General features: G+C 40.5%; 6 protein-coding genes and 1 long non-coding RNA gene across 24 annotated transcripts in view; 4 read left to right on the plus strand and 3 right to left on the minus strand.

Annotated features, from left to right (window-relative positions):
- Positions 1-859: 859 nt before the first annotated feature.
- On the minus strand, positions 860-15,178 carry sh3bgr (SH3 domain binding glutamate-rich protein). 15 transcript variants are annotated; one of them, XM_084351794.1, is made up of 13 exons: positions 15,007-15,178; positions 13,021-13,206; positions 12,781-12,861; positions 10,918-11,007; positions 9,293-9,526; positions 8,683-8,709; positions 8,565-8,588; positions 6,917-6,940; positions 6,517-6,543; positions 4,930-4,956; positions 3,155-3,184; positions 2,541-2,602; positions 860-1,606 (listed from the first exon to the last, which is right to left on the minus strand). In XM_084351794.1, exons 1-12 carry the CDS (start codon positions 15,049-15,051, stop codon positions 2,585-2,587), a joined length of 813 nt encoding a protein of 270 aa, XP_084207920.1. In that variant the 5' UTR covers positions 15,052-15,178; the 3' UTR covers positions 860-1,606; positions 2,541-2,584. The 15 variants fall into 15 exon arrangements, with proteins under 15 accessions (XP_084207920.1, XP_084207921.1, XP_084207922.1 ...); XM_084351795.1 differs by lacking the exon at positions 6,917-6,940; XM_084351796.1 differs by lacking the exon at positions 6,517-6,543.
- A 4,997-nt stretch (positions 15,179-20,175) lies between these two features.
- Positions 20,176-23,739, plus strand: LOC311256605 (uncharacterized protein). The gene is made up of 8 exons (XM_084351786.1): positions 20,176-20,430; positions 20,515-20,783; positions 20,997-21,239; positions 21,401-21,538; positions 22,354-22,411; positions 22,508-22,632; positions 22,855-22,966; positions 23,184-23,739. Exons 1-8 carry the CDS (start codon positions 20,205-20,207, stop codon positions 23,522-23,524), a joined length of 1,512 nt encoding a protein of 503 aa, XP_084207912.1. The 5' UTR covers positions 20,176-20,204; the 3' UTR covers positions 23,525-23,739.
- Positions 23,740-23,776: 37 nt separating this feature from the next.
- get1 (guided entry of tail-anchored proteins factor 1) lies at positions 23,777-26,992 on the minus strand. The gene is made up of 5 exons (XM_084351802.1): positions 26,590-26,992; positions 25,917-26,082; positions 24,710-24,777; positions 24,353-24,467; positions 23,777-24,129 (listed from the first exon to the last, which is right to left on the minus strand). The coding sequence occupies exons 1-5, from the start codon at positions 26,677-26,679 to the stop codon at positions 24,056-24,058; spliced, it is 513 nt and encodes a 170-aa protein (XP_084207928.1). The 5' UTR covers positions 26,680-26,992; the 3' UTR covers positions 23,777-24,055.
- A 309-nt stretch (positions 26,993-27,301) lies between these two features.
- Positions 27,302-31,004, plus strand: hmgn1a (high mobility group nucleosome binding domain 1a). Its single transcript, XM_084351803.1, has 6 exons — positions 27,302-27,479; positions 28,599-28,625; positions 29,555-29,584; positions 29,716-29,757; positions 29,884-30,006; positions 30,124-31,004. The coding sequence occupies exons 1-6, from the start codon at positions 27,465-27,467 to the stop codon at positions 30,202-30,204; spliced, it is 318 nt and encodes a 105-aa protein (XP_084207929.1). The 5' UTR covers positions 27,302-27,464; the 3' UTR covers positions 30,205-31,004.
- Positions 31,005-35,446: 4,442 nt separating this feature from the next.
- brwd1 (bromodomain and WD repeat domain containing 1) lies at positions 35,447-60,060 on the plus strand. 4 transcript variants are annotated; one of them, XM_084350884.1, is made up of 44 exons: positions 35,447-35,651; positions 35,767-35,825; positions 35,946-35,975; positions 36,193-36,252; positions 37,184-37,334; positions 37,566-37,664; positions 38,888-39,048; positions 39,221-39,442; positions 40,474-40,574; positions 41,489-41,559; positions 41,721-41,821; positions 41,942-41,982; positions 42,093-42,194; positions 43,629-43,782; positions 43,900-44,034; positions 45,146-45,274; positions 45,531-45,679; positions 45,972-46,048; positions 46,298-46,519; positions 46,635-46,818; positions 47,066-47,156; positions 47,402-47,524; positions 47,656-47,726; positions 48,015-48,240; positions 48,328-48,444; positions 49,051-49,158; positions 49,366-49,490; positions 49,795-49,898; positions 50,523-50,634; positions 51,085-51,146; positions 51,274-51,429; positions 51,573-51,693; positions 51,873-51,998; positions 52,142-52,208; positions 53,075-53,125; positions 53,333-53,458; positions 53,575-53,727; positions 53,870-54,030; positions 54,278-54,444; positions 55,582-55,707; positions 55,879-56,061; positions 56,138-56,470; positions 56,689-56,841; positions 57,466-60,060. In XM_084350884.1, the coding sequence occupies exons 1-44, from the start codon at positions 35,615-35,617 to the stop codon at positions 58,914-58,916; spliced, it is 6,798 nt and encodes a 2,265-aa protein (XP_084207010.1). In that variant the 5' UTR covers positions 35,447-35,614; the 3' UTR covers positions 58,917-60,060. The 4 variants fall into 4 exon arrangements, with proteins under 4 accessions (XP_084207010.1, XP_084207011.1, XP_084207012.1 ...); XM_084350885.1 differs by having other exon boundaries at positions 55,885-56,061; XM_084350886.1 differs by having other exon boundaries at positions 49,816-49,898.
- A 517-nt stretch (positions 60,061-60,577) lies between these two features.
- Positions 60,578-63,085, minus strand: LOC311256668. The gene is made up of 3 exons (XR_014622513.1): positions 63,038-63,085; positions 61,713-61,804; positions 60,578-61,617 (listed from the first exon to the last, which is right to left on the minus strand). It is a non-coding gene; the product is annotated as an uncharacterized lncRNA (long non-coding RNA).
- Positions 63,086-63,120: 35 nt separating this feature from the next.
- The window catches only part of LOC311256669 (mitochondrial intermediate peptidase-like), a 28,112-nt gene continuing 21,629 nt past the window's right edge, over positions 63,121-69,603 (plus strand). Inside the window, exons 1-10 of the mRNA XM_084351916.1 lie at positions 63,121-63,720; positions 63,872-64,045; positions 64,883-64,971; positions 65,129-65,215; positions 65,364-65,427; positions 65,669-65,851; positions 66,494-66,650; positions 66,906-66,954; positions 67,372-67,432; positions 67,614-67,666. Of these exons, the coding sequence (XP_084208042.1) occupies positions 63,574-63,720; positions 63,872-64,045; positions 64,883-64,971; positions 65,129-65,215; positions 65,364-65,427; positions 65,669-65,851; positions 66,494-66,650; positions 66,906-66,954; positions 67,372-67,432; positions 67,614-67,666 (1,064 nt within the window). The 5' untranslated portion in view covers positions 63,121-63,573. The remainder of the gene's footprint in view (positions 63,721-63,871; positions 64,046-64,882; positions 64,972-65,128; positions 65,216-65,363; positions 65,428-65,668; positions 65,852-66,493; positions 66,651-66,905; positions 66,955-67,371; positions 67,433-67,613; positions 67,667-69,603) is intronic.

Consider the following 69,603-nt stretch of genomic DNA (forward strand, 5'->3'; position numbering starts at 1 on the left):
AAATTATCAGGATCATCATCATCATCTTTTTTATCCGATTGCCAATAAATGTATTTAAAAATGCGCTGCTTTGGCTCTGATGCAGCATGTAATCAGCAAAGTAACTAGACTTAGACTTCAAGTTGTCAAACAAATGCAGTTAAGTGAAAGAACAATATTTGCCTCCAAAATGTAGTGAAATGGAAGTATTGATTAGCAGAAAATGCAGACACTTCAGTAAAGTACCTCAAAATGTACTTAATACTTAATTGTAAATGTAATCTGAAACCTCAGCTGTAGCCTACTTTATGTTTAGTGCTAATTAGCATATGTTAGCATACTAACAATCACAAAGGAGCTGGTGAACGTGGTAGACAGCATACCTGCTACACATCAACATGTTAGCATTGCCATTGTGAGGAGGCTAATGTTGGCAATGCTTACAGGGCTGCAGACCCCTCGTATTGTTTGAAGAATGTTTGGTTCTTGAATAATGTGTTTTTGTGGAAAGAGGAACATAGATTTTGTTGAGGCCAGTAAGCAGCATGGCACATTTTTCACTTTTTGCTCAGTGAGTTGACTCTCAAATGTAACCAGGAGTAGGTCTAAATTGCTTGTTTCTTATTCTCAGTAACTGTACATCAGTGGTCCTGTGTACATGACAGCTTATTATATATGTAGCATGTTAACAACACTTACATGGCTCTGTAAAGTACTTACAGTAAATACCATGTCTAATGATTATAGTATGTCCCCCTCCGCCTCTTACCAGGATCTCCTGGGACGAGGCTTTTGCTTTATTTTCCTGTTTGCCCAGACTGCACAATGGTGCATTGATCTATAAATACGGCAACAAAAGATTTAAAAATAAAACATAATAGAAACTGAAGGGTTTGTTTTTATTACCAGTCTACTTTATTGCATTTTCCATTGCATCCAAGTCTTAGTCACATGTTTCACTCTTCATTCAACAAAGTGCATTGTTTAGACAGCAGTATCGGCAGGAGTAATTGTAGTGGTGGCGGAGTCGCTTGCAGTCTTGCAGAGTGTGCGTATTTTCTTCCTCATGTGGCTGTTAGAAGTCTTAGGTTGCATTTGTACATTCAGTTGATAGAACAGAAAGAGTCATCGAGGCACAACATTAGTGAAACTACTGCGATAAAAGGACAGAACGCTCACTAAAGCGTGAGTTATGAACCTTTGAATGTGAAGCCACAAGCGAAGGTATGCCAAGGTAATATTTTTCGAAAAGGTCACTGCCTCTTTGTGTTAGGAAACGAGAATCTCTAGGAGTAAAACATGACAAATAAGTCTGAGTTTAACAAAATAACTGTTTTGCATTTTACAAAAGCTACTCATTAAAAACAAACCGACACCACTAGGCTACTCTGCGCAATTTTCAGTACAGTATGTCTCTACTAGCAAAATATAAAAATTAAGTCAACATTGCAGTCAAAAGGGAAAGGGGTGGGGGGGGGGGGGCTTTTCAGTTCGGATGGTGCCTTCAAGCACATGAAGGACAGTTTCCAGTTGGGTCCAGTGCAGCCTTGGGAAGGGGCTGTCTGACGTGGCTGAGGGGGTCAAGCGTCAGGGGTCAGGAAGGGACAGAACAGGAGGCTCCTTCAGGCTGAAACACAATGCAAGCAGATGAAAAGAAAGGGAAAAAAAACAAAAAAAAAACGAGGTCACACATTCTCCAGTCGTCCGTGGTGGCTGAGGCAGCCACCACCACCGCTACGCCTGTGCCACCCAGCGTGCCCGCTCCTCCGGAGGCACATCTGAAGCTCACTTAGCAGCTTCCTCTAACAAGGCGTGACAGGGGCTCGCAGGGGTTGGGAGACAGCTCAGAGAGGAGGGAGACGAGCACCGCCGTTCCTTCAAAGAGCCTGCTCTGCTCTGTGGCTCTGCATGCACTGGGTCATAGATACAGACGCCCGATGTACAGAGGAGGACTAAGAGTTTTGAAGATTAGGATTATCATTATCATCATCACCATCATCATCACTGCCACAGCCTCCGAGGGGCAGAAAAAAAGAGGAATTGTGGGATGTTTTTGTTATGGCTCCAGATGATCCCCAGGCAGTGTGTGTGCTTACTGAAGCTGTTTGCAGATGGAGACAGCAGTGGCAGTCCCTTGTAAATAGGCTGCCGCATTATTTTATTTTCCTCTGACTGAACACCTTATAGTGCATATAAATAAAAAACAAAACTCCAGACAAACAGCCATACCTCTCATACTTAACGGCAAGAACATTGCATTGCAGTGACTACTATAATGCTGCCCCACAGGTGCAGTATTCACTGGGAGAGGTTGAGTAATCGTGTTATTATCTTTTGATTTGATAGCAGGGTCAAAGAGAGCCACAAAAGTAAAACTCTGCTCCTAATACAGGTTTTTCTTTTTTAAATAATCCTGTTACATAAAAGCAAAATATAAAAGCAGCACCAGCGGGACCTATTCATGTTGTGGTAAGGTTTGCTACCAGTTCACTTAATGTGTTGCTGCCCTCCAGTGGTAAAACTTAAGCAGTAAAAAAAGAAGCGGTGGAGACGAGTTTTACCTGGATATCAGTAAGTCAACATCGCTGACGTCGCCTGGCTTTAACTACTCAGCCTCTTCCTCCTGTTGAAAGAAATAATCATGTCTTAACATCAAATACTCACATTAAAACATTTACAGTCGACAGAGGTAGAAAATCCTCAACAATGTATTCAAATCTATGTGTTTCTGTAGAATTGTTAATGTGATTATGTTGTCTTTCAGATGTTAAGTGTTTGTAGAAAGATTCAGTGAAAATGGGTGCAGTCTATGTTGTTTATGTCAGCCACCCGGGTCAGATCCATTGGGCGGGGGAGCTTAAAGCTGAGTGTATTTAGGAAAAAAGATTACAGTTGGATCTGCTTAGTTTGTTGCGTAAATAAAAGCAATGAGGATTCCTCTGACAGATGGCGTAAAAAAAAAAAAAAAGAGAGCTTTCCTCTCTCTTACTGCTCTCCACCGAGCCTCTTCACTCCAATACAATCAGTGATCACAAGCTCTGAATGATCAAGTTGTTCTGATGGTGTGTCCATCTTTTTAAATAGAGTGTAAGACACATATTTTCTGCAGGCATGTCAAACACAGGCAGCAGGTCAGATGAGACATAGTGGATTTCACTCTTTGCAGTAATACTACCTGTGTTTCTTCCACGTCTTCCTCCTCTTCCTTTGACGCGTTAGGGGAAAAAAAGAGAAAGAGAGAAAGAAGGGGGCTGTGTGAGGCTGTGGTCCATATGGCAGGGAGGTGAGAGGACTTCACATGTTAGTGGTTGCAGTGACGGCGGGATGAAAATGGAGAAGAAGCAACACGAGAGAAGTGCGGATGGTTGCACTGACAGCAGGGATGAGAGCGACTAAGGAAACTAATGACCTAAAGATTTCTGTGTATCCTGAGACGACCTAAATCAGACAAGAGTGGTGCTTAAGACGGTGCACCGTGCAAGATGTGTTCTGTTTAAGTGTAATCGCTCAAGCTGCAGTGGCTGAGGACAGTTTAATGACTGCCCTCCTGGAGTAAACAACACACTCACCGAGGGACAAAGGGAGTTTACATCATTATCTATAATTAGATGCCACAATCACTTGATTCCATCCTGTCATACAACTTAAGATAGTGAGCACCAAACACTAGCACACAAACCTCTGGAGGACTGACACAGTCAGAATGAAGAATAATATTATTAAGTAAATGTATTAATATGCCATCAAATGCAACAAAAACAAAATATTACCAAAAATATTATTGTTTAAATGTTTTAATTGGCTTTGAAATGCAAAAACATAAACTACATACAATCGATGAGACCACTGCCGACATCCATGAGATGTAAAGAAAATAAAAACAATAATAAAATAGAGGTCGCACATCATACTGAGATAATATTTAAAATAAATATAGGCATTTATTCATTTAGAAAATGTAACATAAACTGATTTTTAATTTGCTTCTGTATTTATTTATCTTTGTATTAATTATCGTATTTATTTACTTTCCCATTTAATTTCATTCCTCGAGAAAGAAAGAAAGAAAGAAAGAAAGAAAGAAAGAAAGAGGAGAGCAATGTACTAGAGCAATGTAATACAGAAAAAATAAAAAAGGAGTAAATAAGTAAGTGAATTAATACAAATGTAAATAACCACAGAAGCAAATCAAAACAGAAATATCTATTTATGTCAAATACCCACATTTTTCTCAAATATTATTTTTAATCCATTTCATGGCATGTTAATTTATTTATTTATTTACATACTTATTTTTGATTTGGGCTGTTTTAGCCATCCATACAAATCTGACGTAACGCATCTATTTTCTATGTGTTTTTTCACCTAGTGTTGCACAATATCAAGAAGTGCTCCATCTCATCTATCTTCTTTGGAACTTGTCACATCCTCTTTGCTTCAGAGTGCTCTTGGTAAGAACAAACAAAAGCCATGACTTCTTTAAAAAAAAAAAAGAAAGACAAAGACATGTCCCCCTGTCAAGTCAGCTTGTCCCCTCTCCGTGCAATAACATCACCAAACTGAAAACACGCCCAAGTTGCGCTCATGTGCACACGGCAAGAGTTGAAGAACACATCAAAACTTTCCACCTGTTCTAAAGGCATCAAAACAGAAAGGTCAGAATGACCTGGCAGACTCAGAGAAAATGCCTGAATGAATACTGTTTATGCTCACTGCAACGCGGAAATATCGTGTGGTGCCGTCTTTTTAGTGACGCTCATCAGTAAAAATCAGAGCTCAGTCATACCCCCACATTATGCGCAGCACACAACTGCCAACTGGGAGAGACAGTAGAAACGTTTGCATCAACCTGTGCGTAAATTCTTTTATATGCAGTCAGATCATGCATAAAAATCCCAATATGACTCACACCATGCACAACATGGACAGAGAGCTAAAATCCAAATATACCTCTTGTACTTCAGCCTCTTCTTCTTCCTATGGAAGATGAAATCATGTCGTGTTAAGTATGTGAATGTCACAAAAAAGTATACATTGTCCGTATGCGGAATCGCAGTTTTGTTACCACACTAAATCCACCTGAGGTTTAAGCAAAATACTGTCGTATTTTTCATGCTGCACACCGTCGGGCATCTCTATTGAAAAGAAGTCCATGCAGCACACAGAGAGAGAGAGAGGAAAGAGGAAGGACAGTGAACACCTCTACAGTCTATTAAGCCTGAAAAACACAAAGCACCACAGGCCACAGAAGCTACCTCGCTGCCGTGTTCGTCTTGCTCCTGCAACAGAGGGACAACGACAAAAAAGATGGGAAGGTAGAGAGGAAGGTAGGCAAAGCGAAGCAAAGCAGCGAAAGGATAGAAGATCAGGCAGAGGCTGGAATGTCTCGGAGAAGCAGAGCGCTTTTCACACAGCACTCAGAGCAGGGACATTTTGTTTTACTCCGACTAACTTAAGGCTTCACAGTGTTTCACTCTAAAGCAATCCTGATAGGAGATCTGGTTAAGTGTGAACTCTGTATGGGAAGTTAACCCTGACTTGAGTGATGCTGTGTCAAAAGTCACTGAATTGATCATGTTGATAATGTGCAGTGTGACAGGCTGTGTGTGAGCAAATGCAAAATCGTGGCACAATAAAGTCCAGGGTCTTCAGGTATGTGCCCAGAGCAAGAAAATCAATTTCCCTCATTTGGATTGTGACAGCTGGAGAGTGTGAGGACGCTGTTTCGAGAGATTTTAGTGAGTAAATCAAAGTGAAACTGTAAAAGTTAGTGGGTCATGTGGACGTTACATCGTGTGTGTGTGTGTGTGTGTGTGTGTGTGTGTGTGTGTGTGTGTGTGTGTGTGTTTGTGCCTGTTTGAAAGCAAACAGGGATGCAGTGGAGGGTAAACCTTTGAGAAGTTATTGTAAATTCATTGCACACACAAGCTACAAAGCAACTTATACACATACATTTGGATAGTTTTCATGAAGATATGCTGTATTTCTTGTCATTTTCATTCAACTCTTTAATGCTGGGTATTGTTAATATTACTATTTTTGTTTATTGTCCAAATATTTGGAAAATTCGTACTTATCGCCTCGCCACTGATGTGAAAATGAATGGAATGCATTATCAAATGAATGTGACTTCCATAAGTAAAATGACTTCTCTAAAAACAGCTCTTCTATTGGCAATATCCTTATGACACGCACTGGAGGTCATACTTTAATCATCACTGCATATGTGAGTGGATAGAGACAAGCAAAGCCTCTTTTTTTATATCCAGCCGTGTTGTCTTTAAACTTGCACTTTGCTCTGACGCTTCTCATTCAGCAATATGACCGGTCCCTTCAAGCTAACAGCATGGCAAACTAGAAAAAAATACGGAATAGCCTTGGCTGGACAAAGTCAAAGAGAAAAGTAAAGGAATGCTTGATACACCAGGAGGTGGTGAAGGAAGCAAGAAAATGACTGAAAGAGATATCTGGGGGGGAAAAAGGCAAACTGAGGAAGGGTAGAGGCAGGAAAATCACAAATATATCACATGGATCTACCTCAAGCTGTTGTAGCTCTTCTTCCTCCTAGAGGGAATAAAAGATAGCAGGTCAGCAGGCTGTGTGGGGAGCAAAAGAGCACCACAGACATGCGCTATAGAAAAGACTTCTCATTGAAAATGGAAACTACGGGGATAGTTGAAGGTTGTCAGGAGGCAGCTACAGAACTGGGAAGAAATGAGGAACAGGATGTTAGCAGACAGAGAGGAAAAACAAAACAAATGGAGTAGAGTGATGATGAGAGAGCGGATAGAGAGGGAGAGAAAGGTGAAGTGAGCACATTAAGTACACAGATGAGAGGGAACAGCAGAGCCCATCCCCAGCCCAACCACAGCAGCCTTCCCTCATCTCTGCACCATCAAACCCACACTGCTGATGACGATCACCGACGCACAGTTACCTCTGACTGCAAATCCTCTTCCTCCTGGAGGGAGCAAACCAAGAGATGGACAAAAGAAGGGCAAAGAAGGGGTCAAACATACGGCATACGGTGTGTGCATGAGGAACAAGACTGGTGTGAGCAGCAGGACCTCTGAAACTGATCAACCTAAGTGATGTGAACTGAGTCAGGAATATGAACTGAAGACATATTACTAAACGCAGCTATTTACTGTGTGACCTATCTAAATTAAAATTGCTGTATCGCAAACTCTGTTAAAAGTACAATGTCGCAATTCTAAAAACACACGATCCTGTATGATGCATAGTAGCGAACTGTTGAGTTAAATCAGCAGTCCTTTGATTTCATATTTTTTCTCAGTGGTGTGAGGCTCGTTTAATGGTCACGACATGTATTTCCACCAAAACAAGAGGCTGAATGGAAGATTGGGGGAATAAAAGAGGTTTCAAACATTCAAATGCTTGCGAACAGTCAAAGGGATGCAAAGATAAAAACACCCACTGCCCTTAAAGGTGCACTATGTAAGAAGAAAACTGCTAATGGCTGCTAACTGCTGTAGCTGTCTCTGCCCAGACTTGGAGCTCAGAGTACTGGCAGAGTGTTGGTGTTTTTTACTAAAAAAGTGTCTATCTATCTGATTACCATACTAACTTCAGTATATATCTTTGCAACTCAATACATAGAAGTCTTTGACATGACATCATAACTGTTATTTTTTCACTCTTGAACATTTTTGTGCATTTTATAAAGCTGCTGTTAAAAGTTGTTTTGGCTAACTTAGAAGCCAACAGGAGGATCCTGCTCTCTGCGGGTTCAGGAGCAGACAGGACCGCCTCTGTATGGAGTCCTGATTGGATGAAGTGGGCAGGGATACCAGAAAATTTATTATATTTTTCAGTGCATTAGCAGTATAATATATGGCTGATCATCTTCTGTCTAACATACTGGACATTAGAGGTTATTAGCATTGAATCTACAACTTGTACTGTGGCTGACTCACTTCATTAGGCTATCAGGGAAGAGAATATATATTCTAACAAATTTTACATGGATATTGACAAAACAAAGACACTGCATGCATACATGTTTGCCTAAATAAGTCATACTAATACTGCTCATTTTAAAAGGGATGCAGAACTTCTTGTGTCTTCTTTACAGAGAAACCCTCACCAAAATAAATTATTTTCGAAAGCACAACAACATCACCCTGAGAAGATCCTTCGTTAACATTATTATAAATCCAACAAACCATAAATTAATGTGACAGTTAATAGAAACACTTAAAGTTGAGCTCATGTTAGTAATTATTATTTTAGACCAATCACCGCTAAGCAGACGTAGCTGGGCTCTGCAGACGATTGGTCAGATCACTGATTCTTAAACAGAAATGACTGACAGGAAAGGACAGTGTTCATGCACATCCACTTCACATGCACTCCATGATATACAATTTATACTGCATCTTAAATTAACTGCAGTTACTAAAAAAGAAACATGTATTAGGTCTCTTGAGTGCAGGCTTGTCTAACTACTTGTAAAGTTGGTACAATGCACAGCTGGTATTAACTGCTGTCGTTGCTGCGGTTTGCTTTTATTAATAACAACCTTCAGATTTAGCACCAACAACAGCCAGTGTGTCTCTTCTTACCCTGTCCTCATCAGCTTCTTCTTCCTGTTAAAGAAAAGAGAGAGAAATCACTGAAACGCACAGTCCCTTTAAGTGTTAACTGTTGTTCAGTGTGTTCATACATGTTGAAGAAACCTACCTGCTCTTCTTCCATTGCACGGCCCTCCTAAAAGAGCAGATATGACAGTATTAGAGACACGTAGTACATATTCATACTGAAACACAGCAGCATCCACAGATCAGGCTTATCGGACCAGACAAAGTGGGGCGTTTGTGGGACACACCTCGAAAAGGACAGTTAATAGAGAATGGATATGCAATGGAACGCAAGGTAGATCAAGACAAGTCGTCAGGAAAATACAAAGATGGAGGTAAAAAAAAAAAAACACACACACAAAACCCCATAAAAGTTGCAGAAAAACAACAGTTAAGACACCGATAGTGCTGAACAGGAACAGGGAAGAGCAACAGTGAACAGGAAAGACATTTGTGGTTAATAAATAACTGGGAGAGACTTGACGAGGAGATGCAGTACGAGGACGACGGGAACTTGAAAAGGAGGCAAACCCTTATTGTGGAAGGAAAGGACGACATTAAAGGGAAAGTGGAGACGCTGAGGGGAGGAAAAACAGAGCATTCCAGGAATGATGGGAAGATGGAGGAAAGAACATTCAATTCAAAACATTCAAGGGATGGAGAGAGAGGTGAAACTACAGGGAGACGGAGGAGTCGAGTTAAGTGGCAATTACTGTGTCTTCTGTGACCTCGTCTGTTTCTTCCACCGCCTCCTCCTCCTCCTCCTCCTCCTCTGCGGGGGCCTCGTCTCCTGCTGTTTCTCCTTCCGTGGCTTCATCATCTGCCGCCTCTCCCTCCGCTACCTCCTCCTCCTCCTCCTCCACTTCACCACCCTCACCTTCCTCCTCCTCACCAGCTGCCTCCTCCTCTTCGTGTGCATGCCCGTTGCGCTCCTCCACTGGAACATCCTTATATGTGAGGTGAAAACAACAACTGGTGGTCAAGGAAAACAAAAGACGTGATAAAAAAGAAAACGTAATTTGAATATTAATGGAATTCAGGCACGGCTTCAAACAGTCAGCTCATCAGTTGGAGAGGATGGAAAATTTAGAAGGTAGGTGTTAGTCAATCCTGGGAGCAAAGTGGAGGAGAGAAGAAGTAGTAGCAGTTAAAAGGTGGAGACTGGAGGGTCAGGTCTTTGGATAAAAATGAAGTTTGGAATGATGCAAGACGTGAAGACAGCCGAGACTTGGATGAGAAGATCGATATATATCGTTATCTCGGGAAAACAAAGTTTCGTTATCTCGAGATCTCAAGAAAATTATCCCGTTATCTCTGGAAACTGGCAGTTGTTATTTCGAGATAATAACTCGAGATCTCGAGAAAACAAATGAAATTAACTCGTTATCACGGGAAAACGGAGGAAATAAAATGTATGAATGCATGGCCCTTTAGGGCTTCCGTAATGTACAGTATGTATTAAAAGTATTTAAAAATGAACAGGAAAAACACAGGGGCAACTGAACTCCTGCTGGAAACAAAATGAAGCTAAAATGAATCCAGTTTGCATTTTCTCCTTGGAGCACTGTTTTATACCCTGGGGGATAACAAGACAGGCTCAGCTAAGCAGCTGTGTTTTAGCTAACTTCTTGCAAAGAAAACGATAAAATCCATTAAGTCTTCTTCAGCTACTTTACATTTCACAGTAGGAAATCAAATGAGTTCTTTAATACTTTCCAGCTTTGTCAATATCAGTGCAATGAGTAAAGCATATAAGGAGCACAATCTTCCTCATGAGTAGTGTTTTCTCATATCCTGGACTGGAAGTGTCAAATAAATGTTTCCATTTTAAAGATGACTGAATGCAGAAATGATGTTTGCTTTTGCAACTTAGGACCAACTGGGATTTTCTTTGGGGAGGAAAATTGTTGGAAAGTCACTGGAAACAAAAGACACATACGTATGCATTGACAAAACCATAATACGGGGAAACAACACATAACATTTGACAATCGCAACAAACACACTCTACTTTATAAAGTACTAATTATAGAAAGGACTGTTGGAACATGATGCCTCGCAACTGTGTGGCAGTCTGAACACAGCGATGCAATGTCACAGTGGTACAATGACAACTCAGTATATTGTGTTAAATGTCTCACTCATGCAAAACACAAAAAGATTAGTCGATGTCATGACTGGAACGGAGCAAACGGTATGAAATTAAGAGTTTGGATCAAGTGGACAGGTGAGGACAGAAGGGAAACTGTTCAGTTGCACTGGATGAAAATGAAAAGGTGAGGCACAATGAAAAGAAATAAAGCATGACGGGGGGAAATGAAAGTAACGACGGCATTACTATTGAGTCATCAAGGTTCCCATCCTCATTAGTTTCCACAGCATGGGTCCCGTTCTCCACAATGTGCTCCTTGTCTGCCTGTCCTGCTTCCTGTTTCAATGAAATGATCAGGTTTAACATGAGTGTATTAACCACAATCAAGGCTTGAAATTAACCGTTAGGAGCACCAGCCGATATGACCTCTACATTTTGAAGTTACAACTGCAAATCAGAATGTTTTTTATAAAATAAAAGTCCACTCTGTTCATTTCAACATATCTAATAGCATTTTAAGCCATTAAAGTCTGTAGATATAATATATCTAGAATTTGATTCAGCAGCCGGTTTAACTTGGAGGTGAAGTAAGTCTCATTTTCTTCTGTATTTTACATACATCTTCTGGTGTGAAGATAACCAAACACTGGAATGATTGTTTCGTTTTGATGTATGTTAAAAGGCATAATATGCAGGATTTTCCTTGAAAACAATATATACATAAAAGTAATCTCTCTCAATCATCACTTATTATGATGAGAAGTGTGTGGCGGTGTCTGCACCTGCACACAACCTGCCCTCTATTTTCTTAGTATTTTGCTGTGTTTGGGACGTGTATGGCCGTCGACCTTTGGGCAGTGGTGTGTACACCCCAGCCGACATAAGCATGAGGATTGGACACTATGAAAACATCGCCATCTCCATCACTCTGCTCTTCTCTCGGCCTATCAAGGATCTATAAAGAGCTGCAGCTCTGTGTGTCTCTTTGACTGAGGGCAGGGCTGAGCTACACACACATAGAGCAGGAATTTTATCCACCTGTATCATCTGATAATGGATTTTGTCCTCTCATGTCATTTAACTGTATTATATATGTTGTTTATCACAATATAATATGTTTTAAACTATTGTACATGTTGTATTATTTTTCATTTATTCTATGATGCCCATTAACATCATGTGGAAGGACTGCTGATGAAAACTAGCCATTCAGCTAACTCTGTGCATTTACATTTGTTTGATTGTCGAATGAGGGTCCTGCAGATATGTGTGTGTGTGTTTATTTCTGCATTCAAGTTTAAAAGCCATGAAACAATCAGAAAATAATGTTTATTACTCTGATTCACTGCTTTGTTTTGGTCCAAGTCTGCGTAGTAAACCTTTAAAGTAGCTAACTTTGTCTAAAAAGTGTGGAAAAAGGGGCAAGATGAAGATCTTTAGTGTAATTCCTCTTGTAGATTACAATCATATGTCTTCTCAGTTATGAGTGAATTTTGCGTTAGGCATTAAGGTCTGACAACATAAATAAGTTATGAAATCTGGTATTCCTCTGGTATTTTAGACCCGCATTGCTCGAAAAATGCTCATTCAGCATTCTGGATTTGGTTTAAATTAGCTTTGCTGTCTTGTAAGCCCATGTGGGCTAAGTGCATGACACACTAATAAAAATGTCATCACATATAGAGGTAATGCAGGTGTTCATTTCAATCCCTGTGCAGGGAGTGGGATGCTGTAATTTCATACCCTGATGATCACTTGACACAATAAATTCAGTTGATTGCACGGCTTTCATGATTCTGCTAAGATTATTGCCAAAATGTCTAAGACAGGTAGGTGTTGAATTAGTTGTATTGTTCTAGAAATTAAAAATTAAATAATATTTTGGCTGACAACATCTTCTGCTAACAATGTACTGTAAAAGCACATAATATTCACATTAAACAGCAATCCTAAATATCCTGAAAGACAATATATTAGCTCTTTTGTTGAACAAGCAGCACTGTTGATGCTGTCCCAATACAGCAGATACACAGCCTGGTAAAAGGGTAAAATAAATGAGATTATTTAGTTTGAGTTTGTCCACAGTAGAAAACAGAAAACAGCTCCAACCTTTGACCCAGGAGGAGGGGGCAGCCCCAGGAAGGTATACACCAAGTTGTCCTCCTTGGCATCGAAGAACGTGTCGTAGTCCTGCATAAAAAAGAAACACTCTTTAACAATTCATTACATCTTATCATATACACGCAGTAGAGTGGGTCTTTACATTTTAGTATGGCATATTCAGTAAGTAAAAGGAAATATTGTGTACTATATTGTAGAGGTTCTCGGCCTTTGGAAAATGTTTCTTACCCCACAGTAGCTTTCTTCGTTGAAGATCTGAGGGGGCAGAGGGATGCCGTTGGTGGGCTTCTTCTCACTGGGGACGTTCTCCCTCATCCACATGCGGTTCTCCTCATTGCAGGCGATGTCCAGGGGAGTGTAGTCCACCTTGAGAGCCTCCAAGAAACCGACCACATCTTGCTGCTTCTTCTTGATCTGGGAAGCAGAAAAATAAATCAATTCAACAGATTGCGCAGGACAGGGGGAGACGGGTGTGATAAAATATGATAATTCATAGTAATATAACTTCAAAGGTAAAAGAAAATACGCGTGCACAGTTTAAATTTCAAATGTGGTACATGACACTCAGTACACAAGTATTACAGGTGTCATTTACACCACTTTTGAAATGACCTATTTTGTCCCCATCACTTTTAAAAAGCTTAAAGGTGCACTATGTAATTTTGAGGAAGACATTTTGATCAGAAGAGAAAGATGCCTAAACAAACCTGATAAACAAACTATTTTTATTTCCATGACTGAATAAACTGAAAAAACAAACACAAAAAAACAAACAAAAGGACAACACAGCTGTCTTACTTTGTTTATATTTGGCGGACCCTGCCACCTTTCTAGCTCCAAACAGTGTTCTGGGGACCTTATTTTCCTCTGAGAACAGCTTGTTTATTCAGTTATTGGAAAAACAATAAATATTTCCAAGTTTGTATTATTACCTCATTAAAAATCTGAGTTTGAATTTCTTCTCCAAAACTACATAGTGCCCCTTTAAGTTTAAAAATGTGCTCAATTGTCAACTAACAAACATGAAAAAAAAAAAAATGGATGCGCCATTATGCAATTTAATTAAAAAATGTTTTCCCTCCATGTCCCCTCCACTTTCAGCACGAAGTGACACCCTCGTAAACTATGGCTCAAACTTTTAATTGCCAGTTATTTTGGTAACCGATAAGTTGTTGAAGTTATTTCAAGCACGAATGTCAAACATTTGTTTGTTTTAGCTTTGTTTTAGCTTCTCAAAGAAAATGCAGCTTTCCTCTGAGTTAAATCATTGCAGATTGGATATCAATGTGTTTTGAACTTTTAGTTGGACAGAAAATGTTATATGAAGATGTCATTTTGGGCTCTTGGAAACTGAGATGGTCTATTTCTCACCATTTTCTGACAAATTATAGTCAGAACACTTCATCTATTAATTGAAAACACAAATCATCAGGTTAATCGATTATTATACTAACTCTTAATTGCCACCATACAAACACCCTAAAACAAAGCAGAAAAAGCGACATGAAGTGTCTAAACAGTGATGAGATCAGAATTTTGTAAGATTATAAGTAGATCAGTCATTTCTAAAAACAGATTGGGGACCTTGCACTGATCCCAGGATACACTGGTCTGAAGACAGACAAACTTTGGACAAGCAAACATGCACACAAGTCCCCTCAGGTCAGACCTTCCTTGCTGTGAGACAACACTGCTGACCAACTTGGCCACCATGCCACCCCATGGACTAGTTCAAACTGCTTATGTGGCTTTGCCAAAAGTAGACTTAGAGGATGAATCCACCCCCTCCCTGCCCTGGTTATCACCCCCATGTGCAGAGACACTTATAGACATCCTATCTCATCTCAAATAGTATGAAAATGATTGAAAAGTCTCTCCCAACACCGGCTGTGTGGTCTAAAAGCGTCTTTATATCGGGGTCTGTGACAATGAAAAGCTTTGGGAGCCCCCTGTTCTAGAAAGCTCTGCATGTGAATCACATCGACTTGGGCTAATTAAACAGTCCTGAAGCACAGCTCAAGCTTAAATCTATGCACGAATCAAGTCACAAGCACATCAACAGACTTTACGCACACAAAAATGAAAGGCGGGTGACATTAATTACGAGGTTAGCGCTGTTGAGAGCGTGTGAGAGAGTCCCGCTCGGTTTTTAGGAGCACAAACAGGAAAAAGTTCACTCTAATGAGAAACTAGTCGCACGGGCTGAATGCTTACCGCAGTGGATCCCGATGAGGTGGCGAGAAATACTTTGATAACCATTTTGTTACAATATATTTTGTGGAGTATTCAACAAGTGGGCTCTTAAAGGAGCAGGCAGCCTCCTCTATTATTAGAGCGCACCGAGGACGGAGACATAGCACTGAGATCACACACACACACACACACACACACACACACACACACACACACACTGCTGAGGCTATTTCTGTCTGCAGCCTCCATTAGCGCAGGATTGGCGGGTTGGCCCCTAGGGGCGCAGCACCACACGGGCTGATTGGCAACTTCAGCTGTCCGTCGGCGCAGGGGACAGTGAAGTTAGTCTCCAGCGCCCTGCTGAGTGCATATATGGACAGAAATAGCATTGACCAGCACTGTAGACTGTAAGTAAGGCTTTAGTTTCCAAACCCGGGACCTCGGGCCTGTTTGGGGTCCCCCCAACAACATGGGAAACTGGCCCACTTTCTCTCTATATAGCCTAGTCCCTGTGAAGAAAGCACAACAGCCAACTGTTAAGATATATAAAAGGAAAACGCCTTTACTCATTGTGTTATGAACAGTACTTTTATTTTGAAGGACGTTTGTTATCCTATGCCGGATGTGATGTGTTTTAGCTTGTTCCGGTAAAGAGTTGACGCTTGTATGCAACAGTGGTCGGTCATGGAAAAATAAAGCATGGTGGAACTGAAGTGGAGTCTGAATGAAAATCCTTAACAGGTTATGGGCCCAGACAGCTTCGGACACCGCTAGCGACTACCGACGTCGAAATGGCAAAGAATGAGAGCCAACTTGAAGATAAGTGCCGGACAAAGTTATGAGGAGTGTCGCGACGCATTACGCGACCACCGGAGCTAAAAGCTAAGGGCTAACAGGCTAGCAGAAGAAAATACTGCAGCAACACGTGCAGAGATGGCGAGCAGAGGAGCGGCAGGGATGCTATCGCCGCAACTCTTCTTTGACGGAACAGAAGATAAGTATGACCTTTGGGAGACGAGACTCCTTGGTCACCTACACAGTTTAAACCTAAAAGAGACTATTTTGCACGAGCCCACGAATGCTAATGAAGAGCAGTTAGCTCAAGACAGACGGAAAAATGCTGACTGCTATGTTGAACTGATAAGACTGATAGATGATAAAAGCCTATCGTTAATCAGGCATGATGCTGCCGATAATGGCAGGGAGGCACTGAAGATTTTGAAAGAACATTATTCTGGTAAAAGCAAGCCAAGAATAATAAGTTTATACACATCGTTGACCAAGCTACGGATGGCAGACAACGAAAGTGTAACAGACTATATTATAAGAGCGGAAAATATTATCACTGCTTTGAGAAATGCAGGCGAAACCATGAGTGATGGGCTAATCGTAGCCATGGTTCTTGGCGGGCTACCGGACATGTTCAAGCCCCTAGCTGTCCATGTAACACAAAATGAAGACCAGGTTACATTCACAGACTTTAAAAGGAGGCTGAGAATCTATGAAGAAGCTGAAAAGATGAAAACAGCTGAATCAACGGACAATGTGATGAAAACACACATAAAGCACAACAAGCAAAATATGAATAAACACTTTGATAACAAAAGACATGAAGATGTAAGTGTGACTTGCTACAGGTGTGGAATAAAAGGGCACAAAGCAAGACAATGTACACGTAAAGTGTGGTGCAGTTACTGTAGAAGCAACACACATAAAGAATCCCTGTGCAAGAAAAAGGGGGAACAAGATGGCGCCAGAAAAGTTGCAGAGAAAGAGCAAGAAGATGATGACGACCATCTCTTCATGGCGAAACATACAAAGACTGAGAGCCCAGCAGACAACATAAAGAAGAAAGGCATCATGGTGGATGGAGGAGCAACCTCCCACATCGTGAACGACGTGAGCAAGTTTGTGAGCTTCGATGAGACGTTTCAGCCAGAGACCCACGCAGTCGAGCAGGCAGATGGGACCAAGTGCAATGGAATCGCTCAACGCAGAGGGACAGCTGTGATTCATCTCCTGGACAGCACCGGACGACAACACAGAGCACAGCTTCGGCAAGCACTCTACATGCCGTCGTACCCGCAAGACATCTTCTCAGTGGCAAGAGCAGCAAATGGAGGAGCAACAGTCACCTTCAAGAAAGAAAACAGTCACATGATCACAAAAGATGGCAGCAGGTTTGACATTCATGAAAGTGGTAATTTGTATTATTTATCAACGGTTGAACAGAATGTTGATAAATGTAAAGTGTCCCACGACATACAAACCTGGCATGAGATTATGGGCCATTGCAATTATGAAGATGTGCAAAAGTTACAAGGTGTCGTTAAAGGCATGGTGATAAAAGGGAGTGTGGTCAGACCAACACAGACATGTGAAGTGTGTACAAAAGGAAAATTCACACAGAGTAGAAATAGAGAGCCAGACAGAAAAGCTACAAAACCCTTGCAGCTAGTCCACACTGATCTAGCCGGTCCAATGCGAACCCCAAGCATAGAGGGACACAGATATGCACAATCTTTTACAGATGACTACTCAGGTACCATGTTTGTGTACTTTCTTAAAGCCAAAAGTGATGCAGTTCATGCCACAGAAAGATTCTTGGCAGATATAGCACCTTATGGTGAAGTCAAGTGCGTCCGTTCAGACAACGGCACTGAGTTTACAACTAAAGATTTCCAAGAACTGTTGACCAAGAATAGGATAAGGCATGAAAAATCTGCACCATATTCGCCACACCAAAATGGAACAGCAGAGAGAGGTTGGCGAACTCTCTATGAAATGGGCAGGTGTTTACTGATAGAGAGTGAATTACCAGATAAACTATGGAACTATGCTGTACAGACAGCTGCCTATGTGAGAAACAGGTGCTACAGCAGACGCACAAGAAAAACTCCATATGAGATGTTCACAGGTGTGAAACCGGATGTTTCCAAACTGCAGAAGTTCGGTTCTACCTGTTTTGCCTACAAACAAGAGAAAGGGAAGTTAGATTCCAGGTGCCAGCAAGGTGTTTTTATAGGATACGATAAAAACAGCCCAGCTTATCTGGTGTACTACTCAGACACAGAAAAAGTCCAAAAACACAGGTTAGTGAAATTCACAACCAAAACAGCAAATGAAAAAGAGACACAAACACCAGAAGCAAACACTGAGTATTGTGATGGCAGTGTACAGCCAAAAAGTCATGATGATGGAGAAATGGTTGATGAAAACGAAGAAAATGCATCAACTCATGATAATGATGTTTCTGAGACTGCTCCAAAACAGACTGAAATGCCTCAGCAAGGAGACGACGCTGAGAGAACAAGGCGGAACCCAAAGAGGGAAAGAAAGAAGCCAACTTACCTACAGGACTTTGAAACGGAGGAAAAGGTAGACAAATTGCAAACATGTATTGACTTCTGTTACAGAGCAGTGTGTGACATTCCTCAGACTTACAAGGATGCCATTGCTTCAACCAACTCAAGGCAGTGGATCAGTGCTATGAATGAGGAGATGCAGTCACTGGAGGAGAATGAAACATTCAGCCTCACCCATCTTCCACCAGGCAAACGTGCAGTGGGGGGCAAGTGGGTGTACGCACTCAAGAGTGACACTGATGGATCAGAAAAGTACAAAGCAAGATACGTAGCAAAAGGCTACAGTCAAAAACAAGGAACTGATTACGAAGAGACATTCTCACCTACTGCTGATATGACCAGTGTGAGGGTGATCATGCAGAAGGCAGCGCAGGAGAATCTGGTGCTGCATCAAATGGACGTTAAGACAGCATATTTACATGCACCTATTGACTTTGAACTTTACATTGATCAACCAGAGGGTTATGAGACATGGTCAGACACAGGTGAAAAACTAGTGTGTAAACTGCACAAGTCTCTATATGGTCTCAAGCAGTCCGGAAGAAACTGGAATGCTATGTTACATTCATATTTGATCAGAAATGATTTCACACAGAACCCTGCTGATCATTGTGTGTACACAAAAGAAAAACATGATGAAAAGGTAATCCTCATTATATGGGTTGATGATCTGATAATAGTAGCTAGCAATAAAAGTGTACGAAGACAATCAAGGTACTATGGCACTTGCCAAGAACCCTGTAAACAGGCAAAGATGCAAGCACATAGACATCAAGTACCACTTCATCAGGGAAGTTGTAAATAGTGGTAAGGTACTTCTGGAGTATTGTCCTACTGATCAAATGCTTGCTGATGTAATGACAAAACCAGCTACTAAACTGAAACTGAAAAGGTTTGTAAAATACATGTTTGGTACATAAATGTACATGAAATGTTATGTTCACAAGAAAGTCATTGAGTTAAAGACGAGTGGGGGTGTTAAGATATATAAAAGGAAAACGCCTTTACTCATTGTGTTATGAACAGTACTTTTATTTTGAAGGACGTTTGTTATCCTATGCCGGATGTGATGTGTTTTAGCTTGTTCCGGTAAAGAGTTGACGCTTGTATGCAACAGTGGTCGGTCATGGAAAAATAAAGCATGGTGGAACTGAAGTGGAGTCTGAATGAAAATCCTTAACACCAACAATGCACTTGTGACTAGTGTGTATTTTTTGTTATTTTATTATGTTTCATTAGGTTATATTTTTAATTTGTAGCTAGCTACCGACATAGCCTACACTGTAATTCAAAATACAAAATGGAAGCTGAAAATAGGCTACAATAAGAATGAACAAACTTATAGTGGATATCATTAATGTGTTTTTCTTTCTGAATAAAGGTCTAATAAAGTCCAGGTTTCCCGTTTTATTCTGAACCCTCACCAGTTTTTTCGTGGGTTACCTTGACAACCGTAAACGCATCTTTCCATAACAGCCCCTAGCGACGTACCTACAGTAAGTAAAACGTGATCTAGCGTTAAATAATCAATATTTACAACCTGTACCGTCAGTAGTGTGCCACAGGAGAGAGACAGCTCCCCTCTTCTGAGAAGGTATGGTGCTGCTATATTATTCAGGCTATATGAAAAATGTGAAAATTGATTTTGTTCAACTCAGCCAAAGATTACGGGGACCAAAATGGAAATGTTTCAGTCATCAAACTCTAAACTGGGCCCTTTTGAACAAAACACCTCCTGAGCAGTTTACTGATCTCAGAAAAAAAACAAGTTAAATTGTTTCTCCTAAATCATTTTTGACATCTTTTCTTCAAATTGTTCTTTTGTCAGAGCGGAAGAGACTTTAAAAAAGTGTGATGTGTGACAGACAGCTGAGCCTGATGCAGCCGGATCACCAGACGGAGGGTGACAGTGAAGGCAGCAGCAGGACTGGCACCTCCAGGTGGTCCTCTGCCAGTCTGCACTGTGGCTCCAACAGTTCACACCGCTCACCTGACTCTGAAGACCAAGCTGACTTGCTTATAGACAAGAGCCCCGAGGTCAAACCAACAGACAAGACGCAACCAAAGCTGACACAAAAAGGTGTTTTACCTATGATGTCATAAATGTGAGGTAGGACTTCCTGTTTGTTTATATGTAAACATACTGGAGATAATTCTTCTTCAGGTAAAGGGGCACAAGGACCACACAGGCAGAAGACAAACACTGCGAGTGTCCAGGTCCTGAAGCTGCCATCAATCAAGTCCCTGCAGGTTTCGAGGCCTAGGGTCCAGTCTGCCTACTTGAGCTGCATCAGGGAGCGTGAGAGCCAGGTTTGTGACCTGCAGCAGCAGCTGAACGAGGCCAGCACTGAGAACAAGCTGCTGAAGAGGATCCAGCATCACCACACGGTGGCACTGCAGTACTTCCAAAACTCAGAAGGCAGCGTCTCTCAGGTTGGTTGGTGGGTTTTGGTGTCTCTTGTGCTCACTGCTCGGATTTCAAACAGTGGGTAGCCATCCTTACATCTACTGCTATTTTATTATTTCAATTTCAAAACCTTTTTGTTGGCTCTTCTCTCTAGGCAGAAAATCTGATTTTTTTTTTTCATTTCTTTCCAGATGTTTCTCCATTTAATGTCTGTATAATTTCCCCACCCCTGTGCCCAGATCCTCACCAAGCACTACAATGAGGCCCGAGCCCTGCAGAGTTTGCTCCGTGAGACCCGTTCCTGCCGTGACAATCTGGCTAGGCAGCTCCAAGCCACAGAAAGCAAGTTGCTTAGCACAAAAGACAGTCTCAAGCATCTCCAGCTGCTCAGCCAGGACCGCAGGCTGCTGGAGAGGGAGGAACTCATCCTCAGGCTGAACAAGGCCAATGCAGAGCTGGAGGAGAAGGACAAGAGGATAGTGGTAGGCTTGGAGGAGGCTGGTGGCTGATAAGGTTTAGACTTAGATATGTGTGAGGGAATCCAGTGCCACACCATCCCAATATACTTATATATATATATATATATATATACATATATATATATATATATGTATATATATATAATTTTATTTCTATGTTGTAGGACTTGGAGAGGAATCTTGAGTTGTGCCAAGCCTCATTCAATCGCCAAATAGTGACTGAACAAAGAAAGACTAGCGAGGCAAGAAAGCTGTCCTTCTTTCTACAAGGGCAAGTACATCAGCTTAACAGGGAGACTGAAGTAAGTTGCAAAGAGCTTAAATGAAAACATTTTCAAGTTAATTGTTTTCCAAATGTCGTACTTATATTTGGACAAATCATCTTATTCTTATTCTAGCATTGTAGGTAAGTCTAAAGATAAGCAGGTAGGTGTTATGTGGGAATATGGTTATTATCTGTTGATGGTTTTAGTTAATTTATGAGTGCTTCAAGCTAAAACTCTTATTTATTGCACCTTTAAAGATTTGTATCATCAGAAATGTGGACTTTCATGCAGATCTGCTAAAAGCATTTTGACATGAAAAGAAATAAAAAGGAATCAAATGGATGAATGAGATAAAATGCAGACCTCACAAAATTGAATCTAAGACTTTTTAAAGGAGTCATAGGCACCGTACTGTTTGTTGTGCATGTTTCTGTCTACAGCGATGGCAGAAGTATCTTTCACTTCATATTTCCCTAATCTACGAGTAGCTCCGCTGGGTTTTGGATTCAGCAATAATGATATTACACATTTGCCAATCGTATTCAGATTACGCAATTTGTTGGAGAATTTGGTTAAGATGTCTGGATCAATATTTTCCTCAGATGATTGCCCATTAGTGAACCATTGATACTGCTTGTGTCTGATTGTGTACTTCCTGTTAGTTGGTCACTAATGACACTGAGAAAACTAAAAGTTATAAATTAAAGTGCTATCGAAGCAAGTATCTTTTAAAAAATATCTTACATTTTAAAGATATTCCTAACTGTCCTGTATTTCATTATTTATTCATGTAAGAGAGATAGCTGATGTCAGACAATGTATACAGTAGATCTTTTGTTTCCCCTACACAGAAGAAGATTAGAGAACTGGAAACACAGAATATTTACTCCCTCAGGTTTGCCAAAAAAGGTATTCAAACATAACAAGCCACCGTAGCTCAGTCTGGCCGTATCTAATTTGTTGTCACTTAGTGGCTTTTGTTTGACACTCTTTTATGGTTTACAGGCAGAGAAAGCAAGATGGTTCAAACAGATGGGTTAATCCTTCTCCCCACTGAGGCTGCAAGCCTTTTTGGGATGGAAAATACTGAGACTGAAGAGAGGCTGGAGGAGAAAGAGAGCTCTGTGGAGGTGGGTATATGTTTCAAATATTGTGTCCGGGATTTTTACATCCCCTTCTAACTCAATGTGAATGTTGATTTACATTGTTAGTAGAGACAATAGGACATCAGAAGATGTTTCCTACCTCTGCAGACTTTTCAGATCTATATGTTTTTGTCACCTCTGATTTTATTTTATAATCCAAATATTTTCATTTGCTTTCATACTAAAATAGACTGCGTATCCTTTCAGGGTTTTTACTTTCCAGTGCAGGAGTATTTGGAAACACAAACTCCAGAGACAGAGGCTTTGGCTAAGGTCTCTTTAGAGGAGAATCACCAAGATGACACTGACAGATGTGCAGGTAAGCACTCAAATAGTCACATATGCAGTAGGGTAACAAACTTATACTACTGACAATGTAGGTACACAAAGTGTTGGGAGAAAAAACATTGGTGGTAGAATTAATTCCAGGACTTACAAACACAAGAGAACGAAGGCTTTCTAATGGAACTAATCGGGTATTTTGCTCTCGGGTCATTCTGTGTTTTTTTTTAAAAAGTGTAAATATTTGTTTTCAGACACCAGTGAGCAGAACAGCTGTTCAGAAGAAAGCCTAAAAGATCAAACTGAGGGAAACTGCACCAAGGAGGAGGCACCAGAGGTCCCACAGGAGTTAGAGGAAGAGCAGGAAACGGAGGAACAGGAAAGCGAGGTGCCCTACATTTCCGAAAATTATCTGAATGCAACTGAACCCGAGAGAAAAGGATACAGGCTCCCCAAAGTCAGACACAACTACACCTTCAAACAATCTATTGAGAACCTGCACAATGGAAGACCTGCCAACAGCTGTGTGGACTTGAATCACTGTGAAAGCATCAAGCCCGATGAGGGTGGAGACTATCAGCAGTGGGAGTCATGAACTTCATCTTCCAGCTGGGACATCCAGGAGAGGTGGAGAAGGCAGCTCTCAGTAGGAGTAGAGGCAGAAAGAGCAGACAGGTGACTCGCCCTTTAGTTCAGGTAAAGTCACTGATGTGGTGACTGGACAGCTGCCTCAGCAGAAAAGTCAATAAGGGGATTTCAACTGTCCTGTTACTAAAGTGTTCCTATGAATAAATTATCTTTATAACCCAAGAGTGCAGAAAAAACTATTCAGTAACATTACAAGAAATAAAAGCTTTCCTTTTATTGTCTTTTCTTAAAAAGGCATTTCAACATTTCCACATCATGATGCTTTGAAATAATATACAGTCAAAACATCCTCAAATTAACTTAAAATTAACAAAAATAACAAAATTCAACACCACAGAAATATTATGTTGCAACATAAAATTGCCATCACCAAAATGCTCTGCATTTTTACATGGTGACCTGAAGCAGCTGTGGCTTCCTTCGACAAACTGTTGAGCAATACGCTAGAACACTAATGAATTTAACTCAGGTGGAAACTCTAGCTGACGGCATGGAGACCCAGTGAAACGACTTTGTTGCAAACCACCAACCAGCATGTGATTCCCACTCCACCTGAAAGGAAAGAGCAGCTCTGTCAGTGAATGGATACATTTTATGACATAATGTAATTTAAATATACTATACATTATTTAAAAATCAATATATAAATGAAAGGAATGTGTTTTATGATTAATGTGGACCTAATTTATGTTGTATTACAAAAAAAATCCAATATGTATTATATTGTTATAGATGAGTTGTTCTGCACATATTGTTTGTGAAATATATTGATTACCTGCCACTCCTGTGGGAAAGGCCACAAGGCGCTCCACAGGGGCGATCCATTTACTGGGGACCACCGTCACTGGATCAGAGTAATACTTCCATATCAAGGAGATCATCAGAGCAGCCTGACAGATAAAAGAAATGATTTTGTTGGTTTATAACACATCATAGTTATTTTATTGGCTTGTCATTATGCTAACAATCATCAAGGTAAAGAGCTTTAATAGCATTAACTGGATGTTTTGGATCAAATAGATGGTTCATAGTTACATTTTAAGTACTGATGTAGTTATCTGTGTGGGTCTCATAGTTACATTAGAATTTGCCACTAAATGCATTTGTACTTTCACTTACAATTTCCACCTACCTGCAGTATATAAAAGACAATGTTCACCACCCATTTCATTTTTGCCTGCTGTGCTGTTCTTGATTTCACTGCAAAGGCAAACAAAACAAACAAGTTTTAGACTCAATACACCGTTTTCTTGTGGTGATGTAGCCTTCTATAATAATATCCCAGTGGCTAGCAATCTGATAATCAGATTAAATAGCCACTTCCTTGTTCTTTTTTATTTGAATTGCTAAAAAAAGGAGCGATTCAGAGCTCTGAAACCAGGCAAACATCTATTTTTGTATATTCTCAATTAATGGGTTACAACCAGTCACAGGGTAACATGGCATGTATCACAACAGTGTGTTCTTTGTAAGAACTGAGGGAGCAGACTGAATATATATGTATATATATATATTCAGTCTGCAATGTATTGATATGTTTTATATATAAAACATATCAATACATTGCATTAAGGAAATCTTTCATTAAAACACTTCAGTGAAGAGTTCCTATTAATGAGCACAATGGTAGAGACTATCATCATAAGTGCAATAAATCTAAGAGAAAAATAGTTGGTTGTTGCTTATTGAAGTCATATGGAGTACGACATGGGCTGTTTAGCTTGGTCATGGGAGATTCACACTGTCAGTCAGAGAAAGAACATATCACCACAGAAACTGTCTGAAGCAGCATTTGCTCTTCTGTGCATGTTCACAATACCTAAATTCTGCTTAGCGACTTCCTGTCTGTGCACACGATAATCCTGAGGCTGACGGTGAAGGACAGCAACAGGCAGCAGCTGTTCCCACTGAACACGCAGTAAGTGTGTTATCCAAAACCTCCTGCCACTTCCTGTGGTTGGTGGTTTCAATGTGTGAATCTGATGTAGTCGGCATGCACAGGTGGGGAAGGTACAATATGTGCCTTTAACGTTTAGAGGTGACTGAGAGAGAACTGTGAACAGACAGAGGGTGGACTACATAGCAGTAATGCTAATAATAATAAAAAACAGCCCTGCAAGAAAGGCTACCTTTCTGAAGCTTATGTTAAATTTTTGTTGAGACTGTTGTCAATGTTGATTAAAATTTAGAGGTCATAATTTGGGGAATATTGTTGCTAGATGGCCCTGATGTTATGAATTCAACATAATTGAAGCTTCCCAGTCTGTTGTTATTGGTACCAGACTTCATTTTGGGGCTCCTGTCACACGCCAGTCACAATAACTACTTCTGTCTCTCACCATGTGTTTTCAGCTTGTCTGTCATCTTGTTGATTTTGCGCTCCAATCTGGCATATCTAGCAAACTCATCCATCATGCTGATGGAGGACTGCTCCTTCTTCATCTCCTGGATCTCGGCCCTCATCTCACTCTCCTGCTCAGCATCTTTCTGCACCATCTTTGTGAGCTTAAAAAGAAGGGAAATTATAAGAGTTTAATTGTGAAGATATAGATGTTGGGTGCAGTCTATGGATGCAGAGGCTCAATCACACAGTTCCCAGACAATAAAACCACATATATAGCCTCTTGCACACAGTTTCAGGCTACAGAATAACATTTTGGTGAGCTATCTTTAGCAGTAACGCTAAATTGTAAACAGACACAATATTAATGTTACATTAATATGTCGGCTCCTTGATCAATGGTGCAGCACTAAAATGTGTCCCCCCTTGTGTGTGTGTGTGTGTGTGTGTGTATCTCAGGAAAACCCCACCCTCTGACTGCAGCTGAACAGTTGTTTCAAGCTAGCGAGCTATCCATGTAGCATTATCCATTAGCTTCAACTCACAGTAAGCTAAGCTAATCAACAATGCTGCGCCGTCTGCGGGACGAGGCAACAACAATGACACCGACACTCACGATAAATAGCTGAAAGGCAAACACGTCGTATACTGAAGCAATAGCCCCTACTTACGAACGAGGATATGCTCGGCAGGAGTGTTTTCATGAGGTTGCACAGAAAAACCGAGCCCAGCACAAGGAACCACGCATAGCCGGCCGCCATGTTTGTTCCTCCTCCTTGTTGCAGCTGTGGAGCCGCTGGTCGACACAGCAGCAGCGACACTTACACAACAAATAGGCCAGTCATGTTATGCTGGTAATGGCTAAAGGCAAAGAAAAGCTATAAATATCTTCTATAAAACGCAACTAATTTAGTCCAATATGTCACAAGATAGGTTGTAGCTGTCTAAGAATCGTTGCCTTTGTAGTGTATCAATAATTTAACTGTTACTTTAAAGCCTCCAGTGTCTGCGTGCATGGGGACTTTAACAACAACAAAGACAAACACATCCTGGAAAATGCGACATTTTAGGAGACTCGATCGTCGTCATCACATTCATCGTGTGTTATCACGCACATTTCTTATTTAATACCTCATAACATTTACATGGTTGCCATGCATTTTTCCCCTATCCTGGGAGCAGCCCGTGATTAGAAAGTGAGAGTTGGCTGGGGTTGTACTGATTGGCACACGGTGCTGCCCACACAGGTAAGATGTTATGGTTCAAAAATGTGTTGCCTCCACGTTAAAGCCAATCACTGGAAGCAAGGGGCGGGGGATACGTCCTCCTGGTAGGTTGGTAGGATAAGGGATAATATATACCAAGAGGGGGATCCAATCCGGTTCGAGCTAGTTCTAGTAATGGTCGGACGTTTATGTTAAGTTACAGACTGTTCTGGAGGTGTAGGCTGAGGTGTAGGTCTGACTCACTATTAGTTTGCTGAACTGTTAAAGGCTGTATTGTTCCTTTTTTTGTTTCTTACCTCTGCCGCACAACCTAAACAACAATGGGAAGGAAGAAAGTAAGTTAAAATGTGTCCATTAATGCGGAATGTGATACATACAGTATATTTATTAACACGAGTTAAAAAAAATGCATGAAGTGTTTTTCTTTGTCGATAAAATCGTTTGTTTTCACACTTGCATGAGCTTTAATCTAGCGTTATAGAAGTGCTCGCCACATGTGCATGCATGCATGAGGTCCACCTTTACTGTGCTCAGGTCTGTCGTGTCCACCCTGTTGATACAGGGAAGTGGCGCCTTTTTACTTAGGACCGAGCACCGTGCGTTTTCACCGAACAAGTTGGCGATTTGCACGGCCTCGTTTAATGCGACTACTTGGCGAAAATGTCCAACCCGGCTGGTGGTTTAACGATAATTAGCCTTCTCTGTGCGCTCGCATCAAACAAAGAGGTGTAACCACCGTCGAAGAGCAGGTTGCCATTTCGAGGAAATTCCCTCGCCGATTAAATCGACTCTGAATAATCGAGCTCATCGGCGTTTTGTCGGACGAGTTTGTAATTTGGATACGTGGAGTTTTGTTCTGTGCGGGGATTTTTTTTGCAGCTCACACTGTTGAGATTTTGACCTCCGTGTGCCTGTGCGCACTTTAAAGCTTGCTTGGAGGTGTGCAGTCTTTTCTTCAAGGCAAGAAGCGTCATGGCAGCTGGAAAAAACCTCGAAAAGACAGCGACACATCTGGTCGTGCAGGCACATCTCGTTATAACCACATTGGGGGAAGTTTTTATTGAATAACTCGTTCCGAGCACAAAGCAAAGATTTGCTTTGCTGCTGCACGGGAGCGCATGTGGAGGTGGGGCGACACTTCCCTCTTCTTTAAAGTCGCCACCATGCTTTACTTTAAAACGTATCTGGAGCACGAAGTAACGCACTACTTGGCTTGGCGGGAATAAACAAGAACTCGGTGAACCTTTTTTTTTTTTTTTCCTTTCTCATAAAGTCAATTTAGAAAACGTCGGCGTTCCCTCCCCACTGTAAGGTTGCATAATTTCTTTGTGACTTAAGGGGAGGGAGAGGTGCCCATCCCCCCTTTGCGCTACACACCCACTTTAGCTCACTCATGAATGGTTGTTATTCCTCCTGCTTTATTAATTTATTTTCCCTCTCTCTGTCTCTTACAGTCTGCTGGTGGTGAGGCAAGCGCAGAGGTTGGTATTCAAGTTATTGAGCCCCCACACTGGCCCAAATGGACCCCGACACCCCTGCTTAGACCCAAATGAACATTTTGTTCTTCTTCAGTCAGGACAAAAGAGAGGGACTTTGCTGAGACAGGGTGGCTTTTTATAAAGTTTAGTGCAGTCCACTTTTAATCCTGCAAGTGAAAGCAGACTTTCTAAGAATGACTGTGTAAATCAGTTTGTTTTTAATGTACAAGTAATGACCCCCACCATGGTCAGTTTATAAGGCATGTGGAGCTGCACCGCCTGCAGGGGGCGCTGGTAAATATGCAACCCAAAATTTCCTGATGCCTTGGTTCAAAGCAAACATTTCCTGTGTGTGTCTGGCTGGCTGGCTGTGGCAGCATTTGACACTCTCACAAGAACACAATTATTTTTGATTCAATGGCATAAACCTCTGCCCCCAGCCAAAGAATAAAGTACATTTTCGAGGACATATTTCCAGACAGTTCCCTATTCAGTGACTATTATTAAGGGATTCAAGTTTCAGCCTCGGTTTCATCAAGTTAGACTGCAAATAAGTGTATTCCTCTGTCAAAGATTCAGATTTTTTTGTATATAACTTACAAATCTCTAATATTTAAATTGTCTATCACGGGGAGACGAGCTTGAGACTTAAGCATAAGTCTGGTCGTAATACAGTTTCAGAAGTTAATGCATGTGAAGGAGGATTGTTTTATTGAATTTATAAACCGACAAGCTTGATTATTTTCCCCCATACTAGCTTACGCCGACTTACTTGTACATGACAAAATAACCAGATGTTTAACTAAGTCATGTGTTGGTCTGAGGATAAATTGTATGAGGGGAAAAGTCTTCTGTGGGGTGACTGTTATTTTATATTATGTGTATCAATACTTTCAAATGGCTGGACTAATATCTTACATGTTCTTCTACAGCCACAGAGAAAGTCTCAACGGTTGTCATCGGTAAGTCCTGCAAAGAAGCTGTCTAAAATAAAAAAAAAATAAAAAAATCTGTGCATATTCTACTTTTTACCATGCATACTTTGATGACATACTATGGCACATATTTGTAATTGCTTTTGTTTTTTCTGTAGCAGAGAGATGTGGAGCCAAAACCACAGGCGGAAAAGAAAAAGGTAAAATGAGAAATCTTGCCAGTGCACAAGACTATCCATCAGATACATGCAAGAGAGAGTATTACACTGCATTTTAAATGAAGTATTTCATGCTGCTTGTTGTTTTTTTTGTTTTTGACATAATAGGCAGCACCTGCCAAAGCCAAAAAACAAAAAGAGGTAGTCAAGGCCAAGCCAGAGGAGAAGAAAGAAGAGCCCGAGGCAGAAAAAGAAGAAGCTCCTGCAGAGAACGGGAAAGCTGAGGAGGAGGTATTAAAATATTGCCTCTTCATCACTCCTTTCACGTGAAATTGTCTTTGTCGTTTTTGTACTGAAGCAATGTTCATGGAGAACCAAAATGTTAAAGCATGTTTTCTCCTCCTGCAGCCGGCAGCAGCAGATGAGGCAGAGGAAAAGGAAGGAGACGCGGAAGAAGACGAGGAGGAGGAGGAGAAAGAAGCAGAGTAGTTGTGACACCCTGAAACTCACATGCCAACGCTCCATGTACCTCTTTTCTTGTACAATGCAGAGATTATTTTTTATCTACTATTTTCATAAGACAGCAATGTTTTTAGGGACATGATTGCAGAAATGCATTTTAAAAAATACTACAAATTCCATTTTTCATGGCTTCTGTGAAGGGAAAGTTTCATTGGGGTTTTTTTCCATTGTACTTGTTTTTTCTGTCTTTCTGGCTTCTTATTTTGCCTATAGGTTGTAGTTTTCTGCATGACATGCGGTCATGCCTATATCAGGAATTTGATGTTCAGCTCCGGGAGAGTTTACCAAGACATTCCCGAGACGTCTTGAGGTTATTTGTAACCTGTACTGTTTTGGAATTTAATACATCGTAATACTGTGTGTTTGATAGGGAATAGGATGATTGGAAGTTTGAGAGTTGTGCTCCTGTGCTAAATAAATCTTGTTCGTAACGTTCATTTTAAGTACTGGAATTGGTTGGGTTGATTTCTTTTTTTTTTTTTTTTTTTTATGCAGTCATTGATAGTATGTTAAAGGATGGTTAAATTGATCCATATGCTCAGCTGTGAACGAAATGCATTACCGAGTTAATCATACTTGTCATGCTATTTTAACCTCAGTCAACAAAATGGATGTGCCACAAATTTGTGGATATTCATAGTGATTATGGGGTTTCTCTACCAATGTACAGTTTCCTCCTTTTTTTAAAAAAAAAGAAAAGGAAAAGAAAAATGTTTTCTTTGTTACGAATGGTATAAAATGCCAATAAAAGTGGGAATTTCTCTTAAGGGTTCAGTTGTTTGTCATCAATTATACATTGTATTTCCTTCTGTCTACCAAGATGACTTTAAAGCTCTCATTTCAGATGCTTTTGTGTCAATGCCCTTTTAACCATTTGAGTGAGAGAGACTTTAAGGAGCTCAGTGGAACTTTTGTGTTGTGTCTGAAGCCGGTCATTAGTTTATATTAGCAGACATTGTTAACATTTTTAAATTGGCTACTGTTGCTCTCTGTATAGTGGAGCGGAGAGAGGCACTGAGACAAGGCCTTTGAGAACATGCATAAAGTCACATCCTTTGGACTATCACTGAAAATCCAACCGGGGTCCTTCAAGAAATCCACAATCCAGCAGCATTAAACCGCTTCAACAAATTGACCTCAGACTTGTATAGGCAACCAAGAAAGACTGGAAGGTCTCATTTTTCATGGCATGTTACAGTTTGTCATATAAGGCCCATAAATAAGCAATGAATTAATGTAAATTTCTACAAATTGTTACACTGAGACCCTTTAAGGAAATTCATACTTTTCCTGCAGTTTCAACAAATTCATCTCAGACTTGTATAGGCAATAGGAAAATATAAAATATCTATGTTTATAAACATGACTTTTGATTCCAGTTATCTTCAAGAAAATGTTGCATATAAGGTTGATGGATGCAAAGAAAACATCTTGGGGATGTAAACCTAAAACGGTGGTTGGAAGAGATGATTTGTTAAAAGTCCAAGTAGATCAAGATAAGTTAAAAATGTATGTTTTTTTAAAGTATAATTTTGAAATGATGGCACATAAACTCACACAAAAGGGTTTTACTTATAATGTCAATAATGCGTTTTAAAATGCTTATTGTCATGTAGGTTTATCAGCAATACACAAAATACAGTTTTAAAAGCACAGTTTGAAATTGATCATCATCATTCCCAGGAGTTTGGGGGAAATGTAACATGTCACGTAAAATCTTGCACAGTAGCAATAACAGCTGGATAAATCTGCTTGAGGCGCATACAAAGCTGAGCTACTGGGTCCTGATTAACCTTCCACTCTGTATAATACACAGTATGAGTATTCCTATGCTGGCATATTATCTAGTCCCAGTTTATCTGTGTGCTAATTTCATTAAATACATTTAAAGAAATAATAGATGAGGTATATTCATCATGTAGGCATTATATTTGCTGAAATTATGAACCACCTTCAGTCTATTACATCAGTTGATGTTGTGCCATTAAGCATCTTCCCATTTACCAAAGATATAAATAATTTCCAAACCATTGGCAGACAGTGAAGCATTTAGTATCTGGGTGACTTGGGGCACTTGTCTGCTTTCCCCGCTTGGTACCAGGTTAAATATGGATCCAAAAGAAAATACGATCTCTTTGAAATATTATAAGTCAATTTCTATTGATACAATATTACACACTAATATATCTAACTAGTATTATTAACTATAAAAACATCTGACGTGGTTTCCAACCTTGTGACCCTTCACTACAGGTGTGGACATAAGCTGCTGGCATGAACTGTACACTGTATGTCAGTCTTTTTCAGTGACTAAAGTTCAGAATCACAGATAAACTGTATGTTCCCGGGGTCGAGATTGAACTTCAGTGTTAGAAGATCATTTTGCGCGGAAGTTTTAAGTATCTAGGCCAAGGAGGTTATATTTCACCTGTGTCCATCAGAACTGATTTCCACAAAGCTTCGATGGACGATGGGTCTCAGCTCAGAAGAGACCCCTGTTATCTTTCAGGATCTTGATGAAAAAAACAAGCGTATTTAGGTGGCTGGTATCTATGAGTGAGTACAAAAGGGGACTGTTGGGCCTTTGCGGAGGTATGGGCTCTACTGAGCGCCATTCTAGTTTATTCCCTTAATCATCATTTAGCTCTGCAAATGTATCTTTGGCCAAATGAACCAGTTAGAAAGACCAGGCAAAAATGTGCTGTTGCCTGAGTTTCTATCAAATATAGTGGACCCAACACACTATAACTGGCAGTTTAATTGTATTTTACAAGGAAACCCAGGAACTAGTAGGCCTGCTCATATTGAAATGCTACCTGGCCCTAAGTTTTCAGTTTGTGGTAACTTGATGAAACACAAGTGTATTTAGGAGGTAGCACCATGTGAGCACAGTATAAACTAAAATGATAATCCAAACCAGATTTTGAAACTGGGCCACAAGATTGCATAAAATTGCAGGAACCAGAGGATATTGTGCTGAAGCCATACAAATTTGCGAACAAATGTGCAGGTAATCCAATTAGGAAAAAGAGCCACTGGCACACCTTAAGGCCTTGGGGCAGCTGTGCACTTTGTCTGGTGGACCTCCCGGCTTGACAGTGGAATGTAATTACAATTTTGACATATTTGTACTTTACATGAGTATTTAAATCGTATGCTTCTCAATAATGCTACACCATTAGGGAAATATTATATTTTTAACTCCACCTCTTTTATGTCACTCCTAACAGATACGTTTTACTAAAAAGACATGACATGTTTTTATGACATGATGCAGAACTGTATTAGTGTATGTATAGTGATAAAAACAGAATGATATATTTACAATGAAAACTTTTCCTTTTGATACTTCAAACTTCACTAAGTGAACTATTCTAAGTTAATATTTTTATACTACAGTATTTCTACTTTGATTTAAAGGGGCTCAGTGGAACTTTTGTGTTGTGTCTGAAGCCGGTCATTAGTTTTATGTTAGCAGACATTGTTAACATTTCTAAATTGGCTACTGTTGCTCTCTGTATAGTGGAGCAGAGAGAGGCACTGAGACAAGGCCTTTGAGAACATGCATTAAGTCACATCCTTTGGACTATCACTGAAAATCCAACCGGGGTCCTTCACCAAGAAATCCACAATCCAGCAGCATTAAACAGCTTCAACAAATTGACCTCAGACTTGTATAGGCAACCAAGAAAGACTGGGAAGGTCTCATTTTTCACGGCATGTTACAGTCCTCTCATATAAGGCCAATAAATAAGCAATGAATTAATGTAAATTTCTACAAATTGTTACATAGAGCCCCTTTAAGGAAAGACATACTTTTTCTGCAGTTTGGGGAACCGCTCTACTAACCTATGGCACCGGTCCAAAAGAATTTCATGTCAAGGTCCCCTTAACTGATACAAGTTAGACCACGAACCCCCATTTGATTAGATTTTTGCTTGTAGATGTTCTATCATCAAACCCATGACCAATACATTATGTCATTGGGTTACTTACAGATTAACTTTTAATAGAAATAAATGACCTCTGGAGGCCCCCAGACCCTACTTTGAGAACTACTGACCTATAGGATATCCAATAAGCACAGAAAAGGCTCTACTTCTCATGGAAACTTAAGAATGTTAAATTTGTGAGCCAGATTCTGGTCAACTTTTACTGCTGAGCAATAGAAAGCATCCTGATTGGAGACATTACAAACTGGCATGATTCATGCAGGACAGGAAGGCTCCACAGGGCGTGATTAAAACCACCCAGAACATCATCGGTACCCAGCTACAAAGCATCAGTGACACCGGTGAAGTGAGATGTCTGTACAGAGCCCAAAGGATACTAAAAGACAACACCCCAGACACAGCTAACATCTGGCAAAAGATACAGTGGTATCCGCTGCTGTAACACCAGCAGCATCCTCTGCACTCCACCATATAAAATAGCTTTGTTTGTTTTTTTTCATATGTAGAATTAAGTGACCTAAGCTCAGTTTCGTTCAAAACCCTGGTGTTGTAAAATGACTAATAAATGAACCTGAAACCTTTTTACCCTTTGTATATGTATAGATATATGTATATAGGTGTGGGTATATCTATATCTATATCTATATCTATCTATCTATCTATCTATCTATCTATCTATATATATATATACCCACACCTATATACATATATCTATACATATACAAAGGGTAAAAAGGTTTCAGGTTCATTTATTAGTCATTTATATATCACTATGTCACTTATGTCACTTATATATGTATATATATGTGTGTGTGTGTATATATATATATATATATATATATACATATTGTATGTTTATATATATATACACGATATTATAGTGCATTATCCTCACAAGGAAACTGTTTTGTTTTTGTACACACTGACAAAGTAAATTCATCAATAGAGAAATTGGTAAAACAAATTGGCAACCATTGCTTTATGACGTCATGTACAGAACTCACGACCTTGGTCAGTAAAACGGGGGCGGCCGTGTGATTACTGCGATCAGTGTAATTAAAAAATAATAGATTTACTCATTTATTTATCTTTTAGACGCAAGCTTAGAATCGTATGGATGCCTGGCGATACAGTGACATTATGTAAATGTTGCTATCCGACGGGCTAACGCTCACTTTTGTCTTTTGTTGAAAGTGCTCCTCCCCACCCCCTTTTTCCTGTGTTACTCCGCTGTGGCGGAAGTAAGTCGTATCGCTGAGGCCTCATCCTTCCAATGGCGACTGCAAACAGGCTGAATAGAAAGCGGGAGCAACCGTGGAGGGGGTCAGAGCTGTGTAACCGAAATTAAATAAATATATCCTATTCTCTGTAGTCATAAAGTTAGCCTGAAATTTGTTTCACCTCTCCAAATCACGGCCGATTCAATGGCCAAAAATCGGAACATTTCGCTCCTTGAGTCGGGTAAGCTGCAGAAGTAAACCCAATTGATAGCTTAATTTCCAACGATATCGCTCATGCTAATTGGTAATCCCCAACTGCTTTTCTCACGGTTAATGTCCTCACTGTTCAATTTCAGAGCTCTATTACTTGATATCTCGTTTTCTAACAACGGGTCCATGTCGGAGAGCGGCTGAGGTGAGCTGGCGTGCCTTGACTGGCACACTGTGTTGTATTTCAAAATAGTTGACTAGCTAGTTGATAATAGAGTTAATAGTGGCCATCTGATAACGAATCGCCTCTTTTGATCCCCTGCAGGTCCTGGCGAGTGAACTAGAGGAATATCAGGTGTGTATCCCCGCTGCCTCGGCTGCTTGTTAACTGCTAGCTGCTATCCGTCGGTGTTGACTGAGTCTGGGGATAAAACTTGTCTCACTCAGTCGACTTTTAATACCCCTGCACGTCTCACTCGTTTGACATCACCCGGTGTTTTTTACTAGCTTAATGTGAGCCTGCTGTTTTCGCCTGTGGTGACTCCGCTTTTACCAAACTCTGTTTCCGACAGCTCTTACCCGGGAGATTGGACTGGCTGGGAAACGAGCACCCGAGGACATTTGAAGATGTGGTGAGATTTAAATATCTGTTAAGTTCATTGTCGGCGCTTGTTATTGTCTTGTGACAGGGGGACTGTGGTGTGTCCATGCTCTGTTCTTGTTTACGGTCTTTGTTCTTTTTCCTGCGGGACTACTGTTGGGTTTCTGTGAGTTGGGAGGATTGACACGGGCACAAGTCGATCCTTCTGACTTCAATTTTCAAAGTGAATCGACGTATGGTCGCTCAGAAAATGCTATTTGGATTTGGTTTAATATTATTTAGCACCGACTGTTGTACTGCAGATAGGGTGGGATGTTCGGCTTCTTGCTACGTCGAGACGGCTCCACTGGCCAATCAGAGGCCGAGAGACGCTGTCTCTGCGTTATTTTGCATGTGACCTGAGCTGTGATTGGTCCATAAAAGGAAACGTTTTGCATAAGAAGCCACGCCTCTTGGACTAGAGTTGAGAAGCACAAGAAATCAGCAACTACCCTGTCAGACATTTATCACCACCAAAGTGTTTAGGCAGGCTGCAGCCCCTAGAAAAGTCCTTCAAGCTTATTAGATGATGTATAAAATTCAGACATTACATGCTGTTTGTTATACATGTAATATGTACTATGGCAACCAACAACTGATTTCATTATTTCATCATCTATTGATAATCTTTATGATTCATTGTTTAGTCCATAAAAATATTAGATAATGGTGAAATATCATAATCATATCTCCAGGTAACATCTTCAAATTCCTCATCTTGTTTGACCATCAGCCTAATACCTAAACATGTTAATTTTACAATGATGTGAAACAAAGAAGAGCAGCAAATCTTCTTTAAGAAGTTTGTCTGGCATTTTAGTCTCATAATCAATTACCAGATTTTTTGTTGATCCTAGCAGCTGTTTCAGCAGTGATCTGTATTCATTGCCGTGTCACCACCCAGGCTTTGTTTGCCCTGACAGGTCGCAGCCAACAGACATATTGCACCAGACCATTTGCTACGGATATGCAGGCAGATTGGACCAATTCTTGACAAAGAGGTGCCATCATGTGTCCCAGGGGTACACTCTCTCCTTGGGTCTGGAAAGCAGTCAATGCTTAGGACCGCAAAAGGTACATAATCTTCAAGGTGCCTCAGAGCATCTCTGGAGGCAGAATGACAGAGTATTTTTTCTCTGTACTATGTTTTGGACATTATACAGGCCACTCACACTGAGAAATATTGAATCTTGCAGAATATAAAGGTTTGGATTGTTTTTTGGTTTACGCCTTCACCAGAACCGATGCCTTCCTTTTCTATCACACAGCTCAATCATTCGGTGAACTTTTTGTTTTGCTTTTCAGACTGCGACAATGTGCGGTTTCAAGCTTCATCATATGCAGCCCTTCACCGGGGCAGACCACCAGAGAGGCCTTCAAACTGCAAGAAACCTCTACCCTTAGGTAGGTCAGGCCTCACTCAATATTTCTGTTATGTTTTTTTTTTTTTTTAAAAAGAAAGTGAAATGGACAAATTGATGTGCCCATAATTGGTACCTGTCTTAGCATGGTATTGCTCTTCAGGTTTTTCAAATGCCTCTCCACGTACCATGCAGGTTATGTGTGTGCTGACATGTATTTGAATAATTGGTTAATGTAAAAACTGAAAAGTAAAATCTTCATTTAATTCGAAAGGACTAATAGGTTATATATACTTCAGTTCACTGTGTATTCCTCTTTTGTAAGACTGTTGTTGACACATATCGGTTTGGTGCGCTGCCATGACTGAGCCAGATTGGCTGCCTTGATGCAGTCTGTTACACTGCAGTGTTAGTTGTTTTTAGCACGATAATTGTACTTATCGTATCTCATTATTTAATCTAAAGCTTTTCACAAATTAGTGTATTTTTCAATACTTCGCCCGCCCGAATCTTTAGGATTTTTGATGATTCCTGTTAGCCCCTACTGTTAAAGCATGTATCTACTGTGCACTGCAGCATTCTTGTTCAGCCTGCTTTCAACAATGGTTCTTATTTAAAACCTGTCCTACCTCAGGGTAAATAACACACATTCAGGCCTTTTGTAATTTTTGTTTATTTAAAGACATGCTATTGAGGTTACTCAACTGTTTAGAAAGCTACCTTTTGTAGAAGACAGGCACTACAGATAGGCCTCATTAAATACTTGAAACAAACACTAAGAACTCAAAGCAGATAAAAACCTTATGGATGGTGTTCTTGTTTCTCTGATATTTTGTCGTTTCCCATAGCAACAGATACAAACCAGATGCTTCAGACTTCAGAGCGGCAGTGATATTGTTGTTATTTACAGATCACTTTTGAATTGAGGATGGCATTTGTGTTTCATGCCGTTAAATTTATGTGACACAACGGCTATAAAAACGAGATAAATCATGTTGAGACGGACAAGCTGAGCTAAAACCTGACTTTATTTGGTGCTGTGTTAAGATGCACAAGGTTTATTGGAAGACTTGCATGCTTGGTTAGAATAACAACCTTTTGTATTTTTTATATATTTACATCCATCCCGTGATGATAATGCCCCACCACTCGTGCCCACATTGGAGTAAATATTTCATGCCCACTTTATTTGTGTTAATCCCAGTGTTGTTTCATCCTTGTTGCTACATCACTACATTCTGATGATTGGCATCTTATCATCAACAGTGAAGGTCCTTCGAGGGAGAGAGCTGACGGGAGCACAACGCTTCAGCTCCATCAATCCTGTCAGCAACTATGAGCGCATGCGGCTGCATAGGCGGATCCTGGGGCATCTGTCTGCAGTTTACTGTATCGCATTTGATCGCACCGGTCTCAGGATCTTCACAGTAAGATGGAACTTGTCCCATTACCCAAAGATACCCCCTGATTTAATGTGCTATGATCACAGTGTTTTAATTCTTCTTTAGCTTTTATAACACTGATTAACGCAACACTTGTTTGTTGACACTCACCTGACTGTGACTCTACATACTTAATATTGTTATTTTTCTTTGTCAGGGCTCAGATGACTGTTTGGTGAAGATTTGGTCTTCGTTTGACGGAAGGCTTCATTCGACGTTGCGAGGACACTCTGCAGAGATCACAGACTTGGCGGTTAATTACGAGAACACGCTAATTGCCGCGGGAAGCTGTGACAAGACCATCCGCGTGTGGTGCCTTCGTACCTGTGCCCCTGTGGCTGTGCTGCAGGGGCACAGTGGATCCATTACCTCCCTACAGGTAAAGGGATCTCTGACCTTGTAATCTACTTTTTTAAAAGATGAAATGGAGCAGGTTTCTTTTTCTATACAAATATATGGTAGCATCATTTGAATGAGATGTGTGTCTTTCCCCTCACTCTGGGCATGCTAAATTGAAGCAAAAACCAAGCAATTTCAGTTATATTTTTGCTGTCGAAGCAAATTAACATTTTATTATAAGTGGAGTATTTCCAGCCATGCAGCTCTCATTATTCCATCGTGAGATAACTTTATTGTTCTCCGCCTCCATTATGCAATACCTAAGTATTGTTGGAATTTAGATCTTACAAGTATTGTTTTTGTGAAAGTCTGCAGTCCTACACTTGAAAGTGTATCAAAAGATTACATAATTGAGAACATGTGTGACTTCCACATATGATGGCATTTCTTATTCTGGATTAATTTTATATACTGTACTGTTTATAATGGAGCAGAGCCTTAAAACATTGGGTGGCAGTGTATGTTTATCCTGCATTGACACTGCCTGAAATAAAACAAGAGGAAGAGGTGGTTGCAGCTCTGGCAAAGGCTTGTTTTATCCAAAGAATCTGTTTCTATCAGCCCTCATTGCATCTTCCCTTTATCACTATGACAACTTGCCTCTGCTAAGTATAAAACCAGTTATTGCAATATGGACATGATGCTGCGTGGATGGAAACATCCTCTCTGTTACCATGGCTGTCCGTACTCTGTTGTTTGCTTTCCATTTCAGTATTGTCAAACCAAATATTAAATAAGGACAAGTGGTCTGAAGACTGAGAAAAGTCATCTGCTCCAGTGTAACACCAGTCAGTCACTGCTGATGTCATGACATCACTTGAAACAGACATTAATGTACTCAAGAAAAGAGACTTTTTGCCTGATGACTTACTATTTGTGAGGGCAGCAAAGGGGATCGTGTTAGTACTTAACCCTCCATATAGAATGCATGTCTTGCTTTTATTAATATTAAGTAGTAATAAGAGTTAAGAGTAATTCAGGTTTGATCTATGAACGTCTTGTCTTTTTCAGTTCTCACCGTTTGCCAAGGGCTCCAAACGATACATGCTGTCCACTGGAACTGATGCTACCGTCTGCTTCTGGCAGTGGGACGCCAACAACATCAACTTTAGGTGACCGTTGACATGTGTTTGAAATGGTGACAATTCATAAATGTTCAGTTGTAGTGCTCTTAAAACAATATGGTCAAATTAATACAAAATTGAATGTGTTATGTGGCCAAAAATGTAGAAATCTAATTTTGAAAAGCTCTTATAAATGAGCCAATGATTGAGATCAGTATTATGAATTCAAAGGCATGTTCAAACTGCTGATATTTGAACAAAACATAGTTTTACTTGTCTGAGTGTCAGTTGAAGAGACGGAGCTATGACAAACGGTTAACATCCTAAGCTGTAGGCTGTTATGGAAATGAGAGGTGGAAATGGCAGCTCTTCTTATGGAAATCTGCTCCAGGCCTTAAGCAAACGGTGGAAGACAAACTGAACGGGGTAGACTATTTTTTTTTACTGCTCCAACACCTGCTACTGTACTGGTGATACAGCCCCTCAGTAAGGCTGCATTTAAAGAGCCTGCTTTACTGTGATAAACTGAACTTGCAAGCATATAGTTGTATATCAAGCAACCAAGTTAAAGTATCTGTACGATATGAAGACAGACTTGGACGAAATGGGCATTAAGTGACCTCTGTTTTCCTCAAAGTATCTAGGTGAGCCTTATCTGACAAAGGAATGTTAACTCAACATCTGACCTGACTATAATCACTCTTGTCATCCTGAAGTTGGAATGCCTGTTATATTAGATAAAACTTTCATAGACAGGTTGCCATGTGCAGCAAATGAGGTTCGACATAAAAATGTAGCCTATAGAAGATTTTCAATGATGTCGGCAAATGGTCAAGGCCATTCTTTAAATCCGTTTAAAAACACCTACCCAAGTATTGCAGGCTTTAATATGCACTTTTAGCTTGTCGGTAAAATCTAGCGACTTCTATTAATGTGTAACATTTTCTCTGCTGTCCTTAAAGTGATCGGCCACACAAATTCATAGAGCGACCGAGGCCAGGAGTTCAGACTGTGTGCTCATCATTCAGTCCAGGTAATATATCATTTGAAGTAGACTGATATGTTAAATTGTATTGCTGTTTGTGTACATAACCTGTACACATGCTACTTGATGTGTTTTGAGTAGTGTCTAAATACAGATATAAAAATTAACTTAACTGTTAAAACACTTTCTACGTCTTCCCTTTTTTTCAGGTGGGATGTTCCTAGCAACAGGAAGTACAGATGATGTCATCAGAATATATTTTGTGGGAAGTGGGAGTCCAGAGAAAGTATCAGAGCTTCATGAGCACACGGTGAGAGCTCCGTCAAAAGCCAAACTTTTATGTGAAGCATGTCCCCGTGACAGAGAACATATTGAACTTTCAGTTGGATTGTCGATTTGATCATTCTCCATGTTGCTGCTCTCCCTCCAGGACAAAGTTGACAGCATTCAGTTTTGCCACTCAGGTGAAAGGTAAAGTAAAATCATTGTACTTGCTCACCATCGATTTCTCACAGTAGCTACATTGAATTATATGCAACAGTGCATACAGTGATGGTGAAACGTGTTTGTTGCCGTCTCAGGTTCGTGAGTGGAAGCCGAGATGGGACAGCGCGGATCTGGAAGCTCCATCAGCGACAGCAGTGGAGGTGCATCTTGCTCAACATGTCTGCCACTCTTCCAGGGTAAGGAGCGCTTTGTTGTTGGTCCTCCAGTGTGAATGTGGCGACGAGTGAAGTCTTTCTGTTGATGGGCTTTTAGTCTTTGTGTCGTTCTCAAGAAGAAATATTAAGACAAGGATGTACACCGTATAAGCAACAGGATATGCAAGAATGAAATTCCCATTGGTGGTTTAAAAAAAAAAAAACACCTGGGAGATTTGCTAAATTAAGCGCAATCATTTGCTCTCTAGGCCGCATCAAAGAGCTGTCAGAGCATGTACCTGTATGTAAGCTGAGGGATCCATTTACCCGACTGTTTTCTTTGTTCAGATGTCAGATTGTGTAAGTCGTAATGGCTGCTTCACAAGCAGGTGAGAGGGCTGTGAACTTACATCACTTCTAGCTCAATACAGAAAGATGCAATATCATTATTTCTTAGACTACTGAGCACTTTTGCCTGCCGATGTCAAGGATATGGAAAAATCATTTACATTTCTCGATTCAATTTGCTTAGGTTTTAATACATTAATGCTTAATTAATCCTTATTGCTGACTTTCCGATTAACAATGATTGCATTGTGACATGCCTACTAAAACAACACAAAACTGGTCATAGTGTATTTAGCCTCAGTAGGGTAACTTCAGAGTCGCAAAAGGAAAAGTTTAAACATTTCTTCCTTATGCTGTATTAATCTGTAAGTCGACTTAAGTTTATACTCCCCGTTTCCATCAGACAGACATGCTTGATGTACAAAATGACATGGTGGCTGATTTTGGGTTCTTTACATTGTAGCATCTTCTGGACAGTTTATCCAGTATCAAACCACCAAACATTCAGGTCTCACTTATCTCACTTACTTCACCATCAATCATACAAAATCGTATATGATCCAATACCAGTACATCACTGAAATATAAATGTCAGTCTCCCCATACTTTCAGGGGTGCACGAATAAACAGAGCTTATCTGTCTGCCCTGAGAGAAACCATAAAGGAGCCTCATTGGCAGTTTCTATAATCGGCTCATCTGCTAAAGGCATCATCACGTTGTCGCTGCATTTCACAAGTATTCTTTAATAACCAAAGTAATTAACATTTTTCATGATTATGTCGTCTCACCATTTTCATTACATTGTACATACATTTGCATTAAGTTCGGTCCTGTGTTTGTTCATTATTAGAGATTTAGATTTTGAGGAGAATCTCCAGCGTTTCTTGAGTTAAGCACAAGTGAAACTACAAGCTTGTTCAGCAAAGTAAAAGAAAAGAGCAATACTGTGGCAGGGAAACGGGTAGGAACATGCATACTGCAACAGGAAATAAAGGGAAAAAGAAGTTATTGTCATTTGTGTTGAGTAATGAATCAACTGTATCACTGTTAGACAGCATGTTTTGAGTGTTGCAACTTGTCACATGAAGTGCATGTATTTTTCTAATTTGAGTTTTTTCCCGTGTCAGTGCTGAACCAACGAGTGAAGAGGAAAGCTACTTCAAACCCAAAGTCACCATGGTAGCGTGGGATCGTCATGATAATACAGTCATCACGGCTGTTAACAACCATCTCCTCAAAGTGTGGAACTCCTACACAGGACAGCTGCTACATATCCTCAAAGTAATTGTGCACCATGCTTTGTTCCTCTTGGTAAAACGTAGAGCGTAGTGGATATCACGACCACCTCATTTAACCTCCACAAATTGACTAATAAACTAATCTGAACATTGCTTTCAGGGCCATGAGGCCGAGGTGTTTGTCCTGGAGCCGCACCCCTTTGACCCCCGGATCATCCTGTCTGCCGGCCACGATGGGAACGTCTTCATTTGGGATCTGCAGCGAGGGACAAACACACAGCACTACTTTAACATGGTACACTGACACTCGGCAATATCAGAACATGGTGCTTACATGATGAACAAACCATACCGTTTAGAGACCCTCCATGATGCACATGACAAAGACAGCAGCAAACAACATGGTAACAAAACAGACTTAGTTGAGACATATTTGTCACTGTAGCTCAAACATCAGTTAACTTCAGGCATCACACAGTGTCTTCTAGTGCTTTTATGTCTCCGCGCTGACGATAGCCATGGGAACATATGTTATCAGGAACAGCTTGAGGGAGTTTCTTCAAATTTGGCACAAATGTCCACTTGGACTCAAGGATAACCTGATTAGAGTCACTGTGACCTCAGAAAACATAATGTCAGAGGCCATTTTCATCCATTAAATATGACAAAATTTAACACAAATATCTGGATGAAATGGTGACGTGATGAAGTTTTTTTTCTAAAAGTTCAAAGGTCAGCTTCACTGTGACATTATAACGTTTGCAAAAACAATTTTCTGGCCATTATTCAACACCATAGCTCAGAAACCAAAGAGGTGATTGTGACTTTATTTCACATTTTGTCAGATACTGAACTGGTAACACTGATCTTGAAACTGTAGTGATTGTAAAGATCTTCTGTGCTGCCGGGTTGAACATGTCCATGTTTTAGAATTTGTCGCTTCTTCGTGTTCTATTAGAATCAGCTTTGTTATTTGTTTGTCTCAATGAACTCTAATAAAACGTACAGCAGTGGTCCATCACAAGCATCAAGCTTCAGGCTATTGTCGTTGCACAGTGGTCTTCAGTCTTCTGTACTTCTCTGTAAAAATAGTCGGAGTGAAGACGGCATGATTTTTCGCTGGAAGCTATTCACTGGGATCATACCAGTCAATATAGTGATGTCTTCCCTTTCGTCAAGAACAACACTTATTATCATTTATTAGAGTCCGTCGAAGTCGTCGCTACATAGGCTATGTTGTATCTCTGGACGGATTGTGCTCTACCAAAGTTGTTACTGAAGTTGGGGAAGGAAAAAATCATTCAGGGACGCACATTGAGAACAAGTATTGAAATATTGTTGAAAACTTGTGTGTTTGTGTCCTAACACGTTTCTGTACATGTGGTTATTTTGTGTTTCTCATCCAGATTGAGGGCCAGGGTCATGGGGCCGTTTTCGACTGCAAATTCACCCCGGATGGCCAACGTTTTGCCTGCACAGACTCTCACGGCCATCTGCTCATCTTTGGCTTCGGCAGTTCGAAGCCTTATGAGAAGGCAAGGATAGATGCACATACAAACGTTTTCACAAACAATTGTTGCTGAGTGAAAACCACAGTAAAGCCATTCCAGTTTACAGACTGAGGAAATGTTGTAGCCATTACAGTCTAACACTTTCAAAGCTTACTGTATAGTGTGAAAATGCATCCAAAAACAAGTGTGTGTGTGTGTCTGAATAATCCCGCGTTACATGAATACAACAAAAGCAGCAGGGTGACGCCATATCTTTATCTTCCTCCTCGTCTCCACACAGCTTCCAGACCAGGTGTTCTTCCACACAGACTACCGACCGCTGATCCGGGACACCAACGGCTTTGTGCTGGACGAACAGACGCAGCAGGCGCCTCATCTCATGCCCCCGCCCTTCTTGGTGGACGTGGATGGAAACCCCCATCCACCAAGGTAGACACGACCTTCTCTCTGTTTACAGCAACAGTACAGTCTTGAATCATTAACTAAGTGATCAAATGTTTGAATCATTAGCCCATGCAAGTTCTCAATGCCCTAGGCCACTATGGAAAACAATACCAGGTAGAGTAGTGCAGTTACTTTTAAGTCATATTGTCCCTGTTTTACATCTATTTTTTATGTGTGATTCAAAGTGAGGTTAGTGTTGGTTTGATTTAGAGCTAGTTACAGTCTGCTGTGTTTTATTTAAAATATCTTGGTTAAAAATGTTTTACTCAATTTTCAGGTACCAGCGTCTTGTCCCAGGTCGGGAGAACATTGCTGCTGAACACCTGGTTCCACAGCTGGGATACGTAGCCACCAGTAAGAATAAAACCCACCACGTGCAGGCCTTAATCTGACCGTAATCAGCCTTTGCTAGAGAGAAGAATGTTTTATTTAATACATGACTCATTTATTCAGTTTCTCTGCTTTAACAGCCAACATAATTTAGGAACATCTGAACCTTATCTTCCCTGCTACAATGACAAGCTTGATCTTTTTCCAACTAGCCAACAGTTAGAGTTAGACAAGCCCCACTAATGCTCTTGTCCTGTTTGATGACTTTTTCAGGTGATGGTGAGGTGGTGGAGCAGGTGATCAGCCAGCAGACTGCAGAGCACGAGGAGGTCACAGTCAGACGCAGCAGCCTCCTGGATGAGGCAATCAGAAATCTCCAGGAGCAGCAGGCCCGGCAGAGCCAGACTGGGGCCGGGGCAAGGCCTGGGGCTGGGGCAGGAGCAGCTGAGGCACAGGGCCCAGCCTTGGCACCCGCACCAAGCACACCACGCAGAGGTATCAATACACCACCAGTGTATTGGATTGCTTTAGCTGATGTATTGCTTCATTGGAGGCTAGCTGTGTGCTATCCTGTATTGAAGGTTAATATTTATTCTCTAACCCTCATCAGTGTCTGTAAATGAACGAGCAGATGTGCAGTCGCCCCCTAATGTGGGTCTGCGCCGCAGCGGACAGGTGGAGGGCGTCCGTCAGATGCATCAGAATGCACCTCGCAGCCAGATGGCCACCGAGAGAGACCTGCAGGCCTGGAGACGCAGGGTGGTGGTGCCTGAACTGGCAACCAGCACCTACAGGTAGAGACATAGGATGTTAGCTTTACTGTCCACTGCTAAAGACGGGGAATATAAATGTAACCTGGTTATCTTCATATTAACAACAGAAAAAAAGTCCAGTATCAGTAATTTACTTGTACAGTATCTTTAGATGGTCGCCATTGAAAATGTATTGATTGACATTAACAGAAAAGTAACAGGTGCTTATGACTCAAGTGTGTCTTACTGTTCCTTTTAGATTTCAGACATTATGTAAATTTGTTTTCAGGGACCAGGAGGACATTCGAACAGCCAAAGGAGACGAGGAGATGGCGTTGTACAATGCAAAGAAGAGACGCATTATCTACAGCAGCTGTCGAGTAGGTTTATTTTACCTTCACCTGTGTAGGAACTGATCTGTCTGCAATTTGGATGAAATGATTTAGTCATTAAAAATGTTGTGTTGGTTGGTATGAAGACAAATTCCATATGCACTTTGTAGGAATGTGTGTGTTTTTTTAAAAATAATTGTCAGCATTTTTCTGCTTTTTTTCATTTGTTGTTCACAACAATTTCCATACAAATTTTTGCGCTTGTGTTGAGTCAGTCCCATCTGTCCCCTCAGGATGATTCAGATGATGAACCTCCCACTTCGAAGCGAGCACACGGTCACAGCGACGGGCTGGAATTCATGGACTTGTCATGTGAAGAGGGAGAGGAGACTGCAAGCTCAGACGGACACACTGAGGTATCACATTCTCCACTTTGCCGTGACTGTGGCGTGACATTTACAAGCACCTGTAGTTTTTATTGTTATTTATTTATGTTTATGTATTTTTGGGGAGATTTTAAGCAAGTTCCTGTTTTTAATCTGTTCAGGACAATGAACTGGACGGCAGCGAACTGGATTCATCCAATGATGAGGAAGAGTGGAATAGTGACAGCTCGAGGTATATAGTTTTTATAATTATCACACGCTACTGGGGAGTCATTCTTCAAATTGTTTTAACTTGTTTAGAGTACCAGATAAAAGGGGTTTTCCCAAATTACCAAAGTTATGATATAGAAAATCTTGACTTTCATCTTCAAACTTTTTGTTGCTCCTATGTGTTGTCTTAGGTGGCAATCCCCCACACATCTGGTACACCAAGCAGGTTAAAACAAGTTATTTGATTAACTTTTGTGTTGCGTGTTTGCACATATGTAACTTAAAGTCATAATTGGTTTTGATTGGACAGTCACACATCCAGCGAGTACTCAGACTGGACGGCAGACGCTGGCATCAACCTGCAGCCCTCCACCCCATTGTCATCACGCAAACGGGTGCAGCGCAAACTCAGCAGCTCTGAAGATGAGGAGGAGGACAACGAGGAAGAGGAGGAAAAGCAGCAGAGTGACGAGGAGGAAAAGCCGGCCAAGAAAAGCAAAGAGAAGGCCAAGAAAGCAAAGAACAAGTCACCCAGGGTGAGTTTTGCAAATACCGTACATACTGTATATGTTAGATATATCTTAAAACAGATTCACATTTACTTGATTTACCTCTGCAATCAGCGTCCAAAGGCCAGACCATCCATCAACAGAGAAGTCTCCAACGAGTTCAGACCTTCACCATGGATTACTGATGTCATTCCCAGGAAGTCTCCTTTTGTTCCTCAAATGGGCGATGAGGTATGTGCATTAGACATCAGGACAGGTACTTTACACGGCCATGAGAAAACATTTTTTCAGCTTGTTTAAAGATCTTTGTATTTAACTTTGTTGTAGTAAAGTATGCTCTTAATGCCACAAGATCAAACTCGGTTCTTCCTCAAGAGACGTGATGTCAGTGCTGCAGCAGAGCAGAGAAACACAAGCAGAGAAAATGTAAAAAATAATCTATAAATATGTGCAAAATTTCTGTAAGAACATTTGAAATTGATGCGTTCCTTTTAAATCTCTTAGGCTGCAAAATTGTAAAGACTAGAAGGGAATAATTTATCTAAAAATATTGACAGTATGGATGCAGCTATGTAGATGTAGTCTCAATACTTTTGGCATAGCATCATGATGATCCTACTAAAAGACACCCACACCGGCAACATCCCGCTGCCGTCTGGCAAGCAGTACAGAAGTATCCGCTAACAGACCACAGAGCAGCTTCTTACCGCAGGCTGTGAAACTCTTCAATTCACCCTCCCCCAAAAAATAATACTTTATATTTTATTTGACTTGATATTTATCCATTTATCTATAAAAAGAAGTTGCCCTCTAAGCTCTGACTCTTCTGTCTGTCAGGTGATCTACTTCCGACAGGGACACGAGGCGTACGTTGAGGCCGTGAGCCGGGGTGAACTGTACCCCATCAACTTAGACAAACAGCCCTGGAAGAAAATGCAGCTACGGGTAAGACTAGGAAAATGAAAAGATAATAAGATGTTCTTGGTAAAAGGGTTTGGAAAAAAACACTGAATTTTAACGAAGTTGAACATAATCTATAAAATCCTCACAGACTTTGTGATGTGATGTGTAGGCAAAAATCTAAACTGAAAACATATTTTTACTGTAAATGTTTTCAGATGTGTTAATCAAAATGAAATGTGTATTTCAAAGGACCAAGAGTTTGTGAAGATCACTGGGATCAAGTATGAAGTCTGCCCTCCAACACTCTGCTGTCTGAAGCTGACTCTCATCGACCACGGCACTGGCAAAATCACAGACAAGTCGTTTTCTGTCAAGTAAGCAGCTCTGCTTCCTTTACTTGCCTTCTATTGAGAAACGCACTCAATATTGGTGCATTTCTCACTTCCTTTAGCTACACAACATGAAAGAGTCTTATTTTGAGTGAATGCATAGTACATACAGTGTATGAACGTTGGGTTGCTATCAATAAGGTCAATCATAACAGAATTTTGAGGATGAATACATTTTTGGCTTTGACATGCTGGTTTTGCTGTTTTTTTTAATGATGCGTATTCATCAGAATATTTCAGAATCAGGTAGTTTTACACAGACAACTCTTTGTGTTCTTCCTCATTAAAGTGGCGCTGATTTCTTGAACAGGTATCACGACATGCCAGATGTGATTGATTTCCTCATTCTGAGGCAAAGTTATGATGAGGCACTTCGAAGAAACTGGCAACCAAGTAAGTTTGTGCACCGTGTTAGATATTATTTCTTCGTTTGCGGCCGAGTAACATCCATGTATCTGTTTCATCATTTGAAAATCTCAATCTACACAGAATAAAGGTGGTCTCGTAACAAACAACTTTGTAATCATTTTAGACAAACCAATAAATACTCTTTTTCACTGTGAGGATTTCCTTTTTGCATTGCTTAGTTGAGGCACCAATTAGAGAAGTTTTGTTTGCACACTTGTTGGTCAGTATTTGGCGCATTCCTGCACAAACTGCACAGCTCTTTTAATTTTAAAAACAGATGTATTTTACGTATTTTAATATATTTTTAATATTTTTAATTGTAAATTCAAATTTTATACTTGGCCTGGTCACTCTTGAAAAAGAGATTTTAATCTCAGTGAGGCTATAACTGGTTAATATTCTTGGCTTCTGCATTACTTGTTTTTTCTTTTCTCTTACTATGTTTATTGTCATGCACAAACATCCTAAGGCAAATTTCTTCCATGTGAAAACCTACTTGGCAATAGACCCGATTCTCATTGTCCTCTTTCAAACCATTCATCAGTGCAGCCTCTTACACTAAATAGATACTGTTGATTTTACCTAAATTTAACATCACCTCCTGTGCAGATGACAGGTTCCGCTCAGTGATAGACGATGCTTGGTGGTTTGGGACCATCGTCTGCCAGGAGCCCTACCAGCCGGAGTACGCCGACAGTCTCTTCCAGTGCTTCAAAGTCAGGTGGGAAACATCACATGTCATGTTGTCATGAAAGGATTAGCAGGGGATACTGTGGTTGAGGCATCAGGACCAATATCAAATATTGGCTAGTTCCTTGGAAATATTGCTTGTCAAACTGTCAATAATTTGACGCATTGCCTTGAGTGAGTAAGTGAAGTGAAACTTGTGACAGACACTGTAGGGGTGTCCGCCTCTCGAGACGAGTAGTAAATACAAGTCTATGTTAACACTTTCTTTCCCAAAATTGTGTTTGACGTTCGATGTTCACTCTTCATTCTTCAGTTTATTTAGATGTACTTAAAACAGGCTACAGTATATCCTACTGTCTGACCCCTAGTGGTTATTAAGAGGCATTACAGTGTCACATGTATGATTGGTTAAACAGGTTTAACCAATGCAAGCGTAATGGCTGACTTTGACAACACTTGTTTTTGTGCTCTCTATCACCAGATGGGACAATGGGGAAACAGAGAAACTGAGTCCTTGGGATGTGGAGCCTATTCCAGAAGATGGTAATGAAGACTTTTTACTATTTTATTGCTGTCACATCCACACCTGACACAGTTCTCAGAGTCTGTTGGCAAAGGGGGGTTAATGTGGTTTTAATACATATTTAACAAGTTTGTCTGTGCTGTGCAGCCGAGCAGCCAGAGACAGAAGGAGGTGGTATCCCTGTGACGGCAGATGAGATGAGCGAGCTGATGTACAAGCCTCTGCAGGGGGAGTGGGGGGAGAGGAGCAGGGACGAGGAGTGCGAACGCATCATGGTCGGCATCGAACAGCTCATCACAGTCGGTGTGTGTGCAGAAACAGATATTCTCTAACTCTCTCGTTTGCTCTTACTCGCACACTCCCTCTTCACAATTCGTTCACATCTGTAGGTTCCTTTAACTATTCCCAGTCATACTAACCCACCTCCCCCTGTGTTTCTGCTACAGAGATTACAGCTCCCTTCTCTGGTCCTGTGGACTTAGTCCAGTATCCCTCCTACTGCACTGTGATCGCCTATCCCACTGACCTGGGCACCATCAGACTGCGACTCATGAACAGATTCTACAGGTCAGTCCTGTTAGACTTTCCTCCTTCCACCTGATAATGCAAGCAGGTCAAAGCATGAAGTATTTGCACTCCTGACTGTTGACCCAGTTCTGTCCTTGAAATGTCTTTAGCTGCTGACACACAAATATCTAATGTTTTGTACAGTTTGTGTGTATTAACCCACCTCTGTTGATCCACAGGCGCCTCTCAGCATTAATATGGGATGTCAGGTATATTGCACATAACGCCCGCACTTTCAATGAGCCAAGGAGCAAGATTGCCCACTCTGCAAAAATCATCACAAATGTCCTCCAGAAATTTGTCAAGTACGTTTCATTCATCGTTTGTTTCTGACAAGCGTGCTTCCAAAAATTAAATCCACGCTAGATCATGTGATAATGACAGTAACAATATGATTCAGATAAATTGTCTTGCACACTTAACTGACACCTTATTCCTACTTTCCCAGTAATCCGGCTTGCACAGATATTATGGAGATTTACAATGCTGTTGAAGAAATGGATGATGATGATGAGGTAAGTCTGACTGAATTACTATATTTGTTTGATTTATCACGTCCTGCTGTCAAATTACTACACATTAGTTTGAGTAGCAAATAATAGAGTGCAATTGATGATAAAAAGAAGAGACTTTGTCAAGGAACATGAAATTGGTCGTAAGAAGTTACAACTCAGTAGGAAGCTTGTTTTCCATTATTGGTTGCAGTCACCTTCACTGTTGCCATTTATGATTAAATTCAAGTAGGGCCGTACCATTTTGAAGCTTTATTAATGTATGAAAGTTGACATTCAAATTGTAAATAATCTGAAAGTTGCACAGCAGTCTATTCATTCTGTTTAACCATGATATTTCTGCACATTTGCAGATCAAGATCAGGCTACACTAATATTACTGTTTGTAGAAGTAGAGTCAGTGGTGGCTGCGTAGGATTGTTTCCGATTTGTGCGATCCAAACATTTCCAATAACTTCAGAGCATTGTAAAGCCCAAAATGAAAATGTATTACAAGAAGATAGATGTAATCATTTCCAAAATTGACAACATGTTTAAATTAAATTAAATGTTCTGCTTCAAATCATATTTGTTGGCATTTAGCCCTTCAAAAACATTTTCACTACAGTCAAAAAACTGTTCTCCTACTTTCCACACATGAAGGGAGGCAGCACCTGTATTAACAGGGCGGTCTAGCAGCAATCTAACAGCACCATAAATTAATGTCTATAACTGCAATAATAAAAATCTTTTCCGACTCTAACACTATTAAGTTTGAGGATTTCATGAGCTTCATTCGAAAACCTTAAGAGAAGCTTTGAATGTTAAAAAAAAAAGACATTTGGTACAGCAATAGACGTAAGTAATCTAAATTTGATTTCTTCCTACAGGAAGAGGATACAGAAGCACCAGGAACATCCTCTGGACACAGACTGCGGCAGGTAAATAGATACAAAGATTGGTTCACATACAGTTTAAAAATAAACTAAAAAAAGATTTGCCAGACATTTGTGGTTTTAACCATGTGTTGGGTTCATCAGTACGGTAAATCTGATACATGGTGGATGAGAATTTGTTAGCAGATTGACTCTCAATGATTCAATAGCAGCATGTGCTACTCGTCATGATGATCTCCTCCATATTTGCAGCGCTCTGTAGAGGTGCTGCCAGACAGAGACGCCTGGAAGGAACAATGCAAGAATCTGCTCAACTACATATTTGAGTGTGAGGACTCAGAACCGTTCAGACAGCCTGTGGATCCTCAGAACTATCCAGTAAGTTAACACAATGTACCACGGCATGCTGTTAACAACAGGTTATATTTGACTTGTGTGTTCCAGTGTTTTGGAAAAGATGATGTCTCAATTATGTCTTGTGTGTGTGTTCCCAGGACTACCATGACATCATTGATACACCAATGGACTTTAGCTCAGTGAGAAGGAGACTTGGGAATGACGGCTATGAAAACCCCATAGAGCTGTGCAAAGACACCAGGCTAATATTTGCCAACGCTAAAGCCTACACACCCAATAAACGCTCCAAGGTAGGGTCATTTAAGATGATAAAAGTTGCAGGTGGAGATCATAATAAAATCTGCTTTGGGTTTAGATTTTGAATTAATATATTAAGTCATTTAAAGTATATTTAGATTTTTCTTTTGACCTACATTTTCTGTCCCATTCTAGATTTACAGTATGACGTTGCGGCTCTCGGCCTTCTTCGAGGAGCAAATCAGAACAATCATATCAGAATACAAAACTGCAGTAAAAAGCAGCGACAGGCTCCGTCGCAGTCAGAGGTTCCGCAAGAAAATGCAGCAGCAGGATCAACCCTCCGCCACATCAAGGTTTGTTTAGTTATGTTTCCTCATCTCGTCTGCTTGAAAACAGGAAGAACAAGTTTTTTGCTTTAGTACTCAAACTAACTTAGTGATAGGTCTCTGGATATGAACCAATACAGTATTTATGCTAAACAATTATCTGATTTCATTGGTTCAAGTAGTCAGAGCAGATCAGGGCATTTGGGGATATTTGATGGCACATTTGACTTTACCTGTCCGTGTTAATGTCCGATGAAATTCTTCTTTTCTCAAGTCAAAAGAGAGCTGCTGTAAAAACTCAGGAAAAAGTGGAGTCGACGTCAGTGACCAAATCTACCTCAGCCAAAGTGTCTGTTCCTGAGAGAGCCAGGAGGAGTCGAAGCAGCAGCTCAGGTCACAGCTCCTCCGAGGACGACTCCAAAGCTGCTTCATCAACTCCAGGTACAAAACACACTTTGCCTCATATGCTGTGTTTCCACCACAGGGACTAGGAACATTTGGATGAACTGTGTGTTGGGTAATTTAAACCCAGGATCCAAATGATGTTTTTGGGGACAATGTGTTGCCTCCCAAAAAGTCCCTGCTTGGGGAGTGGTACAGGAACTTGGAGGTGTTCCTTGCAGCACTAAACATTTCTTATTGGTCCTGTGCTCAAGCTTTATTTCAGCCACCATTTGCTAACAATCTGCATCAGCGTTCCAGTTTTTGTTTTAATTTATTGTGCTTTGGTAAATGAACATGACATTACAGAAGAAAGAATACGACGGATGGACTGACGGCAAAGTCTAGTCCTTATTGTTGTATATTGTGTAAAAACAGCTGATGTATTTTCATGCGTCAGCAGACTAATTTGCCTAATTTTCATGGGTGTTTAGACATACAGACAACAATGGCCTGATGTAACCTTTTAGTTCCTTGAAAAGTAGCTCCTTGGACTAAAAGTTCTGGGTAATATTTGAGGAAACACAAGTTGACAGTAGTAGAAGTCTTTGCTACCAGCAGTCCTATTGTGTATTCATGGTGATGATGCACTTATCTTCTATGTATTATAAGAGTTTGAAAACTCAAAACTAAGGTGTGAAGTTGTATAGTTAAAGCTTTGCTTTTCAAAATATGTTTAATTAACCTAGATAGGTATTGTTTAGTAAGAACATTTACCGAATTGAGTCCTGAAGTGCAATAACTTGTGAAGTCTGCAATTATTGTAAATTAAGTGTTAGATTTGACTTCCATTACTTGTGATGCTGTAAATAGAGCCTGTAATGTCACTTTATTGATCAATTTCAATCTTGACAAATTCTTCTCTATTCTCTCCCCACAGTAGTGGAATTTTTTTGCCACAAGCTTTAACACCTATTCAGACTTCACCTCGACAGCCCCTCGCTAGCTTCCATCTCACCTCTTAAAAAAGAAAACTGCAGCGTAGTTCTCTAACACATTTCTAGCTGTTTATATGGGAGGGGTTGCATTTCTAATTCTTGATGTCATCGAGCTCTAGTTCCTTTTCAAGCTTGACTGCACTTCAATGCCAATATCTGCCAAATGAATAAGATGTAATGGGAATATGTCTTATTTCAGAGTCTGAGAGTGAGAGTGAGCTGAGCGAGTCGGAGGAGGAGAAACGCCCAGGTTCATCAAGGCACCATCAACTCAGACAGAAAGCAAGAGTTACAAGAAGCAAACGTGCCAAGCAGAGGAAAAAAGGTGAGGAGTATTTCCTGGTTAAAAACCCAGTTTTTAAATATCGCACCTCATTAAAGTCAGCATTGTAATGAGAAAAAGTCATTAATGTGTGATGTTTTTAAGCTGTGTAATTAGTAAAAAAAAAAAATAAATAAAAAAACCACATAACTGGAGATGTGTTATTGTTGCCAGCTGCAGAGAGCGATAGTGAGGAAGAGGATGAGGAAGAGGAGGAATCGGAGAGCGAAGGAGAAGATAGAGAGGATGGAGAGATGTCCTCCCATTCCTCAGGTCGTCGCTACCCAAGCAGGAGTAAAAACAACAGGAGCACACGGCTGACCAGAAACAGCACTGGTGCAGACAGGAAGCGCACAGGTAACACCACTGACGAGCCCAAAGATTTTCGCAAAACCCGCCAGCCAACATGTTGAACATCCTTCTTTGTTTTCAGAGGACAGAGCAGAGGTGAACGGTCACGGCAGCAGGTCGTCTCGCAGGGAGAGACGTCACCGCCACGACTCTGACGGAGCCACAACCGAGGGCTCCGACAGGGAAGAGGAAGAGGAAATAACGGTGCGCAGGTCGCTCAAGAGAAAGACAGCGAGGGCGGCTGTGAATAAGATGAAACTCCTTGAAGCTTCAGATGAAGACTTTGAGGTGGAGGAGGAAGAGGAGGAGAGGCCAAGAAGGAGCAGCAGCCGCCTCCGCCACACGGTCCGGGCCAGCAAGCGCATGGCGGTGATTCAGAGCAGCTCAGATTCTGATGAAGAGCCTTCAACACGGGGTGGGCAACAATGCTTTTTTTAATCCTTTTGTCATACAATCCTAAATTTTACACTGACTGAAAACACACAACTACATTGATGTCAGAGCTTGTAACTGTTATAACGGTGCCTTTACTTCCTTCAAATACAAAACACATCTTATTTGCATTTCTATGTTTTAGCTTGTAGCTTACCAGATAGATTATTGGCTCAGTGCTGCCCTTGTTTGTGTTTTTAGCTTCCCGGAAAACAAAGGAATCAGGTGGGGAATCAAAGGACGAGGAGGACAACAACAGTGATGCTCCATCCTCCTCTCAGAATCGGCAGAATGGAGACACAAAGTCCAACAAACAGAAGACAAAAAGACAAGCTGCTAAGGCCAAGGGAAATGGTGAGAAATGTCCTCATCAGTCACTTTTAGATGGAGTTGCACTGATTAGTCGATCAATCAATTAGTGGATCGAAAGAAAATTGGCAACTATTTTAATAATCAATTAATCATTTGTCATTTTTCTTGTAAAAATGTCAAACATTCGCTTTTCGCAGCTTTTTAAATGTAAATGTGTAATTTTGTCATAAAATGCTGTCATAAATCAGGAGTCTTTGAGTTTTAGGCTGTTGTTGTACTTTGCTTTGAGCTCTGCAAAATTGTGATGAGCATTTTTCACATTCTTTTTCAATAGACTTATAGATTCAGGGATTAATGGGGAAAATAATTAGCAGGTTAATTAATGATGGAAATTGATAGTTGCAACCCTACTTGCTTGGACTTGAAAATTGGCATACATAGACACAGGTCCTTGAAAGTGCTTGAATTTATATGTTTTATGAGACTATAAAAGTTTTTTGGATATGTGTTAAGTTATTGCCTATGAGCTTCTGTAAAGCCCACTAGTTCTCATTATAGAACAGCAATTAACCTTGATCTGTGTCTCTGTGCTGTGTTGGATACTTGAATCGCTGCTCCTCCTGCTCTAATCACTTGGATTGCCTTTTTTTCTCCTTTCCCCTGCAGATACTTTGTCCCATGTGAACGGACACAGTGCAAAACATCACAAGTCCGACAGCAACTCTGAGCAAGAGGAAGCTGCAGAGGAGAGTTCTGGAGAAGCAGAAGAGGAGGAGGAGGAGGAACAGGAGGTTGTGTCTAAGAAACCCTCCAGAAGCACGCCAACCACTTCAGCCAGGAAAAAGAGGATCACAAGTGAGGAGGAAGAGGAGGAGGTAGAGGACACTGAACGCAGGACCACACGACACAAACCTCCCGTAAGCTCAGATGAAGAGGACAAAGACCACAGGTCTCAGAAACACCCACACCAAAATGGAAGAAATGTGGAAGAAGCCATCCACAAGGACTCTAAGAAAAAGAGCAAAGTTTCATCGTCAAAAAGCCAAGACAAACAAAAATCTGCCTCAACTAATAAACTGGATGGTGCAGAATCCGAGGAACTCAGTGATTCTCCAAAGAGATCCAGCCCACGCAAGAAAAAACTGAAAAAAGATGAAGAACGCGATGTAGAAAGCAATCACTCCAGTGAGGAATTTGAGGTGGAGTCCCAGTCAAAGAAGCCAACGAGGAACAAGAGTAAATCTAAGCGGCCTCTCGGTGTCACCTCGGCTTCAGAGAGTTCTGAGCAGGAATACAAACCCAAGAGAAAATCAAGGAGGAAACGCTCCACTGGCTCATCCGATGAAGAGTCAGATAATTCAGACAACGCGTCAAATAGACGGCTGAACCTCCGAGCACTACCAAAAAAGAAATACATCAGTGACAACTCTGAGGAAGACTCTGCCTCTGCAAGCCAGGGTAAACAGAGGAATGGTAACAGAACAGCCACAGCGTCAAGGGAAGATGGGAACAATAAGAGAGAGTCTAAGAGAACCTCTCCAAATGAAGCCAGGAATCAGCTGTCTTCCAAGAGAAAGCGTATTTACACCTCAGACTCTGAAGATGCGGAGGAGGGTGGAGAGAAGGAGCCAGTGTCCAAGAACAATAAGAAAAGCCGGTCAGGCTCTTCAAAGCATCCCAAAACGGAACCCAAACAAGCGGATGGTAACAGCAACGAGGAAGACAACTCTTCCCAATCCGATTCCAGCGAGGAGGAAGAGGAGGAAGATGCTGGTCGTTCCAGGAGCGGGAAGAAGAACGCGAGGAGGCCAAAACACAAACGGAAGGAAAGCTACAGCAGCAGCAATCACAGTTCTTACTCTGAGAGCGAGCAGTCGTCCTCAGCCTCCGAAAAGTCACTTGCCAGCTCAGGGTCCCACAGCAGTCCAAAGAGGAGAAGTCACAGACGGTCCGCGATTGGTGAAAGGACTGCCGGCCGCCAGCTCAGGCAGCGCCGCAGACCGTCTGCCTCAGAGGAGGAGGACAGCGACGAGTCGTACGGCAAACCGCAGCGAAAGTCGCGCGTGAACACTCGTAACCGGGGGAAGCGTACGGTAATCTATCACGACAGCGAATAAAGGACATAGCTGCTGGAACTACAGACAGACAGTTAACTGGAGACCTAAAGACACTTGATGGCCACGTTATGGTAGTAGCACTGGAGTCCTCGAGAGAAAATGCTGTGAATCTGTTTCATTCAGGGATATTTATATTTTCTATGAAAAACATGTTTATAGATGTAATACAAATTCAAGCATTTTGATCCGCTGGTTTTCACAAGGATACAGAGCAAAACACCACCTCCCATACTGCTTGTTGTGATCCGGCCAGCAGAGTAACCATTCTGGGGAATCTTGTCAGCTTGGGTGCTATCTAATATACCTCTGTTTAATCAAGCATATTGCTGGCTTGCACTAAGATACACTGTAATGAGGTATTTCATACACTAGTTTTGCATTAGAAACTCAGGGGTCAACTAAGTTTACTGTAGTCTCAGACATGCAGTTGTTTTTTGAGCTAAGGTAAGGACAAGAAACAATTCCAGGTCGGCAGATGTCCAAGCACACTGACTGGGACACAACAAAACCATGTTCAGACTTTTGACTACAGCACTCCTTTGTAAATCCACACACTTAATGCTTGACTGTATTGAGTTAATATGAGCCAAATGGACGAATATGAATAATTTTCCCCATACCATTTCATTTTCTAAAATTTAGGTTTGTGTTGTATTCTAGTGACTAGATGTAAATATGTGATTGAGAATGTCGGAAAGGTTTGGCGATCAGTCGGTAGCAACGCGTTTATTTAAATTTGAGCTTTTTTTATTTTTCTTTCTTTTCTTTTTTTTTTTACATTAAACTGCATTGTCTTGCCATATGTCACAAATTGGTACCTTTTTGCCAAGTACAAGTAACCAAAAGTACTTATTGCAAAATACTGTGATTTCTCATATTGGGAAGACGTTTTACTGTGTTCTGTGTTACCTACTTTCAGTATTAAATTCTTTTTCAGAGTTGACTTAAAACATTTGCCAGTCACATGGTTTAGTTTTGTTTATGGGGAGGTTTCTAAATACAGTCGCTTTATGACATTTTGCTTAATGTGTTTCGTACTACACCTTTAATAACAGATTTCACAGGAAAACTATTAACGCAATGTGGTTGTGGAGTGCAATGAATGAGTTATTCCTCCTATTAATAAAGACATCATTTCAAGGTGTATGCTGTATTTCACTTAGTCCTTTTCATTGACATCATGAAGACAGTCCATCTGTTAATAATTCTGTTACAAATCATTTACTCAAGCATTACTCCACGTGTTGTCAACAAAAACTGAACAGCGTGGACTCAATGCTGTTCTTATTATTGGACTGCACGAGGTCTATGGTTTTCACTCACAAGTCAACAAATTTATCTTGTAAAATTAGGACAGATTGTTACAGGGAGTCTGTGTCGTTCCAATTACGTCCATGAATAATAACAATAATTCCATTTACTACACCGATGCCGATTCATACTATAACATAAAATAGTTTATAATCATTGCATAAAAGTTTCATTTTTAACAATGTAATATTTGTTACAACGTGACAATTTATGATAAAACATTCCACATGTAACATAAAATGCTTAATGGTAACATAAGTTACCATGTAATAACATGAAACATTTTATGTTAAAACAAATTATCAAGTTATATCATGAAACTTTTCACATTAAAACCTGATCTAATATAATTATAACAAGAAAAGTTTTTATTTTTATTGTAATAAGTTTGTATGGTGCAGTAACTCAAAAAATATCTTGTTTTAACATGAAAAACAGACAAGACAATAAGCTTATCACGTTATGATCCTGAACAGTTTTTCTTCTGGCGTAGCAGCAAAACACTTTCATAGTTATCCAAACATGCTTTATACTTAAATATCATTTTAAAAATCAATTTTGGACACTAACCCGCCTTTATTGTGAAGGGCTTGTTGCTTCCCGATCCATATATCCCGCCTGATCGATGCCCATGTGCAACTCTCAACAGAGGAAGGAAGTGAGATGACACACTTGTTTAAAACCATTTCTCCTCATCAAAAGTCTCATGTTTACATTTTGAAAATTCCTTATACCCTGCCCACGAAATCTAAAGGAACCTGCATAATAAATTTAAAAACAGATGTTGAACAGAATTTCTATATAAATTTAATTACAGAGCACCTTTTCACAACAGTTCACCCGTAAATTCAAGGTGCAAACAAACCTCGTTTTATAGCATTTCTCAGTTGGCTCAACACATTAGTGACCTGCTATTAGCTCGAATGAGGTAACTGAAGCTCTCCTCCACAGACACTGTGGGGACCCACCACTCCTAAATATTTAGGATGCAGAGGACTAAATTCTGGTAAATATAAAAATGTACTTCGCAATAAAGACATTCTATTCCATTATTGCTAGATAATGGGGGGCTGTTGTAGGGACCCTCTTGGCTGATTGGGTGTGGACATGGTAAGGTCCTGTCGTTACCTTGGGGCATCGTACTCTTCGTCTCGCCACTGCAGGGCCTGCATACCTGGCAGCCCTGCGGATAGCTCTAGATCTAACGGATGCCAAGTCTTCATCTGTGTGGTGGCCAAACATATAGAGAGCTGCGATGATCTTGGATGGATTGTTTTAAAGGCCTTCACCGCAGCCTCTGCTGGGGTTGTGAAAGACGGGTCGCTGCTGACCATGGCTGTCAGCTGTTGGCACATCTCAGCAAATCCTGCTGCAGCAGCCCGATGTAGTACTGGAAAATAATACCAATTATAGTTTAATCAGCAATAATGGCTTGATCCCAAAAAAGATCCAGAATGTTTTGAGAACAGAGTAGTTCTGTTATACCTGCATGAAAGAGTGTGTTTTGGCTGAATACCTTCTTGTTGAGATTCTTCAGCCTCTATCACCACTTCCCAGTTCTGCAACAGCATCTGATTCTGTTGATGAAACCACCCATTCCTTCAACGGCTGCAGAAACTGGACACCAATATTATATTCTAAAAGATGAGGTAATATAATTAAACGATGTTACACCCTCCATCAAGTTCACTGTTGTGTCTTTAATACACTGCTGACGATTTTACGTGAGACTTCTTTTTGGAGCATGCAAAATGTTTTTTCTTACTTTTTTTTTTTTTTTTTTTTTACAGAAAAAAGGCTCTTTGTATTTTACTCTACTACCAGTTCCTTTATACAGTAACTCTGCCTTTATCTCAGCTGCCAGGTGTTCACAGGGCCCAGCACTGCTACCCATGGGACATGTGCCACCCTTCCTCTGACTGTTTAGCTTCTACACATTGGCCTGCTTCGGACTTCTTTAGAGTTAAATACAGTGAATGAATGCATATTGTCATAAAATTTACCAAACTGGTAACTATAAACTGGTTCATAGTTATTTTAACGTTTTATGTTATTCCATTGCAGACATCTGCGTACGCAAACAGGCGATTGTGATGACACATTACACCACCTTAACTACCTCAAATATCAGATTTTGAAGACATGAAAACACCTGGTGCTGCCCAGAACAACCTAAATGTGTTGGTTACAAAAAGACGATGGCCAAAACCAAGGGAAATGACTTTAATTCAACTTAAAACCTAACACGAGCTAAATAACATTCAGTACTAGACTGATCCCACCAAGATGCACCACAGAGCGCAACAGGAAATCATTACTGGCTGTGGCCATCAAACTGTTCAACTCCTCGCTCTGAGCGTCAGACACTCTGAGTCAATAGGAGGACTCTGGATGCTTTGTTTCTCAAATACTGTGCAATAACTATGACAAATGATGTGCAATAACCCATATTTCAACTGTAGCATTATTTATTACACTGTACATATATATATTTCTAGTAGGATGTACATTTCTTATATTTTTATCCTATTTTTATTATTCTTGCTTACATATAGTTTTTATTTTTCTGCATATTTTCTAAGACTTTTGAATGGGAGCAGCTGTAACGCAAGCAATTTCCCCTCGGGGATCAATAAAGTATTTCTGATTCTGATTCTGATTAACCATAAGTTAAGCTACACTGCTAACTAACTTTAGACTAATAATGCCTTTTTTCAACTAAAACAAAGTGAAATAGTTTATGGGCATAAACCAGATAATTTATTGTTATTTTACTGTTTTTCAGCTTCAGTTGAAGCCATATTACTCACAGCTGTTTAAAAAGTATCTTCCGTCGCATCTGTGCGACGTCATCACGTCATGGTGTATGGTTTTACGTAGCTCCTCGCACTTTCGACAGATCGCATTTGTTTTTAAATCTTATTTTATCACATTAGCAGCGTGTGGAAAATCAAACACTGTCCCGACTGATATACAAGGTGAAACAGCCTTTTGTTTGCTATGAAAATTACGTCTTCAATATATCTATTCTTATTTTTTTCGCGAAAATACGACCGGCTACAGTCATTTAGCTTAGCTGTGAGAGATAACCAGCGAGCTAACATGTGAGCGGTCGAGTCTGTTGGACTGACAGGTACGCTGCCTCACACATGACAAAAACAGTAAGCCGTTACTTTCCCTGAAGAGGAAGGGTAATGATATATTAATATTATTTACGTTAGTCAATTATATTTCAGTTCTAACAGTATTACAACGAAGCTAAAGTTTAGCATGTCCTCTGTCAGCCACTGTCAACACTACAAGCTTCAGTAGACACCAACAGGACACAGAGCAGATTTGGCACAAAATGTCTGCGTGTAAAAGGTTGTTGTACTTCGTAAAGCACAGAAGCTTATGGACGCACGTTCGGAGAAATGTCACAACATGGTCTCCTGTCGGAGCTGCCTTCAACACCAAAACTCACAGGAGGCTGAACCTGGTGGAGAAAAACGGGGTTTGTACCTTTCTTCAATGTGTCTCTTAAGTAATAACACTGCTGCATATGTGCATGCATACAGCCTTAGTGAATCAGTGTAAACAGAAATTGCACCAGTTCGTGGTAAACATGTTATGACATTCCCAGTCTGTGTGACCTCTGGTTACAGGGTTTGTTTGGAGTGCCAGAGCTGAACAGTCCTGCAGGCTTCCAGGTGGCCACCAAGGCAGCTCTCAGGAGCACAGAGCGTCTGCTGGAGAAGGCTTGTTCTTGTCCTCCAGGGGTTGAGACGGTCGAGTCTTTTGACCAGCTCTCAGATGGTTTGTGTAAAGTGGCTGATCTGGTGAGTTGAACGCCCATACGCGTGCCAAAATGTTGCATCATAACTGGCCAAACTGTCATCATTTCATGGATGCCACACACACTGTAAGCTACTGGGTAATATTTAGCAAGTTTCTATGCAGCAGTAGTTAATAAGCACCAGTCTCTTGGTAAAAGCAGTGTACCAGTGATAAGATAATAGAATAGAGCAGAACTTTATTGTCCCACTACCACTAAGGCATGAAATTAATCTTTGTCTCCTGATGATAATAAATGCAGTAAAAACAATACAAAGTACCAAACAAAAATCATCAGTCGTACATGCGCAAAATTAATAAAAATCTCCCCCGACATGGGGCTATTTAAATGTTGTTTTTCCATTATGTTGATTACAAATCATACAAAGGATCCCTTTTATGTCTTCTTGTTTACCAGAGGTGTTCTATAGCAGTGACATTACCTCAGATTCGGAGTGAAGGGGATAATCTAATGATTTTTGTTTATAACCAGCAATTTTCCTGGTTCCTCTAACAACCCTCACAATGATCGGGGTCACATAACCACACTGAGATGACAACACAAAGATGCTCTCTGAAATTAGTCTGTTTTCAATGTACTTTAGATAACATTGATGCATGCATCTGCAGAAAAAACTGATCAAATGGGCTGTAAGCGTGACAGGATGCCTGTGACAATACATCACATTTTTATTACAGTTTTTGTGCATTCCTGACCATAGCATTTAACAATCATTGTTTCTGAACCTGTGCTGCCTCCCTCCGACTCATGTATTTTGCATTGTGTGCTCCTTATGTTCTCTGTAGAGTTAAGTGAAGTGTCGTTTTTATTTCTACAACAGGCAGACTTTGTTAAAGTAGCACATCCAGATCCAGACTTTCGTGAGGCTGCAGAGAAGACCTGCATAGAGATTGGAACAGTTGTGGAGAAGTAAGAGGAAACATATATTGATCTCTACAAACAAACATGTTGTTGCATTACACCACTTAAAACTGGTCATTAAACAACATATTTCTGCTTGCTTCAGTTGAGACACGTCTTGAGTAGTGCTTGATAGATGTTCAGGTTTGTTGGTTGTTTGTTTCAGGCTGAACACTAATGTCGAACTGTGCCAAAGCCTAAAAAGACTGTTGGATAACCCGGAGATTGTGGCTCAGCTGGACCCTGATACGAGGTAATTTTATTTTGTTATTTTATTTAGTAAATGACTCTATGGTAGGTGATGAGACAGCTGTGGATGTACTATTTATTGTTTATCTCTTTCCATAACTAATGATAATAAGTAATGATGATGAGTTATCGATGTAATTCTGCCTTTACAGACGAGTGGCAGAGTTGTTCTTGTTCGACTTTGAAATCAGTGGAATTCATCTAGACGACAAACTGGTGAGATGATGATGTGTGGTTGCTCAATACATTTAAGTTCAATACAATTTACATTATCCTGGAAAAATGCCACCTCAATTTAAAAAAAAAAAAAAAAAAAAGCGTAAGAATGCTTGTAATAAGTATAGTAACTTATCACATATCAATAATAAATAAAGACAACATCAGTAACACATGTTTTACTATATGTTTCTACTGTACTTTGACATATTTACTGAACTTTCTGCCGTTCTCCCTGCAGAGGAAAGAGGCAGTCGCTCTTCACGTAAAGCTGTTGGATCTAAACAACGAGTTTCTGGCCAGTTCTCACATGCCCAACAGAATTGCAAGGTCTGCGATTCCTGAGCATTTACACCTGCACTTTGCAAGTGAAGGAAGCTTCATCCAAGTTGGGGGATTACATGCAGATTCGCCTGATGACTTGGTATGTAGTTACTGGAACATTTCTCCCTTTTGCTCAGCAGGTGGCGCCTTTGCCATGTAACAGATCCCAGGGTTGATGTAAGAGCAGGCAGAAAATGACAGTAGCTTGTTCTGTCCTGAGTAGTAAACAGATCCCTTTTCAAAACGCTAATAAATTGTATTTAAGAGCATTTTCATTAATTAATTATTAGCTCCAGCCTCCTGTCTGCATTTTATGAACAGTGAGCAGTGCTAGTAGCTCTAACAACAGTCCAAATCTATGTTATACAGTTATAAGAACAGGCTTTATTTATTTTAACACATTTATTATACCCTTGATGTTATGATGGTAATGCCAATGTGATTATTAGCATTCTCTCATAATTAAATTAAGGAGCAGTATGATACAGCAATGCATAGTACAAGTCAGTGTACAGTCAAATATAAAACAAAATATAGTTGGCAGAGAAGTCGACAAATGAACATAATGGTTAGTTGCAGCCGTACAAAACATAACAAATGTCAACATGAAAGTAAGAGTAAATTAAGAATTAATTGTCTACATCTGATCATCCAAAGATCTTTCACTGATTAGGAGTGCTCTTGTTCTGCACCTTCGTTGATATGCTGCCTTTTAAATGTCACGCCTCTCTTCTACTTGTAGGTGCGAGAGATTGCCTACAGGATTTACCTCTACCCAAATGCAGATCTGATGGAGTGTCTGGAAGAGCTGCTGAAGTGCAGATACAAATTGGCCAAATTGGTAGGCTACGAGTCGTACGGGCACAGAGCCATGAAGGGAACGATGGCCAAAACACCAGGTTAATACGTCTCCTTGCTTCAGTATCAACGTGGCTATCATTAGTCAGTGCTGTATCTGAATGGTTGCTTGATGGAAAGAGTGTGAAATACATTTCAGTATTTGCTTTGCAATAACTGGTAACCAGATAATCATCATTTTACTGGTTTAATATAAGCTACAAAAATAATTTTACTAAGCTGCTATTTCTCTGCCTTTGGCAACTAGTTTCAGGTGGATTTACATGCTGCAATTTGTCTTTTATTACCCTTTGCAGAGACGGTGATGAGTTTCCTTCAGTTGTTAACAGACAAGCTGGCAGACAGGTAAAGTCTACTCTTAAATGTTTTTGCCAGAAATGTGAAAAAAAACATTTACAGATCCATTATTCTGTTTTGCAATCACAACCTGATTTATGCTTAATATTCTTTTTAAAGACTTCCGTGTCGTTAAAGACCAGATCAGTACTTCCTTTTTATAGTTGAACATAAGTGGCCTGATACTCATATTCTGTGAGCTCGGGATCCCTCAAACAGTCCAAAAATATGCCAGGTGGACCAGAGCCTCTAAAACACCCACAGGTATGAGTGCGAGCCTGTCCAGGGTGTTTCCCTGCTTTCAGCCAAATGCATGCTGGGATAGGCTGTGCCCCCTCTTGACCCTGACTGGAGATAGGTGGGTGAAGACTGGAATGAGTGCCTGGAGTCAGTTAGTTCATAACATGTTTGTATGTTTTCTCACAGAACGGCCAAAGACTTTAAGATGATGAGAAACATGAAGAAAAAGCTCAACCCTCGTAATGCTGTGAGTGATATATATATTTATTTATTTTATTTATTTTTTTACATAAGAGGAAATTGTCCTCGACTGTAACTTCCCTCAATCAGTATTTCATCAGTTTTAATGTTTTAAAAATTGCTTAATTTCTTCTTGTAATTAAGTTGATATCACTTGTAAATAAAATCCTCCCCGTGTGATTTTACAGGAGCTCATGCCGTGGGATCATCCGTACCTCAGTGGCGTCCTGCGTGCTGAAAGGTGAGTAGTTTTTATCTTATGAAACATGTTTTTCAGCTGTTATTTGATAAAACCATTTTGATCAGTATCTTTTGTGGTGGTTTTAGATGTTTGTAATGCCATATTCCACCAAGGTGTTGTTGGGCCCCGGCTCATCCTCAGGTGTCAGATGGTACAAAAGGTGTTAATGGAGAAGCATGGGAGTTGTCTAAGTGTTTCTAAATCAGGACAATATGATCTGGTATGATCGACCTCGCCTGCGTCAGCATATCGCTTTTCATTACAACGGTAGCATTTTTTGTTTATGGCTGAATCCCAGTGTGTTTTAGGGCCAACATAACATCTTACAGCCTTCACAGTGAGTTCCAGTGCATTTTGCAGTTCCTCAAACATTTGACATATCGTTATTTTGTTGTGGTCAAATATTACAAAGGACTGCACATTTTTCTTATCTATTTCACTGGTTGTGATGAGTTGTATAGTTGTGATGGTATTCTCACACCAAATCACTGTGATCAAAAGGTCTTTTCTCTTTTCCCTCATATTGGAAGGATCTTGTTCAATGAGTAAATTAAAATAGCATGTTGATTTCTTTGCTTTAAAACCTGTATTTGCATTAAATACATAACTTGAGGATACCTTGAAAATTGTGACGGACACACACTTTTCTGACGAAATGATGCATTTACAAAAAACAACAGATTATTCAATACACATGTGTAAGTTGCAGCCCTCACCAACAGCTAACCGCTGCTTTTATGTTGTTCTAGTTCAGGGCTGATCTTGTTACTGAAACATTTTAGGCTTTTTTTTTTTTAGACAGATCCAGTTGACAGGTTAAATGAAATGATGGGGGACAACATGCAACAGAGATCCCCAGCTAAACTCAAACCTGGTTGCAATTCATGTTCTGTGCCTCCATCCTGAGGCCACCGGAGCGCCACGTTACTGAAACTCATTTAAACAGTGATCATTTTGTTCCTCCAGCAACTCCATCTGCACAATTCAAGATGCCATAGTCTAAGTTTAGCTGTTATTAGTCCCATTGAGTCTCCGGCTTTATACAAATATCTGTTCTTAATGAACTGCACTTTTCCTTCCAAGCACTCACCAGAGACTAATAACATGACAGGCCAAACGTTCCATAGTTACAAGCAAATCTTTGTCGCAGACATTATAGATCCCTCATGTGTCCTTGGGATTTATCAGCCACCAAACTGTGTGTGCGTGCGTTACCATCTGTTGGTGACTGTTCCCACAGCTTCTGAGGAACAGTGGATCTGTTAGCTTGTCTTCCTCTCTCTCATGCTACCACACATTTCTCTTCTTCTCCTGTTAGTGGTTTGGGGCTCTGCTAGTTGGCAGGCGATCCCAAAAGAAATTGAGGATGCAGTCTGATTGCATTGAAAAGTGGTTTCCTCTGAACTGCTTCTGTTTTCTGCTACACACATGCGCGCGCGCGCACACACACACACATACACACAAACCCCAAAGCTGTTAATCTCTGACAAACACACCAGTCACTATGTCATGCTTTTTCTCTCAATCACTCACTCAATCATTTTCTCTCTATCTCTGCTTCTCCATCAGTAACTGTTTGAACTGGAAAGTGTTCAAACCGTATTGGGGTACAGATTGTGTGTGCGTGCGTGTGTGTGTGTGTGTGTGTGTGTGTGTGTGGTAAACAGAGCAGTGCTCAACAGCAGTCTGTTATTCATCACTGATAATACACTAGATGTGGTGTTCAAGCTAAACAAGCCTTTTGGTTTGGTGCTCTTTATCTAAAGTGCCTTATAGCAGCATGAATGCATCCATCTGAAGCATGGGTGGGCCCAGGACAGGACCACCCTCCTGTCACCCTGAGCTCTGTCAGTTTTATGGCTGCGTCCTACCAGTTGATAACAGTCAGGGGATGTTTAGCCAGACCACTCAGTAGCCTGCATAACAACATCTGCAGC

This window comes from Pagrus pagrus (genome assembly GCF_965226575.1).
Source record: "Pagrus pagrus genome assembly, chromosome: 4".
Taxonomy (NCBI): domain Eukaryota; kingdom Metazoa; phylum Chordata; class Actinopteri; order Spariformes; family Sparidae; genus Pagrus; species Pagrus pagrus.

Excerpts from the sequence above, each read along its gene's own strand:
- hmgn1a (XM_084351803.1), top strand. Across the intron at positions 28,626-29,554 it reads GTGGTGAGGCAAGCGCAGAG|CCACAGAGAAAGTCTCAACG; the intron begins GTTGGTATTCAA and ends GTTCTTCTACAG. Across the intron at positions 29,585-29,715 it reads AGTCTCAACGGTTGTCATCG|CAGAGAGATGTGGAGCCAAA; the intron begins GTAAGTCCTGCA and ends TTTTTTCTGTAG.
- brwd1 (XM_084350884.1), top strand. The coding sequence starts at position 35,615 with ATGGCCAAAAATCGGAACATTTCGCTCCTTGAGTCGG. Across the intron at positions 49,899-50,522 it reads TCGAAGAAACTGGCAACCAA|ATGACAGGTTCCGCTCAGTG; the intron begins GTAAGTTTGTGC and ends CCTCCTGTGCAG. Across the intron at positions 52,209-53,074 it reads AAATGGATGATGATGATGAG|GAAGAGGATACAGAAGCACC; the intron begins GTAAGTCTGACT and ends TTCTTCCTACAG.
- LOC311256605 (XM_084351786.1), top strand. The coding sequence starts at position 20,205 with ATGTGTGACAGACAGCTGAGCCTGATGCAGCCGGATCACCAGACGGAG. Across the intron at positions 20,784-20,996 it reads CAGAAGGCAGCGTCTCTCAG|ATCCTCACCAAGCACTACAA; the intron begins GTTGGTTGGTGG and ends CCCTGTGCCCAG. Across the intron at positions 22,633-22,854 it reads AGAAAGAGAGCTCTGTGGAG|GGTTTTTACTTTCCAGTGCA; the intron begins GTGGGTATATGT and ends GTATCCTTTCAG.
- sh3bgr (XM_084351787.1), bottom strand. The coding sequence starts at position 15,051 with ATGGTTATCAAAGTATTTCTCGCCACCTCATCGGGATCCACTGCG. Across the intron at positions 13,207-15,006 it reads CCTCATCGGGATCCACTGCG|ATCAAGAAGAAGCAGCAAGA; the intron begins GTAAGCATTCAG and ends TCTGCTTCCCAG. Across the intron at positions 6,544-8,564 it reads AAGAAGCTGATGAGGACAGG|GAGGAAGAAGAGCTACAACA; the intron begins GTAAGAAGAGAC and ends TATTCCCTCTAG.
- get1 (XM_084351802.1), bottom strand. The coding sequence starts at position 26,679 with ATGGCGGCCGGCTATGCGTGGTTCCTTGTGCTGGGCTCGGTTTTTCTG. Across the intron at positions 24,778-25,916 it reads AGACAAGCTGAAAACACATG|TGAAATCAAGAACAGCACAG; the intron begins GTGAGAGACAGA and ends TTGCCTTTGCAG. Across the intron at positions 24,468-24,709 it reads TTGTCTTTTATATACTGCAG|GCTGCTCTGATGATCTCCTT; the intron begins GTAGGTGGAAAT and ends TTTATCTGTCAG.